Source organism: Sinohyriopsis cumingii, chromosome 17 (assembly GCF_028554795.1).
Source record: "Sinohyriopsis cumingii isolate HCF-2022 chromosome 17, ASM2855479v2, whole genome shotgun sequence".
NCBI classification, from domain to species: domain Eukaryota; kingdom Metazoa; phylum Mollusca; class Bivalvia; order Unionida; family Unionidae; genus Sinohyriopsis; species Sinohyriopsis cumingii.
The window spans coordinates 118208500-118280588 of record NC_142977.1 but is presented as its reverse complement, the minus strand read 5'-3'; the positions used below and the strand labels follow the sequence as shown (position 1 = coordinate 118280588).

The window sequence follows — 72089 nt, the reverse complement described above, 5'->3', positions numbered from 1 at the left end:
CCCGAAACCAAAGCCAGCATCGTGGAACGTTTTCAACGTACCTTGAAAGAACGCATGGGGAAATATTTTACGCATCAACACGATCTCGAGTACATTGACGTCTTACCGCACCTAGTCCAAGCGTACAACCAATCTTACTATCGGAACATCGGATGTGCCCCCCAAGAAGTGACTCCCGACAACGAAGTGACTGTTTTTGAGAGTCTGTTTGATACGTCCCCGACGGTGGCTGTCCCCACGAAAGGTGGAGTTTTGTCAGAGAAGACTGGGTGCGTATTGGCAAAACCAAATGCACTTTCGACAAAGGTTACTTATCCAACTGGACCTGCGAATTGTTTCGTGTCACTGGACGAGTGCGAGGTCGTCATCCTGCCGTCTATAAATTGGAAGACATGAACGGTGAAGTGTTAAAAGAAACGTTTTATCTACCCGAGTTACAACGCGTGACCAAAAAAGAAGACGAAGTGTATGACATCGAAAGCATTCTCACATGAAGGACCCGTAAAGTGGAAACCATCGTGTCGAAGAAATCAAAAGTGCGTTCGAAAGGATATCCTTACAGTTTTGTTTCTGGGATCAACGCTTCGCAAGTCATCGACTATAACAAGAAGTGACCATTATGCCCTTCAACATATCCTCAACCGCTACCACCGTGACCACTCTTTCACCGAATTCTTCTCTGCAAGATCCACAAAAGCAACCCGTATGGGTGTGGTGTGGAGAACGTGTGCCTAAAAGCGCAGATCGTCCTTTTCTGCCAAATCGTTGAGGTGTATTGTGCCATCTGTGTGGCAATTGCCAATTTGAGTTTTCAGCAAGGAGACAAACAATTGCGGACCATTTTACTGAGCAGTTTCATTAGTTACTTTCTCCACAATCCTTACCTGAAATACTCCTGAAACGGGAACAACCAGAGTCTTGTGTCCAACGTCAGTCAAAACTCCAACAATAACCACAAACTAATCCTCTTTTTGACACTCCTCTGACTTCGAATGACCCCTCGGACGTCAGCAGATCTCTGGAATCATGAACAACAACAACCAATTTTTCTTAACGTTACCCAGTGACAGTTCCATGGAGGTGTTTCCCACAACACTTTGTGTTGTTACATGAACACATTACCTCAGGCCATCCAATTAGATCACGAAGCCCATCGGAAAATGGCTTCAATGAAAAGATTTACCCTACACAAATGAAAAACATCACTGTAACTCAAAATACTTTTCAGGTCGAAATCCTGAGCGTCCAATTGCAAAAAGAAATTAATAATATTGGGTTTTCAGGTGACACAAAGTCAGCAAGCAATTCACCATTCCGCATCTACACGTTGAAAATTACGTCAGGCTACTATTTTAGCGGTGAAAAGTTGGCAGACACAATTGCTGTCAGGTTCGAGGCATCGTTTGGCAAAGCCCCGAACAGAGGGGGAAAAAAGTGTTAAGATTGAATACCATAAAGTGGCTCGTCGCCTACTGGTGAAATTTCAGGATACCGAAACATTGTTCATCAGGTTTAATAGTGGTTTGTTTAAAATTGTGTGGACGTCCATAGATGGTAGCACAGAATCTGAGCCCGAAGATCAACAGTAATATGGATTTTTACAGTTCTTTCGGATCCCCTGTAGAACTGAACCAAGGACGCAATTTGATCTTTGTGTATTCTGATGTGGTTGAATAAACCGTATTGGGATTCTACCACGACCAATGACCAGGAGGATGGAAACACCTATCACGTTCACTGTGAATTTGTACATCATCACAATTTACTCGTCAGTAAGTCGTATTTTGATACTGTCAACATTGCTATAAAAGGAGATCTGGCATAAAATATTCCATTCTCCAAAGAGAATATCGCTGTGAAACTTCATTTTCGAAAACGATTCTCTAAGGAGGCGCAAGTCATGTATCCAGCTTACCGAGGCGTTGCTCGACAGCGAGGACATGGTTTAATAGATATACCGAAATCAGCCTTTCGTCCGGTGGCCTCGGTTTCAAAACCGATGGTGACACCAGGATTGCACGCTTTAAAAGATGCCGCATTGACGTACGGCAAAGAATGTCTCCAAAATGTCATCATCAACAATCAAAACCCCAAAGAAGCTTTCTTGAAAGCAGGCAAAAATGTCTTGCTTCAAACGGGCAGACATTTTGGACCGACGAGAAACTCCCATAAATGCCCTGGACGCTGACGAGTCAGGTATTCCTGCTTCCATGACGTCACAGCAAGGACAAGGCAGAAAGAGACGACGAAGACATCATTGAAGAGGACTTCACAGCCCTAGAGCTAGAAAGACCAAGAAAAGAAGAACTGTTCGAGAGTTAGATATTTTGGATTATGAAAAAAATAGAGTGATAAAAAAGAAAGAAAATGATGCGCAGAGTGTCTTGCGCCTGTTCCACGTCCAAACTGGATCCGTTTGCCACGCCACCCACCATGATGACGATGCAAGAATCCCAATGGGTCAAATTTGATCACGTCTCCTCTGTCAATGACGCAGGATCAGGTCCCATCGAGTTTGAAATCAAAGGACAACCCGATGATTACATCGATCTGAATAGCAGTTACCTGTACTTGAAAGTGAAAGTGATCGACACATCGACTGACGGTCTCGATATAAAGAACGAAGATGAAAATGAAGTAACCTCCGTCAACAATTTCATGCATTCTTTTTTCAGTGGAGTGGATTTGTACTTGAATAACAAACTGATCAGTAGCATCATGGACACTTCTCCTTACCGAACGTACCTGGAAAATCTCTTGACGTACGGAAGCTATGAACACTCATCTGGATGCTTGTGTGGTATGGAAACTTGACACGGCAGGCAAATTCAACGATACCGATTTGATTAAAGATAAAGAACCAAACCACAATGTCGGTTTCAACAGTGAACGGAACAAAATCAAAGGACCCAACAAAAATTTAGAACTGATGGATCGTTTGCATTTAGACATGTGGTTGCAAGAGAAGTATTTGCTGAACGAAGTGGATATCCGCCTGAGACTGAATCGTAGCAGTGCCACTTTCCATCTGATAGCTGAGTCTGTATATTACAAAACAGTCATTGAAGAGGCCAGACTCTACGTACGACACGTGGAAGTGTTACCTAATGTGGAAAACCACATCAGTCACACTTTGAACAGAACGACCGCCAAGTATCCGATACGACGCGTGGAAGTGAAAACTTTTACCATTCTCGCTGGACATCAATCCATGATCGAAGATCATCTCTTCCAATGACATTTACCCGAACGTTTGATCATTGGTATCGTCAAAACTACAGCCTTCAATGGAGCCTTCGGGGAAAATACTTTTGAGTTTAAGCACTACAACGCGACCAAAATCGAAATCAGTCGAGATGACAAAGCCTTGTGTACCAGACCTTTCGAACCTGACCTTAGTGACGAGAAGAATTACTTGAGATCGTATTTCTCCCTGTACGAAGCCACGGGACAGTTAGGAACCCACACCAGTCACGGCATTACGTACGAGGATTATGAAGAAGGTTACTCTCTGTGGGCAAAGCCAATGCCAGAATATAAAAAACACGGTGAACGTCATCTTGTATGCCCAATTCGACAATACGATAGAAATCAACAGTTTGAGAGAAGTCATTCTAGAAAATTAGAAATTATGGAAGACACTCATCCTTCTTTGAATGGTGAAGAATCTACGGAACTGGAATGGGAGGATACCGTGGAAGCCAAGCCCCAAGACAAAGACAAAGAGGACGTAGTGATGAGGTCCAGATGGCCAGAACAAGAACAAACATTTAGTCTCCTGTTTTGCCAAACACCTGACAGAAAAAATTACGGAATTGATCAAGAAAGATTGCTATAAATGTCAAAGCGATCATCCCAGTCAGATTCAATACGATAAATGTTTGATGCTGAGTCAAGAAGAAAATTGGACGAGTATCTGGAGGACGCTTGGAATCTCATCTCAGAAGAAGCTGTGTTGCGTCAGTGGTAAAAAGACTTGCATGATCATTCCTCTCATTCATTGATGGCTCTAGAGATCCGTCACATCGAAGCTGTCTTGGATAAGAGTGCGGAACGAAGCGAAGAAACGGTTACTTGTCAGAGATTTTCAAGCAAAAAATCAGGATTGAATTGATGACGTTTCATTACCGGTGGGAAAAAACCCAAGAAAAAACAAAACCAAAAAATGGATACCTGGGAACTTTATTACCTTTTGAACCACAGTTCGTACACTGCTTCTCGGAATCCAATGGAGTGTGCTAAAGATGAACCGCCTCATCGATCGCAAACCTCAAGACCATCAAGCTTGTATCATCAACACGGACGACAGTCGTCTTCCAGGAACCCACTGGGTAGCCGTCTACTTCCCTAAAGAGGGTTGTGAGGAGTGTTTTGATTTTTATGAATTGCCACCTTTGGAAGACGACATCATCAACTTTATGAGAAGAAATGCCCAGACGACACGATTCAATAATGTGAAATTCCAAGGTACAGTTTCCATGGTGTGTAGACAATATTGTGTGTAATTTTTCATCAACGCAGTCTTGGATATTCTTTAGAACATTTAATGACTTATTTTGATCGTCACTCTTCTAGAAACGATGACAAAGTAGATCGATGGTTTTGTGACCTTTATGGCTATCTTTTGTCTTTCGCTAGGAAACTTAATGTACATCCATGGCCCAATGACTTCCAAACTTGGAAATCTCACTTCACTTCACAATGTTGTCAACCTTGTCAAAAATAGTTTATTTGCTTGAAAAATTGTTTGTTTATTTGTTTGAAAAAATGTTTTGTGGTTAATTCTTGGTTGTTTGTTGTTTGAATAAAAAATTTGCTTTGAAATAATTTGTCTGTCGTTTGTTTTCAATTTGTATCATTATACATGCTCTTTGACTTCTCTCTATCCCTCACCCTAAAATCAACTCTAGTATTCCGACCCAAAAAAAATCGTAGGAATGTTTTCTATCACTTCCGCGCTTGGACCATATAATGCGAGACAGCCTCCAGTCTGACCATCCATTGTTGACTCGTTCACCTATAAAGATGCCTTCTAATATAGCTAAACTAAATGAGCATACGTGCATTTACATCGTGTCAGGCAAAGCCTGATACCCAAACCAGAAGAGATAGAGAATGTCAGGATGCTGAAAGTGGCCGAAGACCTGATAGAAGAGCTCTTCAGAGAGGAAATCAAGAAGGAGAAAGAAGAATGGACGGAGCAGTAGAGACTTCAGAAGCAGAGAGAGCAGCAGCAACAACTGTAGAAACCAGACAGAGGTTTTGTCGGCTGCAGCGTGGACACGAAAGAAGTCTCCTTCTCTTTCTGAAGAAGCAGACCCTATCCTGTGGAAAAGTCTGCCGCCAGACGGAGACAAAATCTTAGACGATAAAAGATTGCCATAACTCCCCTTCCACAAAAACAGCCCTTTTCAGGGCTACCCCAATACTCTAGAAAAGAGACTATTCAAATTGCCAATTGGTATGAATGTGAAGTAGTGTGACTATAAACACTCACTCCTTTACTTATATATGTGCGTGTGTTTGTGTGTGTGTGTGTGTGTGTGTGTGTGTGTATTAATGTGTTTGTATGCGTTCGTGTACATTTGTGTGGATAGTAGAGTGTTTTTTTCCCCTTCCCTTCTGTGTGGATAGTAGAGTGTGTATTTGTATGCGTTCGCGCGTATGTTTGTGTGGATAGTAGATATTGTGTTTTTTTTCCCCACCTTTCCTTCTGTATGGATAGCAATTGTGCTTTTTGTATGCGTTAACGTAGGTTGTGTGGATAGTATAATTGGGGTTTGTATGCGCTGGCGTTCCTCTTTGTGGATAGTATATTTTGGGTTTGTTTATTCTTCTTCCCTCTGTGATGTGTTTGTGTGTGTTTGCATGCGTTCGCGTACGTTTTTATGGATAGTGGAGTGTATATTTGTATGCGTTCGCGCACGTTTGTGTGGATAGTAAATATTGTAATTGTTTTTTTTCTTCTCGTGTGTGGATAGTATATTTTGGGTTTGATTTTTTCCTCTTCCCTTGTGTGGATATTATATTTGGGGTTCGTATGCGTTCGCGTCGGTTAGTGTGGATAGTAGATGTTGTGTTTGTATGCGTTCGCGTGCGTTTGTGTGGATAGTAGATATTGTGTGTTTTTTTCCTCTTTTCGTGTGTTGATAGTATATTTTGGGTTTGTATGCGTTCGCGTACGTTCGTATGGATAGTAGATATTGTATTTGTATGCGTTCGCGTACGTTTGTGTGGATAGTAGATATTGTGTTTGTATGCGTTCACGTACGTTTGTGTGGATAGTATATTTGGGGTTTGTATGAAAATAGAAGAATCCCAAAGGCCTATTTTTAAGGACCACTCATATGCCTTGAAAATATTTGCTTTCTTGCCTAATTTTTTTTAGTCGGTTGCATAGTTGTTTGTGTGATGGACTGATGTTCATCAGCCTGTGTCTGTTTGTTATATATGTCTATGTCTCTACTGTATTTGTCTCTACCTAGGGTAGCACATATTCAGGTCAGCCACTTGCAACATTGTTGGCAATGTTCCGCCCAACTGAGGTCAACCCCTTGTTACATTGTTATCAATCTCCAGTACCGTGATGTCACCCACCTGTTCCATTCCTATTGTCCATATACAAAACCCAACCTTTTGTCTTGTCGCTATAGTGGCCCAGGGTGATTTTAAAATGTTGCCGCTATAGTGGTCCAGGGGTATCTTGTAATGCTAATTCCCATTGTCACTAAAGTGGCCCAATTCACTACTCCCAATCTGGATTTGCGGTAGGAGTTTTCATACAGGATCACATTCAATATGAACTGATGTTGACGAGTATACAACAACTGACATTTAACATTGCACGAAAGCAAAAGGAACAAGCACCACTGTGAGAAAAAAAAAGATTTTTTTTTCGTTAATGACATCTCTGCATCGGCGAGGCCTTGACGCCCAAGTGCAGAGACTTGTTTCTGAGCTCGGTTCGGGCGCTGATCCGAGAAAACTCAACTTAGGTTGAATCTGATCCTGCGATGGTTGAAGTGGGATAGGTTGTATTTGATATCACCATCCACGGATGATAAGCTATGCTATGTATTACTCAATTCACAGTAGCGTTCGAGATGACTCCGTTGTTCGTTATCCATTTCTTTCCCACGATCCGTTGACGATTTTTGCCTTGATAAACAATAATCTTGTCGTGCACGACGATGTGATACTTGAGCGGGGTCTGCATAAAAACCTCAGATGTCATCTGTGTGAATCAACGATACGCACATTTGCAAAATGTGTTTGGGACAATATGTTGATGATACTTCGTGAGGTTGACGCGAATTGTCTTGCAAACATTCATTGGACCTGGTGTACGGTCGATTACGGGTAGGATGAGTTTCAGAATATGTTCGCCTAGGTCAACCAGGAAACATATGATCTTTACGCAGTTGAATTGAAGAGTGGACCTCGCAAATATCGTACGGGTGAAGCAATTTAACCACCACAATACGTATCCACAATTGTTACAGCAGTGAAATCTTTCGTTGAAAAAGCTTCGCATAAGAGAGCTGTGTTTCGGAAAGGTCCGCTTTCCACCAACGATGAACAATTGTTTGCGCTCTTGATCACTTCTGCGCGCGAAACCACAATGATGATGATGATGATGATGATGATGATGATGATGATGATGGTGATGATGATGGGAACAGAAAGACAGGTTCGATTTATTAAGGTTTGAGAGAAACAGCGGTGACCAGCGGACCGGAGATAGATACACTATAAGAAAGTCAATATGTAACCAGAAGCAACAATGGATAGCCTAGAAGAAGAAGAAGAAGAAGACGAACAAGCAGAAGAAGAAGAAGAAGTCGGAGAGGTTGTTGAGAATCTTGAACAACAGCAACAACCACCCGCGTACAGGTCAGAGATGCCAACACCAACGTCAATTGTTTACTAAAGAAGTCCTTGAGTTGATCCATGGAAATCTCATGTGTGCCGCTCTCGGTCGACCTTTCAGCTGCGAAAAGTCATGTGGAAAATGCCAAAGAAAAATGTTGCACATATAACTAATGAAAGTTCCATGTTGCAAGAAGAAATTGCCATGTGGCGAAAATAAGTTGCGAAACTTCGCAAGGTGAAACTACAAACCGAAAAGCAGGAACTTCCCACTTTGCTGGAACAACCACAAGCAGAAGAAGGCATTAGTGGACAGGCTTCCCACACAAGTGATCAGCAACAGGTCAACGAACTTGTGGATCTGTTGGAAACACTCATGGAGTCATTTCGTTCCGGCAACAACGCGCCAGAAGTCATCAATAGGGCCACGTCTATTTGTCAGCGGTTGTTCACTGACAACATTATGGAGTTAAAGACGTTTCGAATGTTGATGAACGAACTCAGTGAAGACATGGACGATGCATATAAATAAACGTACGTACACCGATGATATGTTTTGAAGGAATCGAAACGCTTCGTGTGCTCCGCAAAATCAATGCCATGATGCTTCGTATCGTTGCAAATACAACTTCTCGCTCCTGTTCATGGCGAATTGTGGCGCAACCTGGAATGATGTTGGACTTCCTAGGGGCTTTTAGGCATCCGTTGACTAGTTTTGATTTTGTTATGTATATGTATATTGTTTTTGTTCCATTTTTGTTCATGATCATAGATTGTTTGTGTCTGTTGGTAAAGTATATTATACAGCTCCATGTTTGTTAGTTACACTTAAAGAAATTTGGATAAATAAATTTACTTGGTCTTTTGACCTTGGAAGGTTCCAGAAGCTATATTGTTGACAAATGTAATGATACTGGAGCTCAGATAATTGGTCCCCTCCCCCGGAAATTCTGGTCTACCTGATTTTTGATTGGTTGGCTTTTAAAGGACCTGGCCTTGATTACAAGTTAGAATATTCTGGAAATGAAATTTTGACCTTCATTCCTATCTTAAGCATATGCAGTGGTATAAATATCTTAGTTATATTCGATTATTTTATCAGAGGATTTATGTATTTCAATTATTCATTGAAATTACAGAGCGCTCATTGATTTAAGAAAAATCACTATTTTGTGATTATTGTGAATTCATTTAAAGACATGTATTCTCTCATTGTGGTACATCAAGACTGTTGACAAATCATCACATTCAAGGCCATGGACATATCAGCATATTCACGATTGGACTCTATTTGGAACACCAATTGGAATATTATGTATTTTTGGACTTGTAACTCATTTGTTCGTATACGTGGTAACACCAGGACACATATTGTTTCTGATTTCTACCAGCCTGCACCTTTATGTGAAACCGTTGATTATTTCTACGTGGTGGCTTCACCAATGGACGACAAGAGTGTTTACCGCTGTTTTAGTCACTGCTGCGGTTTCCAACTCGAACAGACGGCCATATATGTGGACATCTCGTCGTTGGAGCACCGCATGCACTTCTAGGAAGTCCGACCCCGCATCCGCTCGTCAATTTGACATTGCTTTATAAGCTACGCTTGAAAGTATGTACGAAAACATAGTTGATATTTACAGATGGGGGAGTGCAGAGTCCATACGAAGAGACGCATATGTAGATTTTACCAGGACTGCAGCCAACGCCAATTTGGTGGAGTTGACCAACCGGGTTGTTGTTGGCGTCGACCTAAATAAGCTTGTGATTTTTTTAAAGATCGAACTGGAAAACTGCACAAATCCAACGAAGCACCATCGATAAAATTCTGGCTGAGGTCTACGAGAATGATGGAATCAAGGAATCCAGTGTGCCGGTAGATTTCATCAAAGATATCCATACATATTCAGAATCGAAAGTTAAAACGACCGGCGACGTAATGAGCGAATACCTTATAGCGATTGGAAATATAATCCAACAGATGCAAGTGCCCATCGACGATGCAGATGCTGCAACTAAACAATACCTGAATGCGAAAATCAGTGAGCAATTAACTCGGGATTTATCTGATTTGTCAATCATATCCAAACTGATACAACATTATGTCTTGTCAAATACAATGTCCAGTGACCTACGTTGGAAATATCAAGGTTGTGTCTGACAATATTAAACTAGTACTAAAAATGTTAGGGACACTGATGGTACCTTTATTGCTAGATTTCAACCAGGACTAGTAGCAGTTTTATATGTTACATGTAATGCAAGGATTAATGGATATTTTTTTAAATCCTAGTCTGTATAGACTTATTATTATGATCTGGGTATTATTTTTTTAAAATAATCTACGTGGTTACTAAAACATGGAGGTTTCTTGGTATTCTATAGAGCAACGTCCATTGCCTTGCAATCCTGATAATCTAAAACATTGGAAGTTGCGAATTCTTTATTTAGATCGGATCGTGATGCCACTTCATGGAGAACTTTCGTAGCCGCAGTCTCGTTCAAGATTAGGGCATATGAAATAATATAAATACATGGCAGGCATATTGAGGGAGAAGTGATATTAACCGTCTTTGGCATTTGTATTCAAGGCAGTTAACATTGCGTTTGTGGAAGTCACGACGCGAGCAGAGTTTGTTCCAAACGAAGATGGATCTGGAGCTGAACTGGAAGGCAATGTGTTAGGCCAGCTGGAAGGGCGTGTCAGCATCATCAACACTTTGGTTCCACTCGTCGACAAATATATGTCGAGAACCGGGTTAACATACCCTCGTGTGCGATCATATATAACTTCGTCGAAGGTTGGTGACTACGCCGTCAGGAGTAGAATCATCCAGGGATTGTTTTTACAACGCGATAAGTTATATCGAACCAACACTAACTTGATGGGCAAAAACAAACCCAGATTAAATATTTTACAAGTTGTAATTAATTAATGTCTAGTTGAAAGTACAACCGTGAGAACAATCGCCGGAGACATAAATATTAGTTGATTAAATATATTCTACGATTGCATGGCAGTTGTATCAGTGAAAAAATAATTGGTTGGAAGTGCGTGTGCGTCTTGTACCCGTCCTCGATAAGTCTAAATAAGGCTAGCCTGTCGATCAAATTATACATCGCGTTGACGTTATTAACAGAAGAACTCTAATGGACCCTCAGAGCTACCGACAAAGAAAAACCAAATAATTGAGGAAGAACAATACATGGGAACTTAAATCACAGTAAACCCATACACTCATAACGTATGAACGAGTTTGTGTTGTTGTGGATGCAACGACCTTTCGCCTGAGTGTTGTCGGAGCTACATCGATAGCAACTAGTATGGCTGGCGGCGGTGGAAAAATAATTTCCTTATGATTTTATAAAACAATACTTGTCCATTCGGAAATTCTCGCGGCGACACAAAGCAGTCTCATCTTCAATATTGATAAGCTGTACTTGGTGGATATTGAAGATAAAACGATTACCAGGGCTGACTTCAAGATTGTGCAGACTGAGATGGAAAACATTCGACTACACCGCAAACATATGGCACCATGAAACAGCACCGAAACGGTGACTTGAATTGCACGGAGTACACGTCGAGTAAACGCTTTCCGGTAGCCGCGTGGCTTTAATCCTAATATATTAATCGCACTGAAGCAAATCGCGCGCGTGCGTTCGACAAGCAAAGCTTGCGATACTGTGTTTATTCGGGCGACCATGATCGGACCGCGGTCGAAAAACGAAGTTTCTCAAGCCTGATAAGTAAACCCCTTTGAGCGCAGTGGTCGCAGAACTGTCTGTTTATGTGTCTGCAGAGATTCGCTGTAAATTCGTGGAAGTGAATTCAGTGAGGTCACGGGGTAAGAAAGGGTTTTACCCAGATCAGTAACCGCACCCGCGATGAAATGCTAGTTGCCCTGTGGGTAACCAAAATATGTGTACAGTCATGAAAGGTTTCGAGCGACATGGTCCCAGACCTGGGTTTGTATAACCGTGGGGTTTCGTTGCAGAAGTATACGCGTTTTCAGCAGGGGTGAAGTCATTGGGCATATAATAATTTAACCCGATCAACAAGAAAGTATTAAACTTTAATTTGTACCTACTGACACTGCCGGTACATAGAAATTGGTGATAAGATTGCAAGATAAATTGTATTACAATGTTAAACAAGTAGCACATTTCATCGATGTCTTTACCTGAATTAAAGGCTTCATTCATTAAATAGATTTAGATTTCTTTTTTTTTTTTATAAAGTCAGACTTTTCGCTTGCATGATTTTTTGGGAAGATCTAGTTTTATGCTGAAACATTCTTAACGGCTGGTGCTGGAGTTTTATCTCAAAGTTATACTTTATAAATGTGCAAGAACAAATTGTCACAAATTTTTGCCATTGTAACATAAACTCGAGATTCAGTAAGATCTGAACATAAATTTACTGGTGTTCTACCATAACCTACATTAGCAATCTAAATTTCTTTAAGCTTGCCACTGACTGCTCATCTGAGCCGCTGTGGCTCAGTGGTAAAGCGTTGGACTCGTGACCAAAAGTGTGCGGATTCGTTTCAAGCGTTCTGATCAGCTCAGACTGGCTACCGTAGTGTGTCCTGGGCAAAACAAATTATGTCGATAAGATATAGCATTGAAAGTGTTGATGTGCCATAAAGCTGAAGCATACCACATTTGTCTGAACATGACAAGGATGTAAACTATTTTGTGTCAGGTGGAAACTGGCAGACGAACCCTAAAAAGAACATAAAAGCGCCAGCATTAAGTCCCAGGTGGAAACTGGCAGACGAACCCTAAAAAGAACATAAAAGTGCCAGCATTAAGTCCCAGGTGGAAACTGGCAGACGAACCCTAAAAAGAACATAAAAGTGCCAGCATTAAGTCCCAGGTGGAAACTGGCAGCCGAACCCTAAAAAGAACATAAAAGTGCCAGCATTAAGTCCCAGGTGGAAACTGGCAGACGAACCCTAAAAAGAACATAAAAGCGCCAGCATTAAGTCCCAGGTGGAAACTGGCAGACGAACCCTAAAAAGAACATAAAAGTGCCAGCATTAAGTCCCAGGTGGAAACTGGCAGCCGAACCCTAAAAAGAACATAAAAGTGCCAGCATTAAGTCCCAGGTGGAAACTGGCAGACGAACCCTAAAAAGAACATAAAAGCGCCAGCATTAAGTCCCAGGTGGAAACTGGCAGACGAACCCTAAAAAGAACATAAAAGCGCCAGCATTAAGTCCCAGGTGGCTGCTTTTTGGATTTGTTTTATTGATGCTCTATACACCATGGCTAAAGGTCAACAAATACGCTGGACAAAAAGATTGTTGTTATTTGCAACAAGTTCATGAAACCTTGCTCTAAACTTAAAGCACCGCGATCTAAAAAAGAACAGAATATAGCTAATTTAATTCATCAGTTTTAGACTTTTGAGGAGAAAAAGATGAAATCTCAAAATTGAACAGCATGTATGATCTAGATGACTGAAATACAAAATGCAATACCTTCATCAAACTGCTATACATTCATGATTTCAAATAATATAATTTGTAAAACAAATTATGCTACTCCAAACATGTATGAAATATTTGCCAAGAGATTTTAGTAATAACTTAATAATCTGAGGGGTATTTATGCAGAAAGAAACATTTTGAGGGTCAAAGGAAACAACACAAGGGAGGTAAAAACAGCTGGAATAATGTAATGCAAGCTAAAACTGGTTTTGTGATCGTTAAGTCTCTTTCTTTCCATTCCCCATTGAAAGAGGGTACCACATATTTTGTTGTTTTGACAGATATACTTTTCTTATCACATAATTTGCTGCAAATGTTTCACAAACTATATGTATGTATGTGTGTGTGTGTGTGTGTGTGTGTGTGTGTGTGTGTGTGTGTCTTGGCTAAATGCTGTGGTGACGTAATGCTGCCCTCTAAGCAAAATAAATAAATAAATAAATAAATAAATAAATAAACAAATCATTCAGATGAGATGAGATGAGATGAGATGACTCTATGTCAGTCTGGACCAGGTAGCATATAGAAAGCATGAAGAAGATAAGTTAACCGACCTACTTCCGGTTTCCTATATCAATCAGATACAGGTGACATCTGATACGTATAGCACGAGGTTTTAGAAAATGTGTATACTTCGTGCATTTCTTTTAGCCTGAGGTTTTGCAAAATGTGTATACTTAGTGCATTTTTATTAGCCTGTGGTTTTGCAAAATGTGGATACTACATGGATTTCAATTAGCTTTGATAGTAAATCATGTGGGATTCTCCCTCGTGTTACTACTGCAAGCATGGATTTACAATAAAGACATATTTAGGTCAAAAAGGATATAGGCACCCATATTGTATCTCGTGTCAGGCTAGCGCTAAATATTTATGCTCTAGAAGTGTCCCCATGTGAGTAAAGCACTGAACTGACACCACTTAAAAAGTAGACGTTTGACGAGCATAAGATATGGGTTCCTTCAGCAATAAACAAGTACTCGACCGAGAATTCATGGATATTGAAGGGTATTTCTACTTCAAAAAGCATCTACAGAACATTGCTAATGAATATAGATCGAATTACATACATTATAATTCGGCATTTAAGTTCCGTTTACTTGCAAGGAGATTGCTACCTGTAAATAATAAAATAAATAAGCAAATAAGGAAGGAAAATAGTAAATAAATGTAGGAAACCAGGAAGGAAATCGGCAAATAAGATAGGAAATAAGAAAGGAATTTAGCAAATAAGAAAGACAATCAGCAAATAAGCAAGCAAATTTGCAAATATAATTAGGTAACAAGACAGGAAATTAATAAACAAGGAACGAAATTGGAAAGGAGATTAGCAAATTAGACATGAAAGTCTAAGAAAAATGTATTTTGTGCAGTTTCTGGTTCAACGAATCTACTATTGTTAAATGACAAATTGTTTTTTAAACGATCGTCATTTAATAGAGTACGACACAGTCGAAGTCTTGTGTGTAGTATTCGTACAAATTTGTCACATTAGTGGCATGATTCAAATTTAAGTGTGGTTTTAAAAAGTATGGCAAAAGGTTGTTCCGAATCTCCAGTGGAAGAAGATTCCATTCCGCAAAAGAATTTGGTAAATATGAATTTTTAAATAAATTTGACATAGTGCTTAGTTCTATCACGAAGTTGTCTATTGTTTTCTTGCTGGAGTCTTGGCGGAATCAAATCATGCAGGTATGCAGGAGTCACGCCACTGTGCATTAAAAAATAATTTTATATTTCTTGCGTTTTGTTGAAAGGTCTTTCCCGTTTTGTCTCCTCCAGAATTGAAGCATGCAATGTAAAATGTGTTGACGATTCTGCCTGCTTTATTTTTCTATTTCAACTTTTTCATAAAATGTGCAGTTGTTCTAAATGATATCCTCTTACTCCAAAAGAGATTCTATACAGGCCTGATATCCCCCTTACTCCAAAAGAGATTGTATACAGGCCTGATATCCCCTTACTCCAAAAGAGATTGTATACAGGCCTGATATCCCCTTACTCCAAAAGAGACAGGCCTGATTTCCCCTTACCCCGAAAGTTGTTGTATGAAGGTTTGATATCCCCTTACTCAAAAAGAGGCCTTATATAAGTTTGATAAGGAGGATCTAATGAGTTTTTATCAGGTCTGAATTTCAAACGTCGTAGTATATCTAACATTTTCTGCCTTTCTAGCCATGTGTATATGTTTAGGATAGGGTTTCATCCGGGTTAGGCACAAGTATTCACGAGCAGTGGCATTCTTAGTAATGGTATTAACCATGAAAAGTGGTGGGTGATGTTACTTCTGAGATTTTCTGGTTATTTATTATACTTTGTTTGAATTAAACTCTAATAACAATGGATCAGGCCACTAAGACTGTCTCCTAAACAATTACTGACAACGAAGTATCAACAGCAGACAGTCTTATATTGAACTATATATATATATATATATATATATATATATATATATATATATATATATATATATATATATATATATATATATATATATATATATATATATATATATATATATATATATCAGTAATTATATAATTAATATGAAATTAGAGATAAAAGTGACCCATGTGAATATTCCTGGCATGTTGGTCTGCTATACAACCTTCTATAACAACCTCTGCTTTATATTTGAAAGATGACGTTAAAAACATTCAATAGTCAGTCATGAATTCCAATATTTTTTTTCTGCAAATTTCAAACTTGCTCGACTTTATCGAAATCTTTACTAATATCACAAAATACATTTACCACTATCATTTATTTTCCTTCGTCGACTGCTTTATAAAAAGTATGATGCATATTACACCGTTGTGAAACAATCGAATCTTTTGGGGTTGAACCAGATCGGAGATAACTGCGAGGTAAATCGACTCAGGTATAGTCCCGGAAGCTGAACTGCGCATGTCTATTCCTGGTGGACCTGTGCGATTGAGTCGGTATTTGTAGACTTCAGTAACTTAAACACTGCAGAGTCGTGTATATTTCCTTTTTGGAAACAGTTTTCCTTTCTGAGTAACAATGAACACAAGGTTTTAAAATTAATTTTGATTCCAAAAGTATGCGGCATCCATTAACATTGACGACTGACATAATCGGGAACAAGTGCTCCTCGAAATCATGTTACTGTATGTCGGTACGTTCTTGTATAAGACAACATTTTAAGTTATTTCATGCTGAATACACTGCCAAATCATTCTGTAACGTTCAACACAAAATACAAAGTTCTACATCCAGATTTATCTTTTTCAATAATATATGTTTCCAATATTAGTATGCAAACACTTGCGAAATACATTTTTTCCCCATCTGACATGTAAGGAACCAGACTAACAACGAAGGTCTCAGGTTTCACACGACAGATTCTCGATTTCGTCACTCTGATTGATCTAGAGTGAATTTCACCACACACCAGACTGAAAATATACTCTTTGGTTTGGTGATCGAACTCGCTGTAATTAGAATGTTTCCAATGGCTTTGAGACAGTATTACAAATGTCTGAAAACACATTTTTCAAATATTTTACCAACACACTACGACAGAGAAAAAAGTCTGCATTTTGGGACAAATGTGTGTCCCCTTTTTACGAATAGGAGTGTGTCTCTTTTGTAACTTTCTCCTCTTTCTACGCTACTGAAAACAATATAAAAAATGGAAGGAACAATTAAAAATTTATGATAAATATTACAATATTTAACCGTCTTTCTTAAAGAACATCAGGTCAATCTAATCAACCCCCCCCCCCACCTCCGCTAATGTCGATATCTCTGATTGGATCTTCCACATAATGTTAATAATATTATGGGCAATATTAAGTAAGAGATAATGATGGCAGCAGCTATTGGTCTGATTTGTCTGCATACGATGGAATAGAAGCAAGTAAACAACTTTTTAAAAAAAATATTTAGTAGCCTTTCTGAACCTTGAACAACAATACGTGTTTCATAAGCATCCATGTAAAAATTAATTTCGAACCGGATTAGAATATAGGTAGGATGTATGTTTTTGATTCCATGTTGGTGGGGAGCTTATGGACAATGGAAGCATCTCTCCCACACAGATCCCAAATAAGCACTCTGCATAATCTTTTGAGAGGCCATACCTCATTGGCCCGCATTTCCAGTTCAGCTATTGCCTGATCGACATACGGCTTCATTTTTGGTGGGGGATCATGGCTGTAATCCTTTTTGAAGATCTTAAGGGTCTCCTTCAATGAAGAACGCTTCATATAGATGCTAAGACTTAGAATGTTTGCTGTGTCTTCAGTGAAGTCGCTAGTAGGGCGCCTCCATTCTTCGATGCCTTTGAGATTTTCAAACAAGGTGTCGAAGAACAAGTTTATTGCGTATTTTCCTTCTACTTTCGAGTCCGGATCTGCTCCTTGTCTGAGAAGGAATTTTAGTATGTCCGTATCCACACCCACCTTGACACTTGCCCTGCAGAAATGGTGTAGGACTGAGCCCAGTGTTTTGCTGTTTTTGTCAACCATGTGCCCAACTTTGTTGATTTTAGAACTGCCTTTGATAAGAGCTTCCGCGCATTGCACGACGAATCGCACCCCTAAAGCTTTTGATTCGAGATATTCCGAATAACTTTCCACTGTGTGGAATAAGCAGTGAATTGCAGAAGAATATGCAGTACGACCGTTCACAGTCCTTATCCCTTTTCGGTTTAACCGAATTTCCGCCTCTACCTCATCGAAATTAGGGTCGGCTCCTGCATCGAGAAGAATTCTCACACAATTGAGGTAGTGTCTGGTATTCCCATAGTCGTGGATACATAAAGAATTTCTTATCAACGAGTACAGCGGATACGTATTCGGAGGTGAAAATGCTTGGACATCAAATTTGTGCTTAATAAGCACTGATGTTACTTCCGGTAATCTTCGGTACCCTTCGGATCCAAAAGAAATCGCCGAGGTATTTGAATAAAGCACATGAAACCAGTTCATGTTATCGAACATATTTTTCTTTTCGAATTTTTCTTCTAATAGCAGGTCGAGACACTGTGCTTGTGCGAACCTGAGGGTTACTTCAGCCGCGACTCTGAGATCGGCTTCTTTCGGTTTTTCCGCTTTGATGATGAGGCGTAACGCCATAAATGATCCTGCGAGACATGCAAGGGCTATGTAAGGGCTTCTGGCGTAATCGGGGTTCTCTTTCAAAACACACTGGTCTAGGATCTGCTTGACGCAACTTATATGCCCCGCTTCCGCCGCAACGTCGATAGGTGTCACCTTTAATGGAAAAACGTTAGTAACAGGCACTGTACATAAAGTATGTCTTCATGTCAATATCTAATAATCTTCAATTGAAAAAGAATTATATATAGTACAGACATACACAAAAGCTTCTTTCGTTGTTTTATTTTTTTATTTATAAACTAGTAGGTATGAACTTTGTGAATTAGACAATAAGGTCTAATACGGGATTGGGGAACATTAGAAATAAAGTTTAGGGTATTACAAATTTCTTAAAAGGTGAACGCTAGCCATATATTTATTTTATAGTTTACCACAGATATAAACTTTTTTCGACCTGGAAAAATGGAGACGTGCCGCTAAATGGTAACATTTTTGAAACATTCCAGTACACAGTGCCGTCATAGGCACGTCCAATACAATATAACTAGGTATTTAAAAAAAACAACAATATTTTTATATACAAAAATGGTACTAACAGCTGCTTCGCTTGGCGCTCAGCATTAAGAGGTTAGTGTTAGGACTGGTCGGCTTGGTGTCAGGATAATGAGACTGGGTGGGACATCATGCCACATGTCTGCGGCATGATGCCCCAGTGCTAGACATCACTATAAACCGCCACAGTGCAGACATCGTAGCGATATGACTGAAAAATTCTTCTAGCTACGTTAAAAATTCAAATCACACACACACACACACACACACTGCAGCGTCAAGCTGCGAGTAAATACAGCGTGGTCGTGTTTGCTTAGTTGCTATTCAAGTTAGCATCGGAAATGCGGAGTTCAGAACTGTAAACAGGTGAACCAGTCATGTACCGTTAGCATATAGTTGTTGTTGTTGTTGTTGTAGGGTTTACCGCCATTTTTCAGCGCACGATAGGCTATACATGGTGGCCAGTATTAATGGTGGAGGAAGAACCCGGGAAATCCCCGGAAAGAACCACCGACCCTCGAGAAGCTACTGGCACGTTAGCATATAGTAAAGTACATCTATTAGTTATGTTTGCCTTATTCTACTGCTAATATATCCTTACCATGAGACGTACAGTCTAGCTGTTAGCGATAACGGCAGATAACACAAATTATAAACAAAAATTGATTGTTGATATCTGATTCTCTCTCTTACTTAATTTCATAATGGCCGCTAGGTGGCTGCGAGATAACACAATAACACTGCTTGAGGATGGCACAATGAGTCTCTTTGTTTGTTTCGTATTTCTTGGTTATAACAGCACATGTAACACGTTGTTGGCTTTATGATGCCGAATAAATGGGTGCTATGATCGTTCCCATGTCAACAGTGAGCAAGTTTGGCCCGGTTTGGCCTGAGCATATGAACAAAGGCTGTGGAATTGAAAGTGATTTTTACACACCAGCCATACATACCAACCATATTATGTTACTATATCATCTAACGCAATAACTTTTTGTCCACCATCTACATTTATAAAACTTCGTGGATGGGTTGCACTTGGGGCATGGAAGAACTCAACTGATTTTGGTACAATGTCACTGTGACTGAACGAATGAAAATGGATTCTGCAGAATAATTTGAGTCTCCGCCGTCCACAGTTACAACATTTTGTAGATATCTTGCACTTGGGATAAGGAAGAATCCTATCGATTTTGTAGTCAAAAGGTCTCTGATTAAAAGAAGAAAATTGGTTTATGCCAAAATATGACATTTGCCTGCACAGGGGACTATTAAACGTCAAGCATATATATAATATACAGTTTATGGTACTCTTGTTAGAAAATATCAGCACTTTGTGTTGAACACTGTGCTCATACGAACGAGAAAAGATAACAATACTGTTACTTGCTGCACTGGTCGTGGCGAAGGAGCATTATAACAATCCTTCCCAGTCCCACGGAAATAAGAGAAAACCGAGTACCTACAATGAATGTGTGAAGATATATAGCAGCACGTGGATTGCGATGATTTGCATGCAATGTCGGCTAGCGCTTCGAACAGAGCACAAAAAAAAAAAAAAACGTTTTGGGAATTTGATATACATTCCGTTGCATCAGAAAAATACGATAACAAAATCTGTAAAATGTATTTTCAATATCGCCGAGCATGCAAAACCACTTATGTTTTAAAAAAAAACAATACTATATACGTTATTCAATAGCATTTGAGATCTCTGCATATACCTTATTCAATAGCATTTGAGATCTTTGTATATATGTTATTCAACAGCATTTGAGATCTTTGTATATACGTTATTCAGTAGCATTTGAGATCTTTGTATATACGTTTTTCAATAGCATTTGAGATCTTTGCATATCATAGAGAATGGGAATCTCAAGGAAACTCCCTTATTTCAGGTAATGACAAATATACAGAAAACTTCCCAGTGTCGACAAACAGGTTTTAAAATTTGATGGCTTGTACAAGGGTTACACATTAATGGATTTTTATATATATCGTTTTCATATTTGTATGTTACATGTTACATGCCTATTAATTTAGGTCAAGTCTATAAGTCTCAGACGCAGATTAATTTAATCATAGGGGCTAACTACAGACAATGTATCAATGTAAATACCTGTCGATAAAATCTGCTTAACTAACTATCTGTCTATACCACCACCCACCCCTAATGGGTGTTTAATTACTTGGTTTTTTTCCCCTACCAAGTCCCCGTTATTTTAATAGAAATGGTCTGCATTAGATCAAGTTTTTCTCTGTTTGTTGCAAAACATTACAATTATGTAGGCAAACCATTGATTTGTGGGGAAACTCTTTCATAAAACTTGAGGTTTAAATTACATTTCTTGCGGTCACTGGTCATTCTTCAATAACAAATATATGGAAGAAATATATGGCCACTGTCATGACCAAGTTGGCTCTGTGCATGGAAGGGCGTTCAAGGTCAGCGATCATTTATTGCACAACGGTCAATGTTTAGAAACGATTAGAAAAATGAGAAAAAAAATCTGAAAGTGTCTGAATTCCTAATGGGTATACTATAATTAGGCAAATGTGTTTTACATTGTAGTCAACATTAGATACACATGGTAAAAGCAGAGTCGTTTGCATGAATGGAACATTATGCTGGATTGCTGTATAGTGTCTTTTTCGGTATCTACGAAAAAATCTGGTAAATTACTTCAGAAACATTTATTTTGTATTAGACTAATTACACTTCAAGGGAAATTGTCAGAATTAACAATCGAAAGAGGTCAGCAAACCACTATCAGTTGCAGTAAGCATTATATCAATCTTTATTTTCGTCACCAAATATGTGGAAATTTTTTTAAACCCTTAAAATCAGGACTGTCATCATCCAGATCCCTCTCTCTCTCTCTCTTTCTCTCTCTCCCTTTCTCTCTCTTCTTTGATACCTACCACTAAAATGCAGAAATGAAATGCACTTAATATATGTTGTGTACATTTGTCTGTAATATAGTTTTGATCCATCCAAACGAGGCTATAGGAGGAGGAGCCAAATATGTCAAATTAATATTAATTACCTTACAATATATAGGTTTATATTTTAACACAAATTATGCTCAATTATGTCTTAAAAATTTAGGAGAGATATATATTTGCATTCGATTAAAAACGATGCTGATAATGATAAAGCCAGTATTTCCACTGGGTTTGATCTCCATGCCCCTAACTGAGTATGCCATCATGCCCCTAACTGAGTATGCCATCATGTCCCTAACTGAGTATGCCATCACGTCCTTAACTGAGTATGCCATCATGCCCCTAAATAAGTATGCCATAATGCCCCTAATTGAGTATGCTATCATGCCCGTTACTGAGTATGCCATCATGCCCCTAAATAAGCATGCCATAATGTCCCTAACTGAGTATGCTTTCATGCCCGTAACCGAGTATGCCATCATGCCCCAACTGAGTATACCATCATGCCCTTAACTGAGTATGACATCATGTCCTTAACTGGATATGTCATCATGCCCCTAACTGAGTAGGCCATCATGTCCTTAACTGAGTATGCCATCATGCCCCGAACTGGGTGTGTCATCATGCCGTAACAGAGTATGCCATCATGTCCCTAACTGAGTATGCCATCATGCCCCTAACTGAGTATGCCATCACGTCCCTAACTGAGTATGTCATCATGTCCATAACTGAGTATGCTATCATGCCCGTAACTGAGTATGCCATCATGCCCATAAATAAGTATGCCATAATGCCTCTGAGTATGATATCATGCTCGTAACTGAGTATGCCATCATAACCCGTAACTGAATATGCCATCATGTCCTTAACTGAGTATGCCATCATGCCCCGAACTGGGTGTGTCATCATGCCCTAACAGAGTATGCCATCATGTCCCTAACTGAGTATGCCATCACGTCCCTTACTGAATAGGCCATCATGTCCCTAACTGAGTATGATATCATGCCCGTAACTGAGTATGCCATCCTGCCCCTAAATAAGTATGCCATAATGCCCTGAGTATGCTATCATGCCCGTAACTAAGTATGCTATCATGCCCGTAACTGAATATGACATCATGTCCTCAACTGAGTATGCCATCATGCCCCTAACTGAGTATGACATCATGCTCCTAATTGAGTATGCCAACATGCTCCTAATTGAGTATGCCAACATGCTACTGAGTATACCATCATGTCCCTAACTGAGTATGATATCATGACATCATGCCCCTAACTGAGTATGCCATCATGCCCCTAACTGGGTTTCCTATCATCAAGAGGGTGAAAAAACACGTTAACAGCAGCAAAGTCACGTCACAGGTAAACCTGTTAGTATTGCCTTTTTCTCTATTCAGTGAAGTATGTGCTCCAGGTACAAAAATATTCAATGGGTTATTACTAAAATCTTGATATCTTAATGTCCGATTTTGATATACCAAGACCTAAAATATAAATAGCAGGCCTGGAAAACGGGTATAAATCCATTATTTTGATAAGGTAAAAACATAAAGGTTGACAACTTACAAAGAAAATAAAATGTGACATGGAGATTCAACATATTATAACTTTAGTCTTTATAAATATCCTGAGTTTATGATATAAATACTAGAATAACGTTGACAAATTATAAGCAGAATTAAACTAAAAATATGGCTTGCATCTATCCATCTACATGTTGAGCGATCTATGGATAATTGAACAAGAACACTTTTTTAATTAGGCACCAGTTTTGAACTTTTGAAGTCTTGCAATTTACATTCTTGATAGCAATTAATGAGCGTACTAGCATAATCCCGCATTCTGAAAATGTCTGTTAAAAGTTTTGCTTTCTTCTTTCTAGAAAAAGATTAGTACTCACACATCCAAGTGTATTTACTTTCTGACTTTTTCTCTTTCTAACCTATTTTGTTTCGTGAAAAGTAATACAAAATACATACAATGCAACTCTTTGCATCTGTTAAAAGATTATGAAATAACATATTGAATCCGTGCACTAAACAAAAATACGTTGAAAATCAATTTAAACCACAAAAAGTAAATTTCCAATATTAAAAAATAGGCTGATTTTCAAACGTTAGACAAATATTTTATAAGTTTGGAAATTCATTTTCTTGAAAAGAAATTTAACATTCCTCATAAGAATCATTCAAATCAGTAATTTTCTCATGTTATAAAATCATTTGCTATCATTAGAAGATGCATAATTTCCATAGAATACATTGCTGCTCCAGATAAAAATAGCAATTTCTGCAATAATCATTTTCTAATATTAAAAAATTAACTGCCTTTTAATAAACTCTCTTTTTTTAATATAAGGAAATGTCCATTTTATATTCACATCTACTTGCCCTAATACCGAAAATTAATAGGCCTGAAATCATATTTTCGCATATTGGTGTTCGATAGCTCCGTCTTAAAAATGAACACATGTACAAGGCTTACCGTCTTTAAGGACGCTAATGGAAAAAAAAATTGGTACAGACTTTGATCTCTGACACATAATAGGGCCTGAAAAAATAACTTCAACCTGGGGGTCATAAGCAAACTTTCTCTAATTGATTTAGATGTCGTTTGATTTTTTCCGAATAAAACCGAAAGCTATTAATTTCCACCATGATATTTATAAAACGTATATGAAAATGAAAATAATTATTTAGAAACGAGAATTAAAATATGAAAATAATTATGGAAATGAATGTATCATATGAATAATTATGGAAATGAAGGTATTGAAGAAATTATGGAAATGAAGATATCAAATGAAAAATCATGGAAATGAGGGTATCAAATAAATAATTATGGAAACGGAGGTATGAAAATCAGGCTAGAACTTTCAAACCGCGGAATACTATATTGAATAATTAATCTTGCATGAAAGCACAGAAGTGATTTAAATAAAAAGATTCCAATGTTACTTCATCAAGCTCAAGAACCATGTGTTCTATCAATAACACGATATCATAGCCAGCTTTATGTACCGTTGTAAAAATGAATTTACAAATGGCTCAAGCACTCGTGCTTCATCATGTGTATCTTTTTATAGTCATGTGTACCTATAGTAGACTCCCAGAGAAGCATTAAATTAACAACTTGTAAGAATCACTTCGTAATATGTGGATTAAAACACAAGTTTGTAATATGTCGATTAAAACACAATATTATAACATTTAAAAATGCGCAAACAGCGAATGTCTGTCACAGACTTGTAGAATATTATAATGTTTATATTCCTTCAGACCTTTGCTTCTCTGATCTTGCAGGGAAAGAAACATTTGCAGATATAACACGAAATCAATTATTTACCAATCTTTGGATTTGGATTTTTTTTAAACGTAGCTTTAACAATTTTTCAGTCATATCGCTATGATGTCTGCAATGTTGCAGTTTATAGTGATGTCTAGCACTGGGGCATCATGCCGCAGACATGTAGCATGATGTCCCACCCAGTCACATTATCCTGACACCAGGCCGACCAGTCCTAACACTAACCTCTTGATGCTGAGTGCCAAGCGAGGCAGCTGTTAGTACCATTTTTGTAAGTCTTTGGTATGACACGGCCGGGGATCGAGCCCACGACCTCCCGCATCCGAGGCGGACGCTCTAACCACTAGGCCACCGGAGAGGTATTTACCAATCAGAGTTGATGGTTGAGTTGAACTTATAACTAATCTGTTTATTATAAGGAAACAACTTCTCTACCCGCCCCCCTCCCCCAAAGTAAAAAGACAATCCCCATCAACATCAAGGAGATCATTTCACTTGGCTCCGGTCAGGAATCGAATTCACGAGAAATATAATAACGCCATAGAAAATAATTTAACAAGAAAAAAGTTATTTAGACTAATTAGAAAATATTTCAGTTGTTGATCATAATTGTAGCTCTATGCTTAATCAGCGGTCATTACCTCTCTCTTGACGCTCTGCTTGAAGGAATCTGCAGGACTGGAATTGTCCTTGTCAGGACTGTAGGTCAGCTTAGACGAGGGTCTATTATCGTCCTTCCTGTGTTGAATTATAATGTTGACTATCGTTCTATATCCAAGTTTGCAGGCTAGATGAAGATATAGATTCGTCTTAGGCTCAAACGGCGCCTGAAAGTAACCATGCGTTAGAAGATATTCTACAGCTTCCGGTTTGTTAAGAATGATCACATGATGTAAAAGGTCAAGGTCATTCTCATCTAGCCAAGCCATTATGGCTTCCTTAGTAACGGTTCCTAAGGAGCTGACAGCATTTTTGGGGTCTGCTCCCTTTCTAATCTTTTCCAAGAACTGCTTCACAGCGGAAGTAGCCGCCTCTGGACGGGCCTTTGCTCCTCCCATTCCACTGAAAAGTACAACAGAATCTTCCTTTCTTATATATGAGTAAATAGCGGATGAGACTGAGTTTTAATGAAAAAAAAAATAAATTGTCCAACGTTCGAAATGCACAGTCTTTTACTTAAACATTAGCATTAAGCCAAAGTACACAAAGCACAAAGATGAACAACGAATGAGTTGGCAAAGGATAAGGACAAAGCGAATAAAGAAGATGCATGGATAAACTATTAATTAAAATGTGGAGGAAATTTTGTATAAAGTTTAGAAAATATGGAGGAAAGAGAAATGAAGAATAAAAAAGGGAAGAAAAGTAGACAATTTGTAAAAAGATAATTGCTGTTTACAGCTCTTCGTGACCTGTAAATGTGCGTGCATGTTGGAAATGGGTGCGCTTTAGTAAATATTTTTGACTTTTTAATAAACGTATGAACAGAATCGAACATGCAAATGTTTACTTTATATGGTACACCATACAGGAGGGTATTAGCCTTGAATGGCCAACGTGAATGTGTGAGTTCATTTAACCAGCTCACGCAGCATACTGTTACCTACACCATGTGGACCAAAACCCTGCCAAGAGGAACGTTTATGAGAAGATTTTGTACTTTGTCAAGCGTTAATTCTATACAACTAAATCTGACATCCGCATATAAAGACAAATCGAGAAGAGTGAAATTGGTTTCATCTAGTACAATTTGTCCTTTAAATAAACATCGTTAAATACTTCAGATTTGTCATCTTCGGTGATCCGCCAACCGTTGTGTTAAAGGTGTGGAATGGAATGTATACTGGAAGGACCGAAGAAAACGTTATGGACTGACCAACAGTCTCTAGTAGATATAACACAGTGTCTCAGTTTTTGTGCTAATTTCAACTAACTTGTCAATATGTAGCTCTTTGGCTTCCCGAAACAGCTTTACTTTTTGTTCCGCGGGGAACGAGATTTAGTCGTCCAATGAGAGGAAGTGTTAGATTAATTGACTTTTAGATAAGCCGTCTTACGTCATAGTATTGACCTTTTAATTGCAGTCGTAACCGATAAAGGTACTGATTGTTTAATTTTACCAGTTCTGTTTGGAATACATTGATCGGATATCAAGACTAAATTGGACACAATGTTTGGAACATTGCAGCATATTGGAAAAATGGTGCGAAATGCCAAGTAGATTGCGAAAAGAAACCGACGAACTATATGTATCCTATAAGGAGCTATTAATGGAGTTTGCAGAGTTTGGTTGCAGATTTGGACGAATCTTATCAAATGAGTATATTCGACAACCATGTAATGAAAACTATAGTAATTTAGTTTACATTACTCGATGTAAGGACAATCTTAAACGTGTATTGCATCATAGATGCCAAAATGTTTCTCAACATCTAGAGACCTAATGCTTGCAATTCCAAGGCAAACACACATTTTTACCTTTACAGCAGACATGTTTAAGGAGATGGTGCTGGTACTCTTTGTAGTTTTCTCACACACACACACACACATATATATATATATATATATATATATATATATATATATATATATATATATATATATATATATATATATATATATATATATATATATATATATATATATATATATATATATATATATATATATATATATATATATATATGTTGACGGTGTGAACGACCATTACACATTCTTTGTCACCCATGCCGACAAACATTTTAAGTTGCCACATATTTTAGGATTTCTTGATTCAATAGCATGTATACAAAACCATTGGATAAAATCACCAGTTTTCGTCTGACTCAGGAAATGGGTTTTAAACCAGTTAGTAATTGCACACTAAACTTGTCGTCAACGCTATTGTTCAGCATTGAATGTGCACTGTAATTAGTGTTCGCATATACCATTTCGCTATTGAGAAAATGAGTATAGTAATTGGACCGTCAGCCTCGGATGAATAAAACTTCGTGTCAAGAACATTTAAATCATTTTTAACCAACATGCATGTGCAAACAACCATTTTTAAGCTGGAGTTATATATTCACCAGTCTTCACCCCCATTAAGTTCGAATCCCATAGAAAGAGGCCGAAGTGGACTAAGATTGCTCACATGAATGACTTTTCTCTAATAGCAAAATCTAAGAACAGTAAGATAATTTCTGTACGAACGTATTTTTAAGTTTAACTTTTGAAAATAAAATGTTTCGAGGACACTCGAGTTTTTTATCTTAATTTATATTTAATAGCATATCGTCGTCATAATTATACTGAAAGGATTTTATTCTATGATGCTTTTAGTCACAGCTGATCAATTTTTTTTCCTTTGCTATCTTCGTACTGAAATGCAGCTGTGTCAATGTTTTGCTTATTAAGCTTTTAGTGACGGCGGTTGTAGTTGATGACGTAGTAGCATAACTCTATCAAGTTTTGAAGCCTTCCAGCTAGAACAATTTCTGTCAAATTTGTTCCTACTTTCTTAAGCGAATTTTTTAAACGTTATTAAATGGTTTTCAATTTTAATGGTACCAGTCCTATTTAGTGGTAGATTGGCATCATTTACTTAAAGTTAAAAATACCTGTATGCATGAATGTGCTTTTTCAGAAATGGTAAAAGTTTGTTGAATGGTTTCTGAGAAGAAGTTATTTACATGATTCTTTATTTTTTGGTACTGCAACTATATTTGATAGCCAAGCGGTATCATTTGTAAAAACAAATAAGGCCTCTTTGCCAAATTGTTTTCTGTCACATTGGATCGGGTTATGTTTTGAGACGGTTTTGAGAAGTTGTTAGACGTTTGATAGTTTGTGGTAACGGTGGCCGTAAAAACGACGGTTGTCTATTATTTAACTTTTTTTAGAAACGTAAATGCCATGATGCTTTCTATTGAACTTCGCAAAATCTTGATGAGCAGTGTTTCGAAAGATGCTGTTTAAATGATTATTTATAGTAATGATAGCTATATTGGATGATGGGACGGTGTCTCTTTGTTTATATTAATCGTTGCTTTATTGGATTTTGGGATGGTGTCTCTAGTTATAGCAATGGTGGCTATATTGGATGATGGGAAGGTGTCTTTATTTATAGTAATGATGGCTATACTGGATGATGAGACGGTGTCTCTATTTATAGTAATGGTGGCTACATCAATCAATCAATCAATCAATCAATCAATCAAGGCCTAGCCAGCTTTATTAAGACGCTCACAGCAGTGGTATAACCAGCCTTATTCAAAACCTGATTTATGGAAACACTTAGGGTATATCTAACTTTAAAAAAATGTTATTTTACTAATGTTTACGTGACAGTAGGTTGGAGATTTTCCTTCTATGTTTTCAAAGAAGTGTACAGTTTAGGCCTAACTGCTATGCAATGGAGTTTCTTCTTACCATTCAACGGGATATTGAAGTTAAAATTAACTTCGATTGTTCGGTAATATAATTTTTTTCCACAAAAAGAACTCTATACACTGGTGGATCATATTCTAGAAGATGTATGTCCTTTCTTTTTTCTGTTGATAATATTACCATTTCAAGTAAATCACTTAAAAATTACCTTAAAAGTGATATTTAAAGGTTACTTCATTTGTATTGGAAAATATGAACTCATTTTGTCGGATGGATATATTGCCCTCCCAAGGTCGTGCAGTATATCCATCCGACAAAACATGTTCATATTTTTCAATACAAATGCAGTAGCCTTTTTATTATATGCTCATTTTTTTATCCTACCTAAGGCTTAATTATATAAACAAAAGTAAACTGTAAGAAACTAAGTAACTTAATGTATGCCCTTTTCCAAACTAAATACACAAACGCAGATTCATAAGTGCACAACAACAACATTATTAATGTGCACATAACTCCGCCCAGTTGAATTGGAGCTTAGTCGCGAGCTAGACATCACTTTCGAAAGAAAATGGCGTTTTGGTCTACTTAAATTTGAAATTTAGCATTATATTGTGAATGATTGCGCATAGCAACAACTTTTCCATTTAGTCTGGATGGAATAGATTTTGATATTTTTGTCGATTCTGCTAAATTTCTTGATAATGACGGGATTTATCTGTGTCAATTCTACATGAAATAATCTGATATCAGCAGCGAGTTGACATCTGCAAGTGTGTTTCTGTTCTGCCATTGAATGTTTGAAATCATAATGTGGGGAAAATATGAAGTCTTTCAATTGCAATTATCAAAAAGACGCTATGGAATATAACGTTTATTTCATTTTGAGTGCAGTAAGGAGGATGTAATTGCACATGGAATATAGTCGAAATTACAGTACAGTTTCGAAATGTGTAATCAAGGTTGAGAACCCATAACATGGATCATGTAATTCTGATTTGCAGAACTAAGAAAGTACATTTTGATGAAATTCAGGATGTAAAACTGTAAGTATATTTTTGCCATTCTTATTACCAGCTTAAGAAGACAGTTTATGCCTTATCACTTGCATGTTATCTGTAGGGACCCAGAAATTTTATGACAAGTCTGGCGTCTATCGCTAGCCTAAATCCGAAACATTGTATAAAAAATGTTAACGCGGCATGTGGCAAAACAGCTGGCATGTGGTAGTCCACGAAACATCTGCTTTAATTCATTCAGAAACAAATGTAATCAACCAAACGTAAAGGGTCTACTACGTGAGTGCACATGATTTGCTTAAAAAGTAGTTCCTGAAACACTATTGGGCACATTTGTCGTGCACGTGAGTGCTATACGAAGTAACAGTGAGTGCAATATCGTAAAATAATGTACGATTCTGACAATGTAAAGTTAACGGAGAAAAAATTGAGCATATAATAATTTAAAATACAAACTATCACACAGTTCTTGCGAGCATATTTTGTTAGGATAGTCATAGATTATTGTGTTGTGTCATTCTAAGAATAAAATTTTGAGAGACAGCATCTTGATGGGACAAGAAAATATAACATATCGTCACTAAGCGTTTTCTGCGAATCTATTGTTTTTGAATATTCAATTTTTTTTTGGGGGGGGGGAGTATTAGAAAACGATATACATTAATTTACTATAGACTGATGTGTACAGTTTTCGTAACATTACTAATGACGTTCATGTTGCTATTATTAATATTTGTTCACGTGTCAGGCAAATTATCCTTCAGTATTTTGCATGAAAGCATGCATATATACATTTACTCACCTGGAAATGGGCGTGCCTTTGTACGCCGCATACATCGTGGTAGTTCAGTTCAGATCTGTATAGACTCTCGTTCCCTACAATAGAAAATTAGGCTGTTATCAATGATCATAAAAATTTCTAAACTTTAAGACATCACTATTCTAATTTCTTATATATTTCCGTTATTTTTAACGTTTTTGATGAAATCGAGTGCATTAGTTAAAGGTTCAGGTGGACCAATAGTTATCTTAGGACTAACATATAAAAAGTCAGCATAAGTTATGTTGCATTTTCTGGAAATTGTTGCATTTGAATAAAATTACCTTCTTTGTCCATGTGACCATATGAACCGACTGAATCAAACACTTTTTGTTTTTTTCGTCGAAACAAAAGAAAAGAGGCTGAACATTTCATTTTCTATTAGGCTTCAGTATTGCTTTCTATTAAATGCAAGTAACGTTCTTCACTGATTAGCAAATGTTTAGGAAGAATAAAAGAAACTGATGATTTTCTTAAAGACTATACAGTATAATGCACTAACAGTTGATTGGCTTAATTAGTGGTGTGATACCTCGAAATAATTGTTTATCGGAACACATTTCTATAAAATTTCTATCTCAGAAATAATTTGATGAAGTGATACAGCATATAATGGAGGAAATCACCTAAAATGAACGAGAACTCAGTTACGCGATGAAACTCGCCATGCAAAATTAGTACCGTGTCAAAACATTTATAATACATGTAAGGAATGATTTGCACAAGTTCAATTTTTTTTAAAAAGTTCTCTAGTTACTTCATACGTGAAAAAGGAAACATGAGAATGTTTCTTCCAACACATAGTCATCGTAGCTGAATCGCCCATCATGAAATATATGATGGTGTTACTGGGTAAACAAAATACATTGTGTAGTGTTGGCGACTATAGAGAGTTCCCGAATGACGTCAGCAGCCATGTTTGTGGTATACTGACAGATTTACCGTTGACTTTATATGTTGTTTCGAAGTTGAAATAAATTCATTGGATCTCATGATACTGTTACAAAAATACGCACATAAATAGAACCCAAATAATAGCTTCTGTTAGTATCTATATTACTAATTTTAAAGTTGATTTAGCTTCAGTGTGCCTTGTTCAAAATGGTAAATTTTGGTAGTCGCATATAGGAGAAACTGCCAGGTTGCCCATCGTCCAGATAAAATGGACTGAATATCGTCTGTTAGTGACCTTATCGGGAGAACCTATACTATTTCCGAGGTTATTTTCCAATAATTTCTGGAAAGATCAGAACGTGTTCCGATTGCATACAGGTTAGGGTCCAGTTTCAGGCGGATAAAACATGCGGTTTTCTCAAATCTTTTCCACAATCCTGCGGTAAAATTTTCTAGCTAAACCTGACGAATCGTTCATATTAAGCTTAGAAAAGTATGTGAATAAACTGGAATGCTAATGTATGATCACACGTTCCTTCAATTAAAAATTGAAGAACTTAGCTCTGTTCCTGGAGTAGAAGAAGACGCTTATTTATAGATACATAACACAAAGAACAATTTTAATTAGTTCAAACATCGTCAAGAACCAAATTTTGGAATCTATCGTGTTATGTACATATAAGCGTAAATTCTCAATGATAAATAAGATATTTTTGGGGGCAAAATGTTCTTGTAATACGAACCAATTTGTTCAACAAGTATATGAGATAATTACGGCAGGATCGATCGGATCAAAGACTTCCGACTTGATAAATTTCTCGTTTTATTTATGTGAAGGGCTATACAATGCCATATTTAAAAAACTGACCTCTGTTGCGTATGATCTATGATACAAGCTGTCAAACTAAAAAGTCAAACTGATAAATTTTGTGTCGGCATGTGTGGGGCTGGCTCGTTATTGATAATCTGTGTTTCTGGAATCACAAGATTGTATCGGTGACTTTAATGTCAAATATAACGAAGTGCCGGGAATTAAGTAGCGGAACTAATCCATAGTTCTAGAATACGGACCAAAGTCCCAATTAAGATGAATGAAAACTTTCAGTTTGTATTCCAACAGTCTTGTGTGAAATTTCCCATCTTCAAAACTTTCTGAATCGTGTGTAATTTAGCTTAGAGAGTCCGGAGAATACATGTCATAAAGAGGTTTAATAAACAGTTTTCAAAAACAGAGCAGTCGTGTTTCACGTTGATAGTTGTTACTAGAGTTGCAGGAATTATAAAGACAAATAACCTCGTCAAAAAAACAATAAATATCGATTGGTCATTTTCAGTGATGGCGGCGATTATAAAATTTGAGAAGCAAACCGGATGCTAGCGAGAACTGCACTACATTTATTTATTCACATATTGTAATAAATGCCTTTAATATGAGCAAATAATATTTACGATTGTGAAAGAACCCTCCCCGAAAGAAAAACAAAAACGAAAGAAGCAACAGCAACAAAAATCCACCAAACAAGAAAAGAAAAACAACAACGAACAAAAAAATAATAATAAAAAAACAAAAAAAAAACCCCCAAAAATCAACACCCCAACGCCCCTCCTGCCAAAAACAAAAAAAAAAACAAAAACAAAAAAACAACAAAAACGCACAGTCATCGCCGTAAGAAGAGAAAAAGGAAAAAGAGTTGTTGAATTCCTATGGAAAACTCCTATAAGGAGAAATCAGTATTTTGGGTGCTGTCAAGAATTTAGAATACTGAACCAAACATGACTTATCGCTTGTAAAAAATTCTATATTTCTTCCCCAAGCAAGGGCAATAAATTGTTTAGTATATCGAATCATGCAGGACAGGGAAACATGAGTACAGGAGGCAGACACGATAGCTTCAAGCACAATCTTGTGAGGGAGACACTTAGGTTTGTTTCATGACACTTGACATTCTGTATGACAACAATAATCTAACTTATTTATTATATATTCTGTTAGTAGAATGATTAATTGTATTTATTTATAATATTACCATGTTAGTAGAATTTCTAATTCCACTTAAATCGCGGTTCCCAAATTAAAAATAAATATAAATATTATTTGAAAAGAGATTTTGCTTATATTACTTCTTTTTTTTGGGGGGGGGACGGGGGAAATGACGTCATGTTGCTTAGGAACCGACCTATTAGATCTCCAATAAATGCTTGCTTACCCTCAGTAATTGAAACATTTACTGGATGATTTCATGCAGTTACATAGGAAGTCACGAGATGTGTATATAGTAATTCGTCATATTATGTACCCAGCTCGAGATATATGATTCCGATGTTCAAGGCACTGTCCTACGTCCTTCGTCCGTCCTATCGTCAACAACACCTTGTTACCATTCTGAAGTTAGTATTTTGAATGGATCTGTTAGTATTTAAGCTAACATATTTAATAAGAACACTCAAGAAGTACAGGGGCCCCGAGTGGATGAGTAGTCTAAAGCTCTCACCGTTACGGATCATTGCCATCTCACCTCTGCCTGCGTGGGTTCGAGTCTCAGGTTCGGCCAATTTATACTGGCCGCCACGTATAGCCTATCTTGTGCTGAAAAATGGCATTAAACCCTACAAAAACAACAACAACAAGAAGTACAACCGAACAGTCTGACAATATGTTACCAATGTAGAGTCTGCATTTCTGAACTGACCTTGATGAAACTTATTTTAAAGTCTTCTGTAACCAATCTGTGTTCGAGTTCTAGTGACATCCACGTATTTTAATGAGATTTCTGGTATCTAATTAGCTGAATTTTGCTTTGTGAAAAGGCACAATTCTATGTCTTAAACTAAGTAATAGAAAAAGCAAAACCAGCAAGTTTCTTAAAATTCAACAACTAATTTAATTCTCTAAGTTATGAAACTGAAATTTTAATAGGAACATTCAGTATTGTGAGTTAGTTCCCGAATTATCCTAAAAGTTCTATCACAATTCAAAAGTATTGAGATTCCCGAATGAATTCCGCAATTGTCCCGAATGAATTCCAATCTTTAATGTGCTGATGTACCAATATTCTTGAATGTACTGATGTACTAATAGTCTTGATTTATCACAGGGGTAATATCCAGAATGTTTTTGAATGACTTTCCAATCGCCTTCCCCTCAGCGATACTTTGACAACTACGTTTTCTTCGATCCAACTATATTCAATTGAGCCCAACTATAAACAGTTAAAATACGTTTCATCACCTCTAATAGTCTTATTCAAATTTAACCCGAGTTTGGTTTTGATCAGCCGTGAACAAATGCGGGACCCATTTTGTACAGATGATGCCGAGCTTCAGGTGATTCTTCAGTATATTAAATACATCTGACGAACTAATTAATGCATGCAATAATAAAAATGTTTCCCACTATGTATTAAACACTTTCATTATTTATCGCCGTTAGAGCAGTTCCTTCCCGGTCAACAACAGCAAACAACGGTCTTAGAGAACAGTGGTCATCTTCCATGGATTCGTGACCACGATACAACAAGAAAACTATCTCATGTCGGAAGGTCGGCAAAGAAGATGATCTTGGAGGCTTGTCAAATATTAGTAAACATGACTAGCTGATTCATAGTTTGGAATACAACACTGAAACAAAAATCATCAGTATTTCATGACACAATAAAGTCTATGTTACAAACATCCATTACCTTTAGTGTAGTACGAGGTTTAGTTTATTAACATAGCATTTAAAAATATTGGTCACGTGACGCCAATGTCCACGTTTGTAATGGCATTGTAGGCCACATCAAGGGCCCGCCAATATTTTGTGATAGTCATTCAATAACTTTTTCATTATGTACATAAAGCATGCATACCAATCATTCTGTTATGTTAAAGAAATAACAAAATAAAAAATTATTTCAGCGTGGTAGAAATCATATTACATGACGTTCATTTTAATGAATGAAATCGTAACACTGTGTAGTAATATGCCCTACTTTACGATTCTGGAAGCGCACGCGTACGTTGGGTAATTCTCATTCAGTAGTGACCAATACTGTTTTCTTTTAGAAAGGACTGAATGCCATGTTGCCATAGAGACACAAGGAAAACTTGATATTAGGAAAATATATTCCAAACTATCGATACAAATGGAGGAAAATATATCCCAATCTATAAATACAAATGGAGGAAGATATATCCCAATCTATCCATACAAATGGAGGCAGATATATCCCAATATATCAATACAAATGGAGGAAGATATATCCCAATCTACCAATACAAATGGAGGAAGATATATCCCAATCTATAAATACAAATGGAGGAAGATATATCCCAATCTATCAATACAAATGGAGGAAGATATATCCCAATCTATAAATACAAATGGAGGAAGATATATCCCAGTCTATAAATACAACGGAGGAAGTTATATCCCAATCTATCAATACAAATGGAGGAAGATATATCCCAATCTATCAGTACAAATGGAGGAAGATATATCCCAATCTATCAATACAAATGGAGGAAAATATATCCCAATCTATAAATACAAATGGAGGAAGATATATCCCAATCTACCAATACAAATGGAGGAAGATATATCCCAATCTATAAATACAAATGGAGGAAGATATATCCCAATCTATCAATACAAATGGAGGAAGATATATCCCAATCTATAAATACAAATGGAGGAAGATATATCCCAGTCTATAAATACAACGGAGGAAGTTATATCCCAATCTATCAATACAAATGGAGGAAGATATATCCCAATCTATCCATACAAATTGAGCCTACTATCATGAAAAAATGAGCATTGTCAATTCCGTGGAAGGCTATCGTTACGTTAGTCTCGATGTTGCTGTAATGGTTACGTGTAAATATGAATGTATGTGCGTCATGCTTGTTGCCATGATATTGGAGACAATCGATCTATATTGTACCACCTCAAAAGAGGCTATAGATTCATTTTAGAGTCGCTTGAGTGTTTAATTTAGGTCTCAGTACAGGTTACAACTATACTGTTCAGAGTGACTAAAAGTACACTGTTTACGTGAAAGAGTTACTGTTGACAGATACATTGAATAAAATGACAGTTTAACTCTCTCTTTCCTTCTCTCTCACTATTTCTCTCTCTTAATAACATTAGCAATAGCGATAACTGGCCGTCCATTTATATTTTTGTTTAATAAATCGTATTTAGTTTCTTTTCTCCGTTCAGTTTACGTCTTTGAATGTATTCAAAATTAATTTAATTTTGATGATAAATATTTTTCTTTGGGTCACAGCTGTATTTACTGATTCTCCAGCACTGGTGTCAGACACTGGTGTCTATCAGATTTGTTACGTTGTTAACGTTTGACGTCTCCGTCACAATTTTGTTTTGCCATATCCACGCGCGCATGTGTTTACACACAGTGAAGCGATAAATATTTTGACTTTACTGTGGTTAATACGCAGCAACAACGTTACACTAATGGGACTCGTCATAATAACTACAGATATTATATAACAACAAATCAATATTCACTAGTACGGTACAATTGATCGGGCTGCGAGTCGCCTTCGGTGAGGTATGCTCTTGGAATTCCATGCCTTCAGCAGCATCATGAACAGCAATAGCGGCACGACGAACGTTAAAAGAGTATAAATATGTGATGGCCTTGCATCCAGGCAGGCCTATGAAGACATTACACCAGGGGTGCACAACCTTTTTCGGCCAAGGGCCAGATTGCATTTTCTAAGGCCACTCGAGGGCCACAAACACGACGCTACATATTCTATAAACAGCGACTTGGTAAACGAAATTAACGTTATTAAATGTTTTAATAAATTACTGCTTGACATGAAGGTTTTATATAATTCTATTTTCAGTAGCCCAGTGGATTTCTAATTTCTCTGATATAATTACTGTTCAAGGGCCAGATTTCTGTGTTGTTTTAATTTGCCCTGAGAGCCGGACAGAACACGTTCGGGGTCCGCGGGTTGTGCACTCCTGCCTTACAATTTTCCGGATATCTTTTTGTTATTAAAGGCCAAGTTTAGCACGTTTCGGATGGATTTGGGAGCATGCATTAGGCACGAATAAACACATGCTGTTGTTTATATGCATTAGGCTCGAAATAAACCATGCTGTTGTGTATATGCATTAGGCTAGAAATAACCAATGTTGTTGTGTGTATGCATTAGGCATAAACAAACCCATGCTGTCGCTAATATGCATTAGGCACGAAAAAAGCCATGCTGCTGTGTATATGCATTAGGCTTGAAATAACCCATGCTGTTATGTGTACGCATTGGACATGAATATATATATATATATATATATATATATATATATATATATATATATATATATATATATATATGCGCCAATTCAAAATCTCAATAATGACGAATCAAGGTACATCAAAACTTCATATATGTCAGGTTCTCTGATTAAAATGGCATCTAGTTATCACTGAAAATAAAAACATTTTCATTGACAAACGACCACGTGAACTCGACTTTAGAAAGGATTACTAGAAACATTTCTCAGATATACAGGATGAAAAATATAACAAGAGGGAGTAATAATCTCGTTTTCTTTATTTTGCTTGCGACGAGGCCTACCGAGTAATCAGCATACATGAAGGAAATTGTTTTCTGTCCCTACAAGATATATCTCTCATACCAAGCTTGCTCTACATATAAAAAATAACATCACTGCACTGGAGAATATAATACATGTTTTACATCCGGCTAATTTAAGATGATCTCTCATTCAGCTTAAGTGAAAACTCGATCATTGTTTTTTTTTATGAAGTCATCGAATTAGGTCTCTGATTTGAAGTTCTGACCGTATTATGTACTTGAATAATGTTCTTTTGAAAGTATTTGAAGGTTTAATCTTAAAACAATTCAATTCACTTGTGTATATTTTTTAAGTAACGTGTTTTGAATTTAAATTCAAAACTGCGTTGCGCCAAGGGGAAATAACCAAGACATGCATTCCATCTGACTTTGTCCTCGTCAGGGAGACAACAAACAATTGCTGATTATGTCACGAAAAACCCACCAACTGAATGGAGCATCTGTGACAAGTACGTACGCTAATTTGTACTTTGAAAAGTGTATCCTTAGTAGAATCTGTAATTGCTGACATTTTCCACTTTACCTTTTCTGCGCCTTTTTAAAAGAGTTTTCTGTTATAATGAAATCTCTAGGTTTATGCTGTCCAAGAAGGATGGAACACACACAACGACAGAACACATGTTTTGGACGTAATACAAAATATTCCCAATATTTGATGACTAATTATGTTATCATTACTTGCTGAATAAGGAATCAGATGCAGTAGGGCACATCGTCTGTGGTTTAGAATCTAGTATGTTTACTGTTTAAAAGGGTAAACATAAATACCTATCCAAAGAACCTGAGAAGGCGAGACTCGTGGTAGCACGGTAGTTATCCGCTACAGTATGCGGATGTTGTCTGGGGAAAGTTTTTCTAAAGCAGACTCGGATAGAATAGAAAAACTCCGAAACAAGAGGCAGCGCCAATTACTAGTGGACTTAACAGAAATACCAGATTTTAAAACTTGAATGGGGAAACTGGTTTGTCAAAATTATGAGAAAGGCGAACATTCCATAAATAATGTACCTTGCATATAATTGTAGGTAATCAATGTCCGCTTTATCTTTATGATCTACTGTTACCTCTCACTGCCAAACTAACATGTTATGCAAATAAAGAAATAGATTTGATTTCCAAATTCCGCATTTATTGATAACAAACTATTAAGGAGGTCTTTATGACTATCTTTGTGGAACAACTTTCTTAAAAAAGTAAGTCTTGCTCCTTCTTTTTGTGACTTTTGACCACTTATAACGTGTGAAACATGTAAACCACCTTATTCTATGCATATGGTGAGAGGAAATAGTGTGATCCACGAAAGAATTATAGATCACTTTAGTACTCTATGGATTATTTACTATGTAATTCAGTCATAATTACGCAATTTTGGACAGACACCTGATACGGCCACTCATTGATCGTTAGAGTGCAACCGTTATGGAAATCAACACATGATCCTAATTGTACATCTTAATCATCTGTTTGCCTGCAACGATTGACCTCACACGTCAAGGTCCATCTCAGCTCTCTTATAATCTGAACTGTAGAGTGTTTAAAAGGTGTTCAAGAATTTGTTAAGGAAAGCTATCGATTTTCTTGACTATCCTGGTTTTCTTCATCTGGTAGGAAATGATTATTTACTATACTGTGCAAATATTAACGTATGAGAAAGGCGAAAATTAATGCATATTAACGTAATTCATATATTCATTCACAGTCTCTCTCTCTCTCTCTCTCTCTCTCTCTCTCTCTCTCTCTCTCTCTCATGCCAAATGCTTATATATAGGGGAAGGGCTGTGTGCCTTACCGATTACGCTAAGTGCTTATATGTAGGGGAAGGGCTGTCTGCCTTACAGATTCTGCTAAGTGCTTGTATGTAGGGAAAGGGCTGACTGCCTTACAGATTATGCTAAGTGCTTATATGTAGGGGAAGGGCTGACTGCCTTACAGGTCATGCTAAGTGCTTATATGAAGGGTAGAGCTGTCTCCCTGACATATCATATGTGTGCATGACTATTTGTGTGTGTGTTTGGGTTTTTGACGTTGCTTTAATAATATCGCTACGATATCTGCAGTGTGGCAGTTTATAATGATGTCTAGCACTGGGGCATCAAGCCGCAGACATGTAGCATGATGTCCCACACAGTCATATTATCCTGACACTAGGCCGACCAGTACTAATACTAACCTCTTAATGCTGGGAACCAAGCGAGGCAGCTGCCAGTACTATTTTTATAAGTCTTTGGTATGACTCGGCCAGGTTTCGAACCCACGACCTCTCGCATCCGATGCGGATGCTCCAACTACTAGGCCACCAGAGCGGTCCCCTACATGTCATGCTAAGTACTTATATGTAGGTGAAGGGCTGTACCTAGGCTGAAGAACGTGTTGCCCAACCTCAATTGATTCAATAATATGACAATACAGTATATTTAAACAGTGGCGTCACTAGGATGGTGCAGGGGGTGAGGGTGGGTGTAGGACCGCACCATCAGAGGTGTGACACCAGAATGACATTACTAAGGATTCTGCATGGTCTGTTACGGAAGGAAGTCCATGGGGATGACACAGTGAGTTACCGTACTGGTTGATACCAACCCTAGTTACGCCACTTTGTTTAAACTTGAGACTATTGCAAAAACATTCTTCATCATAGATTGTTTTGTTCACTTTTTCTTGAGTCGTCATGACCTCGATTTCGGGAAGGACCCCGTTTCATATTTGAAGTAGATACTTATTGACGTAGTTGTAAAGAACTGTCAAGACCGTTTGCTGATTACCAAATTACGTTTGCTGATTACCAAATTACGTTTGATTACCAAATTACGTTTGCTGATAACCAAATTACGTTTGCTGATAACCAAATTACGTTTGCTGATTACCAAATTACGTTTGCTGATAACCAAATTACGTTTGCTGATTACCAAATTACGTTTGCTGATTAAAAAATTACGTTTGCTGATTACGAAATTACGTTTACATTTCAATAAGAAAATCGATTGGGTTTTTTTTTTCCTTTCGGAAAACATAAGGGTTAGACAAACAATATGACAGCTTTCAAATCCTTTTGTAAAGATTCTCAGTTCACATACAAACGACCACAGTAAATACAATGTACAAATTCGCAGTCCGTGTTTAAGTTCAACTCAGCGCAGAGTTTCATTATGCTTCCAGTTTGAATGCCAAACATAATTTACCTTAGGTATCTTTATTATATCGATTCTAAGATCAAAGTTATATATTGGGAGTAAGACCAGATTTATAGATTGGTACTAAGACCAGAGTTGTATAATGCTACTAAGACCAGAATTATATATTGGTACTTAGACCAGAGTAATATATTGGTACTAAGACCAGAGTTATATATTGGAACTAAGACAAGAGTAATATATCGCTGCTTAGACCAGAGTAATATATTGGAACTAAGACAAGAGTAATATATTGCTGCTTAGACCAGAGTAATATATTGGTACTAAGACCAGAATTATATATTGGTACTAAGACCAGAGTAATATATTGGTACTAAGACCAGAATTATATATTGGTACTTAGACCAGAATTACATATTGGTACGTAGACCAGAGTTATATATTGGTACTAAGACCAGAGTAATACATTGGAACTAAGACAAGAGTAATATATTGGTACTTAGACCAGTGTTATATATTGGTACCAAGACCAGTGTTATATATTGGTACTAAGACCAGAGTAATATATTGGAACTAAACAAGAGTAATATATTACTGCTTAGACCAGAGTTATATATTGGAACTAAGACAAGAGTAATATATTGCTGCTTAGACCAGAGTAATATATTGAAACTAAGACAAGAGTAATATATTGGTACTTAGACCAGAGTTATATATTGGAACTAAGACAAGAGTAATATATTGGAACTAAGACAAGAGTAATATATTGCTGCTTAGACCAGAGTAATATATGGGAACTAAGACAAGAGTAATATATTGGTACTTAGACCAGAGTAATATATTGGTACTAAGACAAGAGTTATATATTGGAACTAAGACAAGAGTAATATATTGGTACTTTGACCAGAGTAATATATTGCTGCTTAGACCAGTGTTATATATTGTAACTAAGACAAGAGTAATATATCGGTACTTAGACCAGAGTAATATATTGCTGCTTAGACTAGAGTAATATATTTGTACTAAGACCAGAGTTATATATTGGTACTAAGACCAGAGTTATAGATTGGTACTAAGACTAGAATTATATATTGGTACTAAGACCAGAGTAATATATTGCTGCTCAGACCAGAGTAACATATTGGTACTAAGACCAGAGTTATATATTGGTACTAAGACCAGAGTAATATATTGGTACTAAAACCAGTGTTATATATTGGTACTAAGACAAGAGTAATATATTGGAACTAAGACCAGAGTAATATATTGCTGCTTAGACCAGAGTAATATATTGGAACTAAGACAAGAGTAATATATTGGAACTAAGACAAGAGTAATATATTGATACTTAGACCAGAGTAATATATTGGTACTAAGACCAGAGTTATATGTTGCTGCTTAGACCAGAGTAATATATTGGTACTAGGCCTAGAGTTATAGATTGGTACTAAGACTAGAATTATATATTGGTACTAAGACCAGAGTAATATATTGCTGCTTAGACCAGAGTAATATATTGGTACTAAGACCAGAGTTATATGTTGGTACGAAGACCAGAGTAATATATTGGTACTAAGACCAGTGTTATATATTGGTACTAAGACAAGAGCAATATATTGGAACTAAGACCAGAGTTATAGATTGGTACTAACACCAGAGTAATATATTGCTGCTTAGACCAGAGTAATATATTGGTACTAAGACCAGTGTTATATATTGGTACTAAGACAAGAGTAATATATTGGTACTAAGACCAGTGTTATATATTGGTACTAAGACCAGAGTAATATATTGGTACTAAGACTATAATCATATATTGGTACTAAGACAAGAGTAATATATTGGAACTAAGACCAGAGTAATATATTGGTACGAAGACCAGAGTAACATCATATCAACAAATATCTCCGCACAGAAAATAAACTTATACGTAAAGAGGAAATTCCCCTGTCTATGTCCAGTTTCAAGCCAAACCAAACATCGATTTGACTATTTACAATAACAGATAATTTCACAACATGAAGGTTCATTCAGCTTGTTGCTGATTCTGAAAAAAATTACAAGAAAAGAATACCGTAATTATAAATATCAATGCAACTGAATCAAAACCCTTTTAAAAATCTATCAGATGTCCGCGTGGAATATTTCACAACTTCCCGCTTTTTATAAAAATTCATATAAAATAATCTGGTATCGCGTAAATCTCATATTGGTATTCGGTAAATGATCCATTACTTTTAAAAGTGCGGGCATCGTTTATTTATAAAATTTTAATTTTCTTAATTACAAAATTATCTAGTTAGTTTTCTCCTTCTTCAACCCGATTTGTCTGGTCTCATCCCAACCCATTCCATCTACGTGTCCCTATCCGGATCCATTACAAAATTAAAACCACTCTGACGTGTCCCTGTCTGGATCCATTACAAAATTAAAACCACTCTGACGTGTCCCTGTCTGGATCCGGTACAATATTAAAACCACTCTGACGTGTCCCTCTCTGGATCCATTACAAAATTGAAACCACTCTGACGTGTCCCTATCTGGATCTATTACAAAATTAAATCCACTCTGACGTGTCACTGTCTGGACCCATTACAAAATTAAAACCAAAGGCATGTTCAGTCTTATATTGTGACATCTCATTTAATGTCAGAGTTAAAATCCAGACAATCTCCGTTTGATCCATACAGATAAGAGAATGAGCAAAGAAAATCCCCCATATCATACATTGTAATCTAAAGTAAACTTACTACCCCGATACATCTAATAGAAATAACATGCACACATGCTTTATCAAATTAATTCTGACAAACTTAATACACCCATTCAGAGTCGGAGAACACGTAATCCCTGTCACAGCTTTTTTGGTATATCCCCTATATCACATTCAAAGATCTCATATGACTCGTGTTTTGCTTGGAATCTAATTTTGAGATACACATTGCTACAGGGAATATTAGCACCCGTGTAAAAGTAAACTGACGGTAGCTGTTATTCAACAAAATCTACCCAAGTTCAGCAAAACAGCAACTAGATTAAGTTGGAAGGAAGAAAACGAAAATGGCATTCATATTGCGGTCTTGTTCTGCTACAAGTTCTCTCTTGAATGGAGTGGCAGGAAAAGACAATAACACCTGAAATCAATTTACAAACGGGTCATATAACTAAATGAGATTTTCAGTTAATAAATTGTTCGAGGTAACACGGTTTTTATAATCAGTCATATACCAATGAAGCTCAGTGGTCTCGTAGACTACGTAATTATTAACCAATAAAAATAAAAAAGAAACGTTTTTAAAAAAATAAAATATTGAGACTACATGTAATATAAGTGAAACCCTAAAATCACATGTTCCATTAGGGAAAAACAATCTGTGCAGAAATGACTCCTCCGCCCATGTAAATTATAAAGATCAAATATAGCAGAAAACACTTGAAAGACCTATCCAGTGTAACTTTTTCAGTAATGGTACTGTTGTATTTAAACCAAGGTATAAATTTATAACTGCGTTATTGGTTTGTATTGTACTCCCCCACCCCAACTGAACGTCATTGCATGTCCTCGCACTTTCAAGCTATGTCGTTAAGGGTATGGCCCGATCCAGATGCAGGTGTTGTAAAATTGCACCTGTGTGTTATTTCCTCATGTCATATAAGTGTTTTTATGAACGCATGGGAGTCGGGCCTTCATGGTTTTCAATCCAGGGGTAAGTCCCCTACCTCAAGGGGATAACCCAGAACCTGTGCTGAATGCGGATATGAATTTATACCCGTATGCTTATTAAATGTGTACATTATTATAGTGTGGGATCTTAGTTTCTTGTGACCGCTCCGGTGTCCTAGTGGTTAGAGCGTCCGCCACGGATGCAGGAGGTCATGGGTTCGATCCCCGGCCGAGTCATACCAAAGACTTACAAACATGGTACAAACAGCTCCCTCGCTTGGTGCTCAGCATTAAGAGGTTAGTATTAGGACTGGTCGGCCTTGTGTCAGGATAATGTGACTGGGTGGACATCATGCTACATGTCTGCGGCATGATGCCCCAGTGCTAAACATCACTATAAACTGTCACACTGTAGACATCGTAGCGATATGACTGAAAAATTGTTAAAGCTACGTTAAAAATCCAAATCACACACACACACACACACACACACACACACACACACACACACACACAGTTTCTAAGCTATAACCCATAGTTATATTTCCTACCCTAGAAGCACGATCCATTGTGTGTCTTGTATGTATGTCTTATTTTGTATCCCCATGCTCTTGAAGCCAATAAATGCTCACAGGGTCAACTGTGGCAAAATGATTAAACTCGCTCAGCTCATATATAGATGACCCCGAATCATATCATTAAGTTTCTGTCTTCAACCGTGCGAGAAGAAATACACTATATTATTAATGGATATAAAGGGGGACATAACGACATAAAATCAACATCCCCAACCAAAAAAAAAAAAAGCACGGGGGAGAAGCCAAAAAAAAGAGAAAAAAAAGAGCAAACTTGCATTAGAATCAAACATAAAATTTATAAACTGCAAATAACTTACCACGCTTGTAGTATGGCATTATTGAAGCCGGACGACACTGGTAGCCTAGCATTCTCAAAACCAGACAACAGTGGTAGTCTGGAGCAGCAGGGAGGGCGAATCCTACAAAGGTCTAGAGACCGCCAAATGATAAAATAAGCCTTAAAAAAAGCTAATCCTACAACAGCAACGAGACAAAAAAACGCGACCCCCCCCCCTCAACTTGTTGTCGCCGGGGGCTGCTCTCTTCGAGTTTCTCACGTTAACCATACAATGTATCAAGGCCGACGCGGTATCGTGTACGCGGGTCGTGTAAATTTATTGTTACAAATCCATGAGGCTTTCTTTGAGCGCGACTAAAGAAATTTTTAAATTTATTTAAATCCATATCGCCACCACACCAGGTTTGATGAATATTTCTCAGCGTATGAACATCAACTCCATTGAATATCGCAAGAAGATTACAGTTATCGCGAATTACTTTTGGTATCTGTGTGTAACGTTGCGTAACATAAATGACATCGGTGTTTTTATGACGACCTCGTGAAAATATTCTTGCAGGATTTTTTTGCTTGTCCAGCATCACATCATCATACACTACTAGGTTATTTATTTCCCCGTTAAGGTCTTCCACGGACGGAGCTTCTTCAATATCAGTTATAAATTCAACAACATCCTCGCCGTCTTCACTCAGCGCTTTTGCACTCTCATTAAAATCTTTTATAACATCATAACAACGTTGATCATCCACAGACGGAGCTATCAAGTATAGTTTGTCCCATTTCATCCACTTCATTATCATGTTCAGCAACAGCTGTGTTTTACCTGATCCTGACGGTCCTATGATGATCATCCTAATAGAGTTTGGTAGCACTGAATTATGCTTGACTGGTTCTTTCCTTCGCGTCGCAGAAAAATCAGTGATCTCCATTTGTATATAAGGAATAATAATTATGGATCTATATTGTGTGAAGTGTAAGGCACGAACCCCTACAAACGACATAACAACCATTACAACAAAAAATAACAGACAAGCACTTTCTGGTAAGTGTGCGCAATGTGGCACAAAAAAATTTAGATTTCAAAAAAAAAACAAGGTGGTGACATCGCAGCAACCCTCGGACGACTTCCAGGTACCCCTTGGGGAAAGTATCCCGGAGAAAAACATCTCCCAGGATACAATTACTGCGGTCCAGGGACACGACTAGATATCAGACTTGATGAACAATCTAAACCAAAACCGGGAGAGTATCCGATAAACGCTATCGACGCAGCGTGTCACATACATGATGTTGCTTATCGAAGTAAAGATCTGCAAGACAGGCATATCGCGGATGTGAAATTAATTCATGCACTAAGCGCCATAAAAAATAAATCACTTAAGGAGTCACTCGCTAATTGGTTAGTAAGATCAGCGATGAAATCTAAATTAGTAATCGGGGCTGGATAATTAATAACGATGCAGACAAGTCCAAGGACTTCCAACGCTAGTGTTTCCATGCAAGCGATTTATTATTCCCCAATCGGATACTGGAGAGGTAACTCAGCAATTAATAAACTCGCCAACGCGGCATCAGTAACACGCGAGGTTGCCAAAAATTGGCTATCAAAACAAGCAATATGGCAAATCTACTTACCACCACCTCGACAAATCAACTTTGCACATTTTGATGTTAGTGTGCCCAATGAAGTTCATCAGGCTGACATACTATTCCTGCCTCATGATACTGTCCGTAGAAAAATATACAAATACGCGCTAACAGTAGTTGATGTTGCCAGTAGATACAAAGAAGCAGAACCGTTAGCGACTAAAACAGCGTCCGAAGTCGCCTCTGCGTTTAAACGAATTTATCAACGAGGACCTCTAAACTGGCCACGATTATTACAAGTTGATCCTGGTAAAGAATTTCAGGGCGCGGTGTCATCACTGACAAAGCAGCATAACGTTACCATACGACGAGGACATACTGAAATTCATCGGGATCAGGCAATTGTTGAGCGATTTAATAGAACACTCGCTGAGAGATTATTCGGATACCAGTACGCGAGGGAATTCATTTACGATACACGATCTCGTGAATGGGTTGCAAGACTGCCAAACGTGATCCACGCACTGAATAATGAAATTACCAGAACAACAAACATGAGACCTGTAAATGCAATCACAAAAAAATATATACCCCCGATCACTAAAGTGATTCACGGACATGTTTCAACGCAGCCAACGACGCTAGCGGGTAATGTCACCGTTAGGTATTTATACGAACCCGGCGAACTCGAAGGAGGAAAAAAAAGAGCAACCGATCCCACATGGAGTGTTACCACACACAAGATATCCAGCATAACCAGATCAACTGGGAGAAACGCAATCTACAGATTAGATTCAACTGCTCCTCAGCGTGGGTTCACACGCGAGCAACTTCAGGTGATCCCCGCGGATACACAATTACCACCTCGATCACTTAAATAACTGCAGCAACACCTCTGCGTCGATTACACTCAAGACAGGTCAGCATTACATTTTCACGCGTATGACCGCGATTGCTGTCTATTCTATCCACGGTAAATTGTCTTGGGTCGTTTTTCGGATACTGCCACAGCAATAAACAATTACAACTCGTGCAGTGATTATTCTGACGCTCACGTAACGACAACACAGCGTTGATATCCAGGTTAAACTCTCTATTATTTTTCTTGTCGCTTTGTCGGTAACTGTCTAATTTTTTTCTTATTTGATCTTTTTGCGTTAACTCAACAACGGCTGACTTCGTTGACGTATCTAATGCAATTCTTCGTAACTGAGCCATCTTTCTTACTCTGGACACGGCTAAATAAACTAAATTTGACCATTCGATGCGGTCATCAACGATCCAAACAGTTGTATCAGAAATAGTTAATCCTTGTGCTGAATGAATCGTCATAGCATATCCTAGTGTCCACGGTGATTTATTTATTGCTAATGCATCTTCGACCGCATCGACGTTAACTGTTACTATATCATTCAATACTAAATTTTGTTTCTCTGGTTTTCCGGGAATATCAACATCAGTATTCTGCAATCGTGTATCATCTGGTCTATAACATAACGGCACTTCCAACGTTGGAAATTTCTGCCGCTGTAACTGAAATAGTCGCCGCTGAAGTGTATCTCTGACTGATTTTCTACTTGCAACAATTAAATCATCTGGTTTCCACGCCGTTAAAAAGTTATCAAATGAAGTCTCTGGAATTATTTCACGCATTATTTCACATTGGACTTTATTGGTTTGTAGCCTAATTAGTTTTTTAAACTCCTTTAATGTGTCATCAAGCGCTCTGATGTCATCACGCATTTCCTCGTAATAATCAACAAACCCTCGTAACCACTCGTGGGGGGATTCGCCGACAAATGGTGGTGGTTGACCATGATCGCCGCACATCACAACTGCGGTATTTTTCGTTAACAACCACGTCAGGAACCGTTGTAATGTATCCAGCGGCACAGTGTCTATTTCATCCCAGATGATTTTCTCCGGGATATACTTCGTTCCCATTCGCGTAGGAGTCCATGTACCGCCGCTGTATTTGAAAAAGCCGTGATAAGTGCAGGCCTTTACTCCCCGTTGTATCATTTCTCTGGCAAGTCTGTGTGTTGGTGTTAGCACGATCAAATCAGAACCGCGGAATAGTTCGATTGCACGAGTTGTCTTACCACATCCTCCAGGTCCGTTCAAATAAACTGTTCTGTGTCTAGCAATTGGATCGTGCACAGAAGGTCCCGATGAAGGTGTCCATGACATCCCTGTTGATTTCCGATATTCATCTTTAATTTCGACATCAGCTGATGCGCAGTACGAGTGTAATTCTTCTTTTTTTACTCGCCATGTTCCCCATTGACCATTAGATGTTGGCAAATCTAACACAGTCAAATCGTCTTCGTGAATATAAAACGAATCTGTCGCAACTCTTGCCACGAAGGGAACTCTATTCACCATCGACAGTAAATTTATAGAAACATAAGCCAGCATAGAGGATCTCAAATGAGTATACTGAGCTGAATCACCGTCTATATAACTAACAACTGTTCCTAATCGTTTTCCGTCCGGGATTATTATGTCCTCGCGGGAGCAGAATGTATCTTTCGCAGTAGTATCAGCGATAATAAAATTTAATTCTTCCTCATCCATAATTAATCGACTGTGATGTCGTTTATGATCATATGCTCCGCCTTGAGTAAATTTACCTATCAATCTTCGGCCGAGATCTTTACAGTTGCGCTCTTCCTCGGACGTGTCCGCAGTTGGTAACCAAACTGAGGTTTGTTTTGAGTAACAAATAATCCCCGTACTGACAGTAATAGATTTTAATATTCCTTTATCAACCATAAATCGCAACAGCGAAAACGGTACCCATTTCTTTTCGTGGAAATGTCTGCCAAACCAAGCATAATTAATAGGATGTAACCGTGTTGCAAATTCGAACGATTCCACGTGAGCAAATCCAGTCAGGTCAAAATCAGGTAAAGGTCCGTTAATAGCTACTCTTGTCATTAAATTTGTGGGATGTCCAAACCGCGCAAAGTATTCAGCGCATTCACCACGGCCAAGAAAACTTCCTGGATAGCACGCAATCATATCCACCGATACCATATTATCACTAACAAATACACTATTCCATAAACCGCCGTGTCCGTATTCGATGCAACTCTGCTGAACATTCTCGAGAAAACTCTTCATGGTTGGTTTCCAATTATTTTTTTGTCGTGCTATATGTGCGGCAACACTTGGAACAGTAAAACAATTAGTTAGTAATTGATCAACTTGCTCAGTTGAATATTTTTCTGTGAGCGCTTTCATTTCATTTTGTAACTCCACAGTTCTATATATTTCTCCGTTCGGGGTCACGAACTGGTCATAATCACCAACTTCAGAACTTCTAAACAACCATACCGATACCGGATCGGTTTTACTCATTTGATAAATACAATCAAACATACCCGCGGAATAATACCTTATAACACGATCGCGTGGAAATATTTTAACTGATTCCGTCCAGGCGTGGCTGTTATGATCAATAATTGTTATTGAAGCTCCACTACGGTTGTATTTCGATTTATACAATTCCTCGCCTGTTAGCGATAATACCGTTATAGGAAATCTTAATAATTTTTCTAGCGCGGCAACATCCTTAATTGACGCCCCTACATCTTTGACTCGATTAGCCCATGTTGTTATTTTATTTTTTCTGATCTCAGTTAGACCATTTCCACGTGCTGCGTTTTTAAAATGTTCCATTACTCGCTCAGCTACACAATTTAACACCACTGATGTTTTCATTGGCGTGAGTTTATCTACACTTGGTTTCTTTATCGGATATATTCCGTAAACGACTGCAGTTACTGGATACGATCTGGCGTAATACGGTATATCAACCCCCGTCAACATTCCTGGTCTAGAATTATTGCTCAACAAAATAGTTTTCCTTTTAATGTCAAGGATAGGATCATTTTTATCACGGATAATCCACGTGTCATCGTCGTTTTCGTTGACCACTTTGACAATAAATTTTATCTGTATGAAATATCTTCTATCGTCGAGATACCCAATTATGTTACGCGCGATTGTATCGTTCATGGTAGCATCAATGATAACGCTCGCGTGAGCGATGCTAGCATCGCCAAAAGCTCTTCGAGTTTCGGGGATAATTTTATATGTCGACCACACATGTGCGGCACCATCACGACGAAACTCTTCCTTGGCATTCTTGATAACACCAAGCAGTTCTTTTAACTCTCTTCGTCGTACATCGCCGGTTAACCGGTCAAGATCGAATCGACCTCGGGGAAATTGGAGATTTCCGGGTTTTATTCTGGATAGTCTTTCAAAACTCATTATTATAATTACGACAAGTATTTAAATAGACAAATATATTATATAATGAACCATTGTTGCTGGCTTCGACTTAATTCATCAACTCCGTGTAACAAACCCTGCAGGGGGGAATACTGCGGACAACACGCCCAACAAGTAAGAAATGGAAGTTTAGGACCAATACCGTGTATCCGATGCCACGTTGGAGTTAAAGGAAAAACACAATTATGTGCACGTTGCGGTGGGAAACGATACCGCGAGCTTAAACGATATTATACTAAAAAAAATAATATTTCCGCGGTTGATTTTCATGAGCGTGATTACATAAATAAGTTTTCAGACAAATTATGAATTAGACAAATGATTTGCTTATAGTATAATGAATCAAGAATTCCCCCCCGAACAAGAATTTGTTGCACAACAAGAATTTGTTGCACAACAAGAATTTGTTGCACAACAAGAATTTGTTGCACAACAAGAATTTGTTGCACAACAAGAATTTGTTGCACATCCAACTATTCCAAATTATGAGGCAAACCGAGATGGCACGGTGCGACACTGCACGCGAAGACGACCAGTTGGTGGAGTTGATAACAATGGTTATCGTCGGTTTACTGTCACGCCCGGAAAGAGATATTTATGTCATCGTTTCGTCTATGAATGTTTTCATGGACCAATCAAGAAAGGTTTTGTTGTTGATCACATTAACGGTAACCCTCTTGATAACTCCGTAGACAATCTTCGCATGGTCACCCAGAGCAAGAACTGCCTGTCGGGTAAAACAGGACGTGGTAAAAAAACTGTAAGACCTGTCCGGGGGCATAATACACAGACCGGTGACGAAATAGTATTCCCGTCGATGTATGCCGCCGCGAAGTATTACGATATTTGTTCACCTGTTGTACAGCGTGTCGCAGCTGGGATTAACAAAAAAGCATTTTCAAAACGACTAAAACAAAAAATCTCATTTTGTTACGTCGACAACTCGGAAGTCAAAGACGAGAAATGCTCTGCATGAGAAATGTGAAACATTTCCAGAAAGTCTTTAGACTTAAAAATGTTTCACATTTCCAAAAATGTTTACATTTTTCCGTATTAGATAAAAAAAATAGTATAATATATATGAATTACGAAAACATAAGAATCGTAATTGATGAAATTCAAAAATTGAAACAGCGGGGTTTTAATATTTTAACAGACCCTGAAACAATTATGTCGGATTTTGAATCCTTGAATGAGCTATCAACGAAGAAAAATACTCTTCCTTCCCGATATAGGTTCATTAAAATGCTGCAAAATTGCATTTATAGATCACTTGCCGAGATCACCAACGAACAAATATCCGAATTTATTCCACTGACGCGTGCAGTTGAAAGTATTCGTTGCACACTATCACATGAATATGAGACTCGAAAATTAATTAATTCCCGAGTACGACTGCTAAAAAATCAAATAAAGAATTCCCAGGAAGTCTCCGACTTCTCATCTCCGATTCCTCAAGTCTCTGACTTTTCAGAATCCAATGAACTTCTGGATACATTAAGCATTTCTGAGAAGTCAGAGACTTCCCTGGAAGTCTAACGTAAAAACGCTAGCGTGAGAAATGTTTCACATTTTCGTGGAAACACCATTGTGAGTTTACAAGGGTAAAAAAAAAGTATTATTTTTTTTTGTCTTTGAAATTCTACTATGGAAATGCAAGCATTTCTCACGCTAGCGTTTCTGGGGAACCCCATTGGGGTTCTCATGCAAGCATTTCTCAAGAAGTCCAAGGGACTTCTCAAGTCCTTAGATTTCTCAGAACTCTTTGAGTTCCCGAAAACGCTAGCGTTTCAGGATTTGCTTGAGTGTTTCTGCGGAAATACACGAATGAGAATAGTTCATGATGTGTTCTTGGTCACAAAAAACTGTGATCGTGTGATACTTCTGTAACTGTTCCTGTTGCGGCCGTGTCAACAAGAAGTCTTCGTTGCCGTGGTCGTCAACGACTATTTCGACAGGGAACTTGACACTGTCGAGTTCTGAATACTGTTCCGGGAAATCAAATGCGGTCCTGATTGCCGCGTTGAGAATTTGTTTGTCATGTATGCGAACTCGGACATGGATATACTCGCGCATTATACACAACTGCAATTTTTTTAAATGAGAAGTCTTAAGACGAAAATCCATTAGGATTTCACCAGCAGGTTTATACTCACAGTCTCACCACGCAAATCCAACAGATTCCCACGTTGGTCGACGAGTTTGAAATTTATCGTTGACAACCACGGATTGGCACACCGCAGATAGACCACATTGATTGGTTCTTGCACAATCAGAAAACCAGGGGGGTCTCTTGGTGTGAACGTATACAGAATAAACCCCTGCGTGGCCGTCGTTGTGTCAGCGCTAGCGCTGCCAGCGCTGTAGCTACCGTCGATGACGTCACATACAAGATTGACCGCGACCACATCTGTGATATTTACAATTCCCGGTGAGATATGTCTACCATCGGATGCTATACTGTTATCGTGCTTGAGAATAACCGGCTGTGGTTTTGTTTTCGCGTACGCGGCAAGAATATTTTTGTAGGACTCGGTGATGAGATCTTGGACTGATTCTCGTAGCGCAGGTGCGTTATATCCAGGAAGTTTAAAATTTGGAATATCACCCTCGATAATATTATACAGGATTGCAAATTTTATTCTTTCTTTCGTGTTAACTTTAAGAAGAAGATTTTGAATTACTAGTTGATGTAGTTTTTCCATCATAGATGCGAGTTTATTTAGTTTTTCTAACGTGGTGATAATTTTATTACGAGTTGCGATTTTATCACTGGAAGAAATATACTCTTGAAAATACCCCCGCAATAGTCCTAGCTGTTCTTGATGATGTTGTTTGATCAGAACAAATAACACTTCTTCTATTCCGCGTATGTCTAAATTAAGGGAACCAGGGTGACCGGTTCGGATAAATCTTACCCACAAATCGTCTTCGGAGATTTCCGGGAATAAAATATCATCATATAGTGGTGGAGTTTGACGTCTACCCTCATTGTCGGTCCACGGTGTCGCGAAAAGGTCGTGTTCTTCTTCCTTGTTGGTCATAAAATTCAACTTCGATGGTGGTGGCGGTGGACCCGGTTCGACCTCGGGTCGTTGTTGTGGCCATCCTAATACGGACCTGATTGAGCTGCTATAAATATCCACGGCGTATCCCCGTGTTGAGATTTCAATGACCGCAGACAGCGTTGGTTCGTGCGCGGTCACAGATATTTTGGCTTCCTTGCCGGTGATTCGTTTTATTTGGCGTTGTATCTCCGCGTTGATTTCTTCGATCTGATAACTCCCAGTGGGTAGCGTAATTGTATCCCAGTCGAATTCGTCAGAGTCGGCTTTGGTTTTCCACGAAAACACAAACGAATTATTTGGCTGCTGACCGGAAAATGATTCCGCTCTGACATTAGGCCAGCTGTGATACGCACTGAGCTTCGACAACGCGATTTCGTTCACGGCAATTGGAGTTCGAAAATTAATACCGAATTGGGGTTCCGTCGACGATACTGAGATCATCGTTGTTTTTACCGGTGTTGTGTTTGTGGCTATTTGTTGAAGCAATTCCTGTGGCGTTGCCATCGTTATTATTTACTGAACTTTTCAAATAGTCATTGTACGCGTGTGACATCGCCGTAAATTCAGAATCTGATATCGTTCCGTCGTCGAGACTTGATGATATCAGCGATGACAGTTTCTGATATGCGGTCACGGCGGTAGTTAATTTGGTTGTGTAATCGTGCAGTTTTGTATTCGCGCATGATGATATTTTTTTTGCTATTATTCCAAAGACGCCGGCGGTGGTTGTTGTCACAGAAACACAAATTGTTGCAGCGACTACTGCAGTCACGGGAGTTATCGCTGATAGTATTAATCCCGCGGATGCAACAGCGGTAGATACCGAATAAACCATAACATCCAATACTACAACGCGGCGTTTATACTTCCTTACTTTACGATTAAGCTCGTCGATGACGGTTTTTAATTCTGATTGCCACTCATAGACCTGATTGTATCTATATTCATTCCCGCGGAAATGCTTCGCATTTTCAGAAACGCTTTTGTGTGAGGACTCGGAGAGTCCTTGCGTTGACATTATTATTTAAAATCGCCGGCGATTTTCAATTACGCGGTAACCAATTGAGGCGTTGCAGCGACGAATTCCAAACACCACCAGTAAGATGTTGATGTTAAAGTATCGTCGGCGGCTTCAAGCATAAATGTTTCTTCGGCGTTGCTGTTTAGTATTATAGTGCAAACCCCGGAATACTTATCGGTGGAATGTCTCCAAGGATATGTTGTGAAGATTTCAAATTTAGCGGCTGAAAACACAGACAACCTGTAAACACCGGTGGCTGTTGCTGTATATTTGATAGTGCTATTTTGTCGTGACCATGTTGCGAATCCCGATGATACCGTGAATACGATGTTGGTGATATGCCCGGGAGTAACTCCAGTGGGAACTTTAATCAAACTGGTTTTGTTAACGATCTCAGGAATACCCGATACTATATTCTGCTGTGTTTGTTTGATCGTGTTAATGTTATTTTCTATTATCTGAACTTGATCTGAAAAACTTTTTTCCGTTCTGACTACACCTAACCGGGTATTAATCTTATTGATATCGTTGGCGTTATTAGTAAGATTTGGTATGATTTCAGAAAGTTTCGTGTCGACGACTGGAGGATCCCCAAAGAACTTATCCACGGTCTCATCAGTTTTTGAGAAGTTTCTTCGAAGTCTTGTAAACGCGCCCACGTGAACATCATACTCTGCACGCAGCGTATTTAGTTTACCGTTGACGATGTCCACGTATTGTTTGTTTGACGCATCCTGGTCGGATTCGGGATTTGCTAACGCGGTTATTTTGTTGCCGCTCATGTCAAGTCCGCCGGTCATTACGTCGCCGGATTTTGTTACTTTATCGCTGATTAGGCCAGCAACGTGTTGGTACTGCGTGTCGACGTATTGTTTGTTTGCTGCATCGTCGTTCGAGGCTGGATCTCTGAGTACGGTTATTTTGTTTCCATTCATGCTGAGTTCGCCTGTCATCGTGTCACCGGCTTTTTTCACACATTTATCAACGCCGCTATCAATACTGTCTTTGATGCTTGCGATTGATATGTTCGAGTCCTTGATGCTACCACGGTCAGTAAAAACGGGAAAGTTACCAGGGATAGCTGTACGAACATTACGGATTAAATCATTCCACTTGATGTTGCTAGTTTTTAGTTTTCCTTGCTTGTCCTGAAAAACAGCAACTTCATCTGGGTCAACTCCGGCTAGATTCAAAAGATTATCGACTTCATCTCGGGTCGCATATTTTGAGAGATCAACATCTGTGCCAGGTTTGACTTTTCTTGTGAAAGGTCTTCCGTAAATATCCACCATTATTCTTATTGCTGTTTTTCAAATGCGTGAGAAGTCCTCAGAAATCGGAGATTTCCAGGGACTTCCAGAAATGCTAAGCATTGGAAACGCTAGCGTTGGATGCGGTATATTCATACACTACTCGATGCGGAGACGTTGCTGGATTTCTTGAGATTGCATCAAGAACATTTAAAACCTCGTTTCCGCAAATGGGCGGATCAATTAATGTTTGTGTTGGTAGCGTCGACTGCCACACTGGAATTGAAAATCCTTTGGATTTCTTAGAAAATCTGCTGTTGAGAGTGCGAGGCACTCCGCGGACATACCTGAGAAACTCAACTGGCGGTGCTAAACCGTACGAATCAAAATAGATAATTCCACGTGGATCGATCGCGTAAGCAACCCAGTGAGTTCCAGGACCGTCTTTGTTGTCGAGATTGATAATGCCAGTTTCTGGATTATTCGGCCGCGTCGGTAATTGATCTCGCATAAATACACCTCTGAAATGTTTTATACGCAATTTTTTAACAGCATCGAGTAAATCAAAATTGCTCAACGGCGTTAGAATTTTTTTGGATACCATGATGGTGGAGTTCCTGGTAGTCTTAGTCCGCGTCCCTTTTTTTTCTTGTATCCGCTCCCGGTTGCCTTCCTTAGTGCCGCCATTCCCGCAAGAGCTAACATAGGCAATCCTGCTATATTAGTGGGAGGTGAAGACATAACCCCCTTCGCGGCGGGAGCTGCTGCAGAGATCAATGCTGGAAGGGCCGCAAGTGGGATATTACCACCCGTGGTGCCCCGGTTGCGGTATCCATTTCCAGTTGCTTTCTTTAGTGCGAGTCCAGCTGCGGTTCCAACTGCTCCTAACGCTGCTGCCTTTGCTGCTGCGACTGCTGCTGGTGCTAGTGTTGCGGCGAGTATTGGAATAAGAGGAAATATTCCACCGGTTTTAGTCATGTCCTTGATAGCTGCAGCAGAGAAATCAAGTCGGACACCGGTTTTTGCTGTTAGTGCCTTATTAAAATGTTTAATCTGAGTATTAGTCAACGACAGCTTGTTTGGACCACCAACAAGTTGATCTCGTTTTAACGTTATTGATGTCCCGCACGTGCTTGCGTGTTTCGATTGCAATTTCTTCGTTTGACCGGAAGTCAAGGTGACATTAACGTGACTGTATGACATTATATTTCAGAAACTAATTTAATTGTTACATATTTTCTACGGGAGCGTCAATAACTCTCATTCGTCCGCCAACACCTTCAAGCAGCATTGCTTTATCGGAGAGTATAACCGCGACAGCTCTAAAACCAGCAGGAATTGCAGGTGGACCTGGAGCACCGGCGGGGAACTCGCCAACATTTGCGCGGAAGTGTATATCAACGACAGATTGTTTGGTCAGATCAAGATGTTCCAGCGAAAAGTAGTAAATGGGATACAACGATATGAAATCCAGTTGTGATATTTGCAGACCAGTATCGACATTTTGATCACGTCCCATAAATGACATCAGACGGTGATATGCCCGTGCGACCTGATTGTTTGTATAATTTATTAGTATGTCCTCGGATGGTTCTTGGTGTCCGTTTATTCGCAGCGAAACCCCAGAGACAGCAAGTTTGTCAAATATCATATGCGATCGTGTTTGTGAATTTACCCGTGCATTAGCCTGGAGTGCAACAAAAATATGTCGCGGGGCTGATATTCCCTGTTGTGATGATATATGCCACGTAAACTCCCCAACACCAGCACCTTGAATAGAATCTGTTGTTGTTGTTAACCATGATATCAGTGATTTACCGCCTGTGTCCATAAAAGAGAGTAACCGTTGCTCTTCAGCGAGTGATGGAGACATTACTGGCATCCATAACGCAAGCTTGGATAATACTACTTTACCATCAGCAGCACCGTCTTCTCGCCAGATGGCGTCATTGTCATTACTTTTTCGGTTAAGTACAACTGTATGATTGGCTCCAAAAATAACCTTTCGGACATTTCTGCAAAATCCAAAGATGTGAGAGAGTGGAATTGCGCATGAAAATCTCCTATTAGCATCCTTTAACATCGCCTTGCGCGTTGCAAAACCTAAATTGTACTCTGGACTAGGTCTTAATATTGGAAATGCAGCACCTGGCCTGGCCGCAAATCCAGCAGGCTGTGGGTCTACAGCAGTGTCTTGTGCTGTTTGTACTGGAATAGTAGGTCTGTGTTCGGGATGATCAGAATTATCCTTAGCGAACATCATAGTCGGACCAGCTGATCTAGTGTAGTCATCGGAGTATCGTGCCAATCCCAGGATTGTTGTAGCAACATCAGCGTTATCCTGAATTGTTTCAATTTCCCTTCCATCAATGCTGTATGAAGCACTTTTAAACAGTGCCATGATACCATTGTTGACAAAACCAACTCGAACATTATCTCCGTATGGTGTATTAGGGACAACATCTGTTACAAGCATACCCGTAACTTCAAGAAATGCTTCCGCGGGTAGGAAATATCTACTTGTGTCCCGAACTCGCAATTCAATTCGCCCCCGTTGATCAGGTACAGTTGCCTCGTAAGAATAATACTGAAAATCATGTACAGAATCGTCTTTGAGTATTGGTGCATCCATGTCAAATGCGGGATCGGATATGCGTTTGAACATTTTTATATAAAATCATCGCCGTCTAAAACGAAGTCCACTTCCTGATATCAAACTTGTATTTATTTGTTCGGGTGTTTGGGTTATTAATTCCGCGAGTTTTTGATTGGCAGCCTGATTTATTACTTTACTGACATCCGCGGGCATAAGTTCAGTACTGGCCAGTTTCACCGGTGGCGGTTTTTTTGATCTACGAGTTAACCGTGACAGTCTGTCCTTGATTGACGCGAATGCTTTCCCGGCGAGATCACCAACAGATCCAAGGGCTTTATCCTTAATGACATCAATAGCTTTCATCGACAATTGTTTTGCAATCGGTAATGCCTTAGGGGCTATTCTTGAAAACAAACCAGTAATTGTATCACCGAGACCATCTCCGTAGGTTGCTCTGTAGACTGGTAATCGCGAGTTCACTACGCGGACTGATAACACGCTAGCGTGTCCGGGTTGAGAATTGTGCACGATCATTTTATTTAATTATTGTTTCTCTAACTAAATTTGCTAGTCGCTGTGGTAACCGTCTGCGAGTTCATCAATGAGCCCCCGGTAAACGCCAATATCCATGATACCGCGCTGAAATAGTCGTTGACAAATATCTGCGGCTTCATTTATAATTTCCGGAGAGTTGTTTCCGGCACGTCTTCCTCCGATGAGAACTTCCAACCGTGATACGTCATTGACGATATTATCAGGGCAAATAAAATTATTTCCCAGACCACTACCAGTAGCGGCTGGTGCGTCGTGAAATTCTTCCTCTGGAGATTGCGGTCGAAGTTGTGGCTGCGGTGGTGGAGGTTGTTTTTTCCGCTGCCGAGTTTGTTTCTGCTGCTGCGGTGGTGGAGAAGAAGATTGCTGTTGTTGCAGAGGTGGAGGAAGTTGATACTCGGCGGGCTGTTTTTGTTTTAGTTGTTTCATTCGCTCGTTATAAAGTTTTTTTACTTCTTCATCAAGAATTCTATACTCTAAATCATCATCTCTAGCCTGCGGTTTGCCTGTGCGTATTCGATATATCCATTTGATAAGATTATCATCAGTTACTTTATCATGGGGAGGGTTTAAAATTTTAGATTTATTAAACATACTAATTAATATTTTTTTAACTAATTCTTCTGGTTTAGAATTTTTAATATCTTCGACAACACCTTTCTTAAATTTTGCAGCTAATTCTACGTTTTCTTTTACTGGTTTTGGTTCTTCTCCCACATCGGCGACGTCAGTACCCTCAAGTATTTCTTCACCGACAGGTGGAGGTTGAGCCGCAGCGATATCAGCTGGAAGTGTTTGTAAAATCTTCTTTGTCTGTTTAGTTCTTCTTGCTATTTTTTCAGCCTGCGTTGCAGTTTGTTTTGATACCGGAAGAAGATCTTCTTTGATGACAGTTGTAACTTTCTCAGTAGCTTTGGTCACGGGTTTAAATAATTCCTCCGCGGATTCTGCAAAGACTTCCCGTGCTTGCTGTCTTAGTTGTAATTTTTGTCTGACACTATCACGGACAGGAAGAAATTTCTGAATTGCTTCGAGACGTTCTCGAGCTAATCTAGTAGTAAGTGCTTCTCCGATATTTGCCATTATTTATTTGTCAATGATTTAATTTCCCCGCATGGATTTGTAACAATAAATTTACACGACCCGCGTACACGATACCGCGTCGGCCTTGATACATTGTATGGTTAACGTGAGAAACTCGAAGAGAGCAGCCCCCGGCGACAACAAGTTGAGGGGGGGGGTCGCGTTTTTTTGTCTCGTTGCTGTTGTAGGATTAGCTTTTTTTAAGGCTTATTTTATCATTTGGCGGTCTCTAGACCTTTGTAGGATTCGCCCTCCCTGCTGCTTCTGGCATTACTGAAGCCAGACGAATATATCCTTTTTAATACTATAGCTACAAAATGTTCACATTAGACACATAAGTTGCTCACTTATTTTATTATTTATTTAATTTTATTTTATTAACTGAATTCATTTTGTGCTTTTAAATGCCCAAACTACATTGGTAAAAATGGTGTACTTACAGAACTGACATGTTTCATTCTTCTGATGCACACAATGATTACAAAATGAAAACTTTAGAGAAATATCGTACACTAATATAGGATTTTAAACTAATTTAGGATTTGCATTCTAATGTTGTAAACTAACTTACAATTTTAAACTAACTTAGGATTTGCTTTCTAATATTGTGATAATAAAACTGGCAAAAATAAATTGCGTATAGATTAAATGTCATACGCTTGTTCTCAGCCTCTATTTTTAAACATTTGTCGTTACCCAAAGCATTGATTTTTTTAATTCACCTACAGCTGGTTTTTTGGTCGCCCTTTCTCGCCATGTTGTTTGAAGCCGTACTTAAACATCTCCATATTTTACAAACCAACAAGCAACAAGAGGGCTATTAGCTGACGCCGGGTGAGAGTAATTACATATAATTACGTAATACAGTTTGTCTTGAGGGACTTGTTCAATTACATGTAGTAACATAACAGTTTCTTTTGAGGGACTTGGATAAATACATAGTTACGTAATACAATTTGTCGTGAGGGACTTGGATAATTACATAGTTATGTAATATTTTGTCTTGATGGATTTGTGTCATTTATGAATACATAATGCATTTTGTCTTCAGAATCTTGTGTAATTACATATAATTACGTAATACAGTTGGTCTCGAGGGACTTGGATAATTACATAGTTGCGTAATACCGTTTGTCTTGAGAGACTTGGATACTTACATAGTTACGGAATAGTTTGTCATGAGGGACTTGGATAATTACATAGTTACGTAATACAATTTGTCTTGAGGGATTGTTACATATGGATACATAATGCGATTTGTCCTCAGAGTCTTGTATAAATACATATAATTACGTAATACAGTTGGTCTTGAGGGACTTGTTCCCAGAAATTGAACGAAACTGTAAGAAATATGTACTAACCATATTTTAAACTAATTCATAACCTGTCTGATTTCGGTGAAATTTCAAGTTATCTTTTTAGAAGCATCATGTCTTAAGAATTGTATAATACAATACTAACATGAATCCTTACAAAGCACAAAGAGTCATATAGATAGCTATATGAATCCCCGTAAAGCAGTAAAGAGTCCTGTAGATAGCTATATGAATCTCAGCAAAGCACTAAAGAGTCCTGTAGATGGTTATATGAATCCCAGCAAAGCACGAAAGAGTCCTGCAGATAGCTATATGAATCCCAGCAAAGCACGAAAGAGTCCTGCAGATAATTATATGAATCCCAGCAAAGCAGTAAAGAGTCCTGTAGATAGCTATATGAATCCCAGCAAAGCACGAAAGAGTCCTGTAGATAGCTATATGAATCCCAGCAAAGCACGAAAGAGTCCTGCAGATAGCTATATGAATCCCAGCAAAGCACGAAAGAGTCCTGTAGATAGCTATATGAATCTCAGCAAAGCACTAAAGAGTCCTGTAGATAGCTATATGAATCCCAGCAAAGCACGAAAGAGTCCTGCAGATAGCTATATGAATCTCAGCAAAGCACGAAAGAGTCCTGCAGATGGCTATATGAATCTCAGCAAAGCACTAAAGAGTCCTGTATATGGCTATATGAATCCCAGCAAAGCACGAAAGAGTCCTGCAGATGGCTATATGAATCTCAGCAAAGCGCTAAAGATTCCTGTATATGACTATATGAATCCCAGCAAAGGACGAAAGAGTCCTGTAAAAAGCTATATGAATCCTTGCAGAGCACCGAAGAGTCCGGTAGAAAACTAAATGAATCCCAGCAAAGCACTAAAGAGTCCCGTAGAAAACAATATGAATCCCAAAAATGTATTAAAGAGTCCTATGGAAAGCTATATGTATCCTTGCAAAGCATCAAAAAGTCCTGTAGATAGCTTTATGAATCATTGCAAAGCACTAAAGAGTTCTATATGAAGCTATATAAATCCTTGCAAAAGCACTAAAGAGTTCTATATGAAGCTATCTGAATCCCAGCAAAGCACTAAAGAGTTCTATATGAAGCTATCTGAATCCCAGCAAAGCACTAAAGAGTTCTATATGAAGCTATCTGAATCCCAGCAAAGCACTAAAGAGCCCTGAATAGATATAAGAATCCCAACGAATCAATAAAGACTCCTACAGAGAGATATATGAATCGCTAAAATGCACAAAAATTTATATAGATAGATAGCTATACGAATACCAACGAAGCACTAAAGAATCATACAGATAGAAACGGGAATCCCAACGAAACACAGAAGAATCATATAGACAGCTATATCAATCTCAACAAAGTAATAATAAATAGCCTTATTATATGCTATTTTGTTTTCTCCGTTAACTTTACGTTGTCAAAATTGTGCAGTATTTTTCTACACTACACGTTCTCTTATTGCACGACACGTGTATCTAAAATAGTATCGTGTATTAGGAACAACTTTGTGAACAAACAATGTACTCTCATGTTGCCGACCATTTAAATTTTTGTTTATTATAATAATTAGTGGATAAACTAAACAAGCTTTTTCGTTGATTTGAAAGTAGAGATTTTAAAATTAACTAAGTGGACGCGTTTACAGTATCACAAATTAAACGTTCCAAGAACGAAACGAAGGAACGAGATATTCGCAATGTCCACTACACACGTAAATGATGAAGTATCGAAAATGCCGTTCTTATCATTTAAACAATTATTTAGGATAAATGTTCGTAATGTTTCGCAAATATAATGGTAAAGACTATGACCATAGGTCTCTAGGGTCTATACAAATAACATAGGAAAAACATATTGAGGCCAAGGGCTATCTCATATGTATCAGAAACGTACCATTTTACAAGTCAGTCAAAACAGTAAATTGTCGAAAAAATGCAACTCAACGTTTTGGTAGAAAACTAAGAGCCTCAGAGACAAAAAGCCGAGTCGACGAAGAAGTCTTATTTGCACTGCCTAATTGGACAGTCACACAACAACTGGTTTGCAATTTTCTCCGTTTAAATGTTTTGATACAATGTTAATCTAGTGATAAGAGCCATAAATGGCATGTACCTAGCTGGGGTATCTGCAACAAAGAGCATGCAACTGACAGGGCATTCAACATATGTCTTCTTTAGATGCTAATATGAATGGCAATTAATACACTTACATGCATCTTGAATTTCCTCAACATGTACTTTTTTCTTATTTAGTTATGCAAATTTGGATGACATGACCCGTGTCATGGGTTACAAAACGTTATAGACACCACGAAATTGTACTGTAATTTCGACTAGATTTCAAACAGAAATAATGTTCTCCTTGTTGCATGCAAGACGAAATAAATGTGATATCACTTAACGTCTTTCTGATAATTTAAAATAAAAGGATTTATATTTTCCCCCACATTATCATTTAAAACAATCAATGACAGAACAGAAGCACGGTTATAGTTGCCCAGTCCATCCACTGCTCAAATCACATGTGCATCATACGGAATTGACCCGGCTAATAAATGCAATCCATCAAAGTCAGAATCAAGTTGAATCGACAGAAAAACAATATACATCCATTCCAGAAAAAAACTGTATAAGTTGTTTCAATGCGCGTTCATTCACAATATGACTCAAGTAGAAAAACGAAATAAGTATAAAATTGAAAGGTTACTGCATTTTGTTGGAAAATATGAATTCGGTGTTTTTCGGAGTAATACTTCACTCCCAAGATCGTGCAGTATTACTCCATAAACTCGTTCATAATTTCCCATACAAATGCAGTAACCTATAAACATGAATCCCGACAAAAGGCACTAAATGTAATCACTATTCCAAATGTTTATTTAATTAGGCAAAAATATTTTATAAACAGAATAAGCATTGATTTAAAAGATAAGAATGACATGCATACCTGAAGCATTAGTTATTTATTGGCAATTTATGTATCAACTATGAAAACAAACCATCTGTTTCTTCCACTTCAAAATGATCTTAATATCATAGCAACACTCTAATTGTTTTGTTTCTATCATGGATTTTCACTTATTCAATAATAAACACATTGGAAAACAAAGAAGCATAATGTGGGGGCATTCTATTTATCTTTTCACATCCTCTGTAATCTTTCATTCGAAGCAGTTATTACAAAAACATCTCCCTAGCAGTTGGTGAAAATTTGAAAGCAAAAGATCAGTTGGTAGAGACATTCACTATACGTTGGTACAATAAAAACTCTTCCCCCTGCATATTTGTAATATAATATCAAGGTATGTCTCATTGATCTTTCATTAAATAGAAGTGGCAGTACGTATTAATTTACCTATCGAAATTGACATTCACTAGTGAGGTTTAAACTAATGCTTTATTACTATCATCGCCCTCATTCAGCGAATATTACATACATACATACATACATGCATGCATGTCATGTCATTTATGTACCTTGAGGAATGTAGATACACTGTAGGTTTTACCATGGATCGATCGATACATCAATAGATAGATAGATTAGATAGATAGACAGACAGATAGATAGATAGATTAGATAGATATATAGACAGATAGATAGACAGACAGACAGACACAGACAGACAGATAGATAGATACATAGACAGATAGATATATAGTTAGATAGACAGATAGATAGATATATAGACAGACAGACAGACAGACAGATAGATAGATAGATAGATAGATAGATAGATAGATAGATAGATAGATAGATAGATAGATTCTACAGGCAGATATAACAATTATCTATCCATATCTCTTTGCAAACTTAAGAACTTCTGTCCACCCCCATCCCCAAATTAAGTTGTAGATTTTAACAAACATCACGAACAAACGGACATAATGCAAGTCCCTACACTGTGACCGTCTTACCTTGCTTTAAGCAGTTCCATAAATGGTGGTGACACTAATCGACGCTCTCTGTTGTTACATACAAAATAACCAATGCACATTATTTCTCAACTTATGTATTGGGCTTCCTTTCAAAAGAGCACGTCGTGACATGAGTGAATTTCAAAGCGTCACAGCTCTTTAGGACGGCATTAAAATGGCTCCCATATTGAAACAAATTACATAAATGCAATTTTAATACCTTTCCAGTTCATAACGTGGTCAATCGATTGTAAAACCTACAGTGTATATACATTCCTGAAAGGCTCACAAATGGCATGCAATATATATTAAGACGAACCGATGGAAATGTGTTTGTGTGTGTGTGTGTGTGTGTGTGTGTGTGTGTGATTCGGATTTTTATCGTAGCTTTAACAATTTGTTAAGTTATATTGCTACGATGTCTGCAGTTAACAGTGATGACCAGCACTGCGACATCATGCCGCTGGCACGTATCAATATGTCCCACCCCGTCACAATATCCTGATACCAGGCTGACTAGTCCTAACACTAACCTTGTAATTCTGTTAATACCAATTTTATTCGTAATTGGTATGACTCGGCCGGGGTTTGAACACAAGACCTCCCGCATCTTAGTTGGACGCTCTAACCACTAGACCACCGGAGCGGTCGATTGAGAGAGAGAGAGAGAGAGAGAGAGAGGTAGTGCGTTTGCTTAGCACCTTTGCGGTCATAGATAAAATCCGCATTTCCGACGAGTGCAAGGGTACCTGGTCCAAAGGCGGTGGTTTCCTCTGGTTTCTCCATATCTTCAACCTAAAAATGTTGCAGTACGTCGGCAACTTTGCCCTTGCTAGCGCATTGAAGGAGTTGTTAAAACTTGCGTAATCAACGTAAGAAAACTTAAACAGGAAAAAAATATAACTAAAGAAAGGAAATCAAAGATAGATAGATAGATAGATAGACAGACAGACAGACAGAAGACAGACAGACAGATAGATAGATAGATAAATATGCATCGAGACAGATAATTTAGATAGATATATAAACAGAGAGAGAGAGAGAGAGAGAGAGAGAGAGAGAGGGAGGGGGAGAAGGACTGTCCATGTCGGCACTTACCAGTTATTGTACACAAAACAGCTCTGGAATTGATCTCCCGTGAAGGGCTTGACGACTCTAGTTTTTATCATAATAGATTGTACTGGCATTAAATCAATCATTTACTGATAAAACCATGATCCCACAGGTGAAAGGGGAAAACTGAATGTTTTTAAATTAAACTGGATCCAACTGGTTTTCGAACCTTTTCGTCGATGTTATCATTTGGCTGATAACGATACGAGTAACATGGAGATAGTGAAGAGAAACTCTAGAAATAAACACAAAATAAACATTTTATGTGCATTTATTACCACACTCGATCACAAGCACTGATAATAACATGCAGCTACCTATTCATCGGAACGCATTCTTCGCACCTGATAAGAAAAGAAATACAAACGAAGGTCAAATATTTGTCAAAGAGGTGTGTTCCTTGACTTCCACATATTTATAGATCAAGAAATGTTTTAGATAAGATGCTGATAAAGACTACGCACGAACGCGTGCGCGCGTGCGTGTGTGTGTGTGTGTGTGTGTGTGGATATCACCCTATGTTCATAGTTTTTAAAAATAAAAAAAAATATTTAGTCTTACGCTTAAGTTTTTTTTTAATGCAATTAGCATTCCTTTTTACAAAAGTTCAAGTGTTTGCTGTGGCACTTGTTCTTCAGGTATACCGGTACCTACTTGAAATCGATGTGTAAATATCAGTTTGTTTTTAGAGTCTGAACCTAATGACGTTTTATTTCGCATTTGCTAACCTTCAAAACAAACAGAAATATTTTTTGTTTTTGTTCCGAGCAAGAAGTTGAATAAGATTTTTCCATAGCTATGTTTATTTCGTGCACGTACCGACATTTTCGGGCATAAGTACGTATAGCCCTTTGTGGGGACTTGGAATTATCGAAGATGACAGAACACGGGTGCGCCGATATAATAATACACGAGTAATGCTAACAAGAATCACAATTAATTCAGGAGCAGTAAAACAGGATATAAGATTACTCGTCTACCCAAGGTCCTAAAAGACAGTGTTTCTCTGGGTTTGCGTGAGATAGGGTTTTTCTAGGATTGTTGGGTTCAGGTGAGTTGGAGTATTTAGGACGGGCATGAGGAGTTGTATGTGTCAGGGAGTGCGAGGTCACGAATACCAAGGGTGGATGGTGGGTGGCAGTGATTACGGGAGGGGATATTACCAGAGTACGGGTGATGTGTGTGGCCACTGAACTTTACCGGCTGAGGACTGGATCCGCCCGTTTTTCCCCACTGGGGGAGCACAGCGACGAGGCGTTTTACACTGTAGTGATCAGGTCATTTTAAACCATTTGATAACAAAGATACAATTTAAAAAAAATAAAAATATTATATTTTATATTGATGGTGGATATTTTGTTTTATTTTGATAGACACCATGGACATAAAATTTGAAATGTGTTGGCTACATTAAAGAATAAACTGTGTAATGTGATGTGATTTTGATTTTTAACGTAGCTTTAACAATTTTTCAGTCATATCGCTACGATGTCTGCATTGTGCTAGTTTATAGTGATGTCTAGCACTGGGGCATCATGCCGTAAACATGTAGCATGATGTCCCACCCAGTCACATTATCCTGACACCATGCCGACCAGTCCTAACACTAACCTCTTAATGCTGAACGCCAAGCGAGCAGCTGTTAGTACCATTTTTGTAAGTCTCTGGTATGACTCGGTCGGGGATCGAACCCACGACCTCCCGCATTCGAGGCGGACGCTCTAACCACTAGGTCACCGGAGCGGTAAAGAATAACCTAGATGAGGGCCAAGCGTTCATCTCAAGAAAAGCCGTAGTTATAAGGACTGTACTGAATTTATTGTAATAAATTTGGAGTATGCGCATTTGGTTATAGCGCCCCGTTTTAAGGAATTCTTTGATTTTTGTGATTACTTGTCTGTTTATTGAAATCGGTGCAATGGAAATATTCCTAACCCGAAATAATTAGCCAGTTACTAGGAGCAAACGCGAATTCAGGTCAATACCAGTGAGTGTTCCTATCTTACCATAGTCCCTATTAAAATCTAGTGGTGTACATTGGTGGTGTGACTGAAATGGCAGTATTTACGGTAGGAAACCGGTAAATTACACAAAGGAATAAATAAGAAGGCACTCGGCAGATACCGTTCATGTCGCCAAAGTGGCAAATGTCATGCAGTTGTACTGGAGAAATGTGCCTGGAAATCGTGGATTGACTGGCCTAAGGTGGTGTAGTTAAAATAGTTCCCTGTCTTAAGGGATAGTTGTAGAGGTCTCACTTGACAGTTTTTCTGGTGAATTTTCATCCAACAATGACCTATTGCAGACAAATGAGAATAATTTTATACTGAAGATACAAATAAAAACAAACTAATGATTTTTGTAGAAAGCATACATGTGAGATTTTGAGTGCAGCAATCAGGTTAATACCTGATGCAACTGGTGGTTTTTATACTGAACCAACACTGCCACCAACCCCTAAATTTTACATTAATTTTTGACAGGAAATAGCTATTTTGAATATTTTCCTGTAATAAGGCAGCTAAAAGAATCAGTATGTGCCTTATGCATGAATAAAGTTCACTAGTACTATAACAAATTAGCATACTTTTCATCACCCCTCAACCATCTAGAATTTTTAGATATTTACCTCTGAAGCAGACACACGTAAATACGTAAGCCAAGTCGGCTGCTCATTTGCAGCTTAAGTTACGCATTTGATCTCCAATGGTCGTCTAACTGTGACAGGCAGTCACCAATAAGCCAACCTATTTCCAAACCTAACTCAAAGTAAATCTAAACCACATTACATATTTCGCTTATGTGTGAATTTATAAATGCTAGCCTTGTGATAATTAGGTTCATGCCTTGTACCTTAATAATTGGGTGTGGGTGGGTGGGTGTGTCAAAATACGAGACTATCCAGTGAGACCATAGTTTCTACGGCGTGAACTGCTGGCGGTATGGAAACCTAACGAAGAGGAACCATGGAGTTGTGCGGTTGATAGATACTTGGCAGGTTGTGGGATCTGTGGCCTTGTATTGATCAGAGTAAAATTTATGCACAGAACAGACACGTCGGACTTTCTAATTTACAACTGAAGTTGTATGGAAATCTTTGGAAATTTGGGGTAAACGTAGGACTTCTAGAGGGAATCGCGCCAGGGTTTTATTACGCTCGGTCGAGTAAAGACCCCTGGCTTGTAACATTATAATGCAAAGTGTGGTAAACATCAGGTAAACATCATGGAGAATTAGAAATGTTCTGGACTCAGATCGAGATAAGCATGTTGTTTATAAAACCAAAATTAATAATTCAGGTCTAGTAGAAAATGAACTTGATTTTGGACAGGGTCAGCTATGAATACAATTATACATACCCCATATCATATAATAAATAAAACAAACCAACAAACAATGCAAATCAGATATAGGAGGTACAGGTGAGTTTGTTATGAGTAAACAACGATATTCTTAAATTACTTGTAACAAAACAGAAGGCAGTATGATTTTGTATACCAGCTAACAAAACAAGGAGGCTTTATTAGTACTATTTTATCATTATTATAATCACATACTAAATATATTGCCTACATTAGGGAAGGCTCTACCCACATTAGGAAAGGTTCTACCTACAATGGAG

At 38.2% G+C, this 72089-nt stretch overlaps 1 protein-coding gene across 2 annotated transcripts; it reads right to left on the bottom strand.

The window, feature by feature from the left end:
- Nucleotides 1-11932: 11932 nt before the first annotated feature.
- LOC149779737 (uncharacterized) lies at nucleotides 11933-68673 on the bottom strand. 2 transcript variants are annotated; one of them, XM_089940598.1, is made up of 4 exons: nucleotides 68453-68673; nucleotides 31446-31519; nucleotides 25898-26318; nucleotides 11933-18606 (listed from the first exon to the last, which is right to left on the bottom strand). In XM_089940598.1, the coding sequence occupies exons 2-4, from the start codon at nucleotides 31478-31480 to the stop codon at nucleotides 17350-17352; spliced, it is 1713 nt and encodes a 570-aa protein (XP_089796724.1). In that variant the 5' UTR covers nucleotides 31481-31519; nucleotides 68453-68673; the 3' UTR covers nucleotides 11933-17349. The 2 variants fall into 2 exon arrangements, with proteins under 2 accessions (XP_089796724.1, XP_089796723.1); XM_089940597.1 differs by lacking the exon at nucleotides 68453-68673 and adding an exon at nucleotides 67355-67464.
- Nucleotides 68674-72089: the final 3416 nt, after the last annotated feature.

Coding starts and splice junctions, on each gene's coding strand:
- LOC149779737 (XM_089940598.1), bottom strand. CDS start 31,480: ATGTATGCGGCGTACAAAGGCACGCCCATTTCCAG. Junction 26,319..31,445: donor AAAGGCACGCCCATTTCCAG/GTGAGTAAATGT, acceptor TGTACTTTTCAG/TGGAATGGGAGGAGCAAAGG. Junction 18,607..25,897: donor AGCAGAGCGTCAAGAGAGAG/GTAATGACCGCT, acceptor TTTCCATTAAAG/GTGACACCTATCGACGTTGC.